A 60,948-nucleotide genomic window follows, 5' to 3' on the forward strand; every position below is an offset into this window, starting at 1 on the left:
ACTTTCCCCATGCATTACATGGAATGACATGCAAAAATTTTCAAAATTTTTTCCATGCATGGGAAGGTTGCATTCATGGAAAAATGTTGCCACATTTTCAAAATGCATACCTTAATGGGAATGAAGTTGCCACTTTCTAATGCCATGCGAGGGTTACAATTTCCATCTCAATGTTGCAGTCCAGTTTAATGATTCCATAGCATGCATTCATGCAATGCATAAGAATACTGCTAGCACACCATGCATGAAAATGCATCCAATGCATGCAATAGTGCCCATTGTCAACCCACAATGAAGATGTCCAGTTGAGTGCTCGAAACCAAATATCCTGAGACTACTGCTATGATTTCGAGCAATCTACCTTCCCTGTCGAGTGCTCGCTGCTGCCTCCAATCTTGCATGCACTCACTGCCCAATTTTAGAGCACTCTAAATTTCATTTGGAGTGCTCTAAATTTTCAGCCCATCATTCGCAGCTACTGCCTCTATTTCGAGCCCTCGAATCCCAATTTTGAGTGCTCGAACCTCCTCCACATCTTGCCAATCTCTCTGCCCCAAGCTCGAGCACTCTAGCTCCCATTTGGAGTGCTCGAGCCTAGCCAACATGCCCACCATGCAACAAACCCGGCTACCACCAAACCCAATCTCACTTCTATCTCTTCAAACCATGCACCCCATTCCCAGCTCCGGCCAACTTCCCTTCATCAACCAACCAACACCATTCCCTCAACCTCATGCCTGCCCAAAACCATCTCTCTCTCTCTCGGCACTTTCATGTAACTTGCATGCCCCTCGAAAAACAACTCCAACCACCATGCAACCCAACCTCCATCAACCATGTTCCCACGTCCTCCATGCATAACCATGCACCGACCAACCTCACAACCCACCCTCTCGGCATCTCCATCCACAACCCCAACTCTCTAACAACCCACTCCATGCCAATCCCAAGCCACCCCACAACCTACAATTTCATGCACAAAGCTCCCCTCACCTCTCTGCCATATTTTCGAGCACTCGAAGCTAAGCTTCGAGTGCTCGCAATTGCTTGAGTTCTCACACAACAAACACCCGAGCCCACTGCCCCATTTTAGAGCACTCGAAGACACACTTCGAGTGCTCGAACCAAGCCACCTCTCTTTTAAACACAACCTCAACCAACCAACTCCCTCTCACTCGGCTCAACATCTCCACAACTCATCAACCTCACCTCACAACCCTCTCCCAAATCCACTACACCTCTCTGGGTAACCATGCACACCATCCTCCAAACTCAACCTCTCGGCACCCTTAAGCTCCAACCCAACTATCCAAACCCACCACCTCATGCATGCCTCCATAACCAAACCACCACACAGGAAATGCATTCATGCATGCACCACCACTTCCACCCCACATTTCCCACCATGCATGCATGCATGCACCTCTCCATACATGCTTATCCATTTCCTTCCACTCCCCATGCATGCTTACCCACCCATCTATCAATCTCTCATCCACATCTTCCATTAACCACAAATAATGGGCCTTGTGTTCTGCAGTGTTGGGTAAGTGTCTACCCTCTTTTTCTTTTAATTTTTGATCCATGGAGGATGGGATTGCTTGTGTGAAGGATTTGTGATTGTTTGGGAGTTGTGTATTGCATTTGCAGGGCCAAATTTTTGGATTTTCTCCTCTCTAATCAACCTTTGGCCCTCTTCCTTTTTGTCTTGCACACCACGTGTTTGACGAATTGCCTAAGCCAACTTTATCTCTCTAAATGCACGGCTTTTGGCATTATTTTGTTTTCCATTTTACACTTATGACTCATGTGTGCCAATTTGTATTTTGTATGGATTTTTACCTTGCAATCACATTCAGGTTAGTATTTTTCTTTCTGTTTTGATTTTTCTTAAGAGACCTATGCTTTCACCTGTGTACATTAGTTCTATTTTGATAGGTCTTCATGTCCAAGTTTGGGGGACGCCGTTGCGCACTCACATGGCTGAACATCTACGTCGTCGTCACTCCACTTGGTATTATTGTTCTTTTACCCTCTTTGCGCTTATTTTGATTTACTTGTCTTCACACATTGAGGACAATGTGACTTTCAAGTTTGGGGGTGCAATAGGACATTTTTGGTTTTGCATTTAGACATTTTTGGTTTTGTATTTTTGCTAAGCAATGATAGTATAACTTGGAACTTGTCGGAGACGAAGCATATGTTTAATACCTTGTGTATAGAAGCAATTGACATTTTTGAAAATAAAGAAAAATTTGAGTTGAAATGATCATGTAGATTCAAATTAGTCTGTATAAATGTCTCAATTAAATTCTCGCTGGATTTGACACTCTTTTAAGCTTCACAATGCACAGATGCACATTGGAAACTTAACTGTGAGGCATGCAACTTGATCGACCTTGACCTTGGCCTAGTTAATTTGATTTGATGAACCTGATAGATGAATATCTTTGGCATGATTTAAGTTGTCTATAAAAAATAAAAAAAAAAAAAAAAAAAAAAAAAACTGAAAAGGAAAGAAAATAATGACCAGTTGACGTTCGTAGCCTTTCCAACTCGAGCTATTAAGCCCTAGGAGTGTCTCTACACTTAACACCCTAAAGCCATCTGGTTTGGGAGTTGTTGGCCTAACGCTTGCTACAAGGGTTGGTTAGAAAGCTTAAAGGACTTAAACATTGCACGGTCATTCAAAAAAAATAAACTGGTAATAAACATGGTTCGTTGGAGTTCGTAGCCTTTCCAACTTGAGCTATTAAGCCCTATGGAGTGTCTCTACACTTAACACCCTAAAGCCATCTGGTTTGGGAGTTGTTGGCCTAACGCTTGCTACATAGGTTGGTTAGAAAGCTTAAGGGACTTCAGCATTGCACAACCATTCTATGTTTCGCTTATGAGTTGCAATAAATTGTCAACAAGCAATAAAAGTTGTCTTGTAAATAAATTCATGCCTTAGGGACTTCATTTAAAAGGGAATTCAGTGATTTGAAAACTCGTGTCTTGGAATTGGAAAAGAAAGTAAAAGCCGCATGTTGAGAATCCAATCCACTTTCACTGAAGTTTGAGTTGATTTCCATTTAAGAAATGATAATTGAGTTATTTATATGGACTATGATGTTGATATATGTATGTTGAAATGTGTTTAGTATCAATGCTTCATATATGCAAGGTAGTCTTCCCAATGACCCTATCTCCAGGTCTTTTTCTGTTTCAAGTTATTTTTGAGCTATGTATATACCTTATTTTACCATGGATGATATTTTTGTAGTAGCAAGCCCATGGTTGTCTTTTCATTAAATTTTTCATTGTAGTTTTGCTAAGGGACTAGCAAAATGTAAGTTTGGGGGTGTGATAAGCGCCGAATATTATATATTCAAGCGCCCTAAATTGCATTAGTAAAGTCCGTTGTATGTTAATTTATGTAGATTATCTTCATTTCAATGTTTTTATGCATTTTGAGGTTCATTGGCCAAAATGGAACAAGAATAAGGCCTTGTGGAATCTTGAGCAACAAAAGGTGCCAATGCTGAATTCTGGCAGCAGTAGAACCTAGACTTTGCTTGCCATTTTGACCTTCCAAACTCGAGAACTGGACTTCCCTCATAACATGAAAGATTTAGAGCTCTGAATTAGCTTTCAAAATCTTCAAACGGTTTGTCATTCGGAGCTCAGAGCAGAGAGTTATGGCCTTGTTACCAGAGGTGCGCAGAACTGCCTGGCAGCAATGAAATTCTGCCTTGATCTTCATTTTTGACCAACCATCCTTAAGAATTGGATCTCCACTAAAACATGAAATATTTAGAGCTCTGAATTAGCTTTCTAAATCTTCAAACGGTTCATCATTCGGAGTTCGGAGTGCAAAGTTATGGCTGTTTAACCAAAGTAGGTCTGGGCGGAGCAAGTGAAGCATGGAGCTTTTTACACTAAATTCGAGTGCTCGAGGCCTTGCTTAGAGTGCTCGAATTTTGGGCAGAATGCCCTTCGAAAATGGCTCATTTCAGCCCACTTGCACATTGGTTTCTTCATTTTGTTTTCCTCTTTAATGAAGTGGTTGGAGATGTTGGTTGGTGGCCTTTTGGTGGTAGATAAGAGGGATATGAGCCACACAATAGAGGGGAGCTTCATTCTACAAGATTAGAGGAGAGAGAAGAGAGCAAAGGAAGGAGAGTTCTTGGAGCAAGAAAGGGGAGCTCGAAAATGGAAGGAGGATCCATGGTTCTTCTTCATTCTAAGGCTCCCATGTGTAACTAACTCCTCCTCTAGGGAGGTAATGGAACCCCTCATTGTAAGCATGCTTTACTTTTGATTCTAGTTTGGGAAAAATAATGTATTTTTGTGTTGATTCCATAATCTAGAACTCTTACTTGATGTAATGAATTGATTTTGATTTAATGATCATGTTGGACCTACTTTCTTGTCTTAGAATGTATGTTTTCATGGTTGTATGGTTTACATTTTCATGGTGACAATGAAGATGAGATTTTTGGAATGGTTTTAATGGCATGTTGTTGAGAGATTTGATAGGCCATAACTTAGGTTCTTCCCTTGATGGCTTATTCTTAATTCTTAGCTTCATGTGCTCTTATCATGTGATTGATGGTTTGACAATTTCTAGCTTAGTGAACATGTCTTAAATTACACTTTAGTTTAGGTAATTGAGCATGTAAAATCTTTGATAAATTGTTCTTGCCTATTGATTCCATGAATCCTTTGAAGGTAATGTAGTAACCATGAGTAACTACTTATCATAGCCACATATTTATGTTGTTTTTCCCCGAATGAATCATATTCTAGCATGTTTATATTGTAGATGGTGAAGTTACTTCCCTAGTCTCTTTTACCGACATTTTATCTCTTTTAAATTCTTGCAAGTTCTATTTTATGCATTCTAAGTTCTAAGTTTAAGTGACAAACAACCAAAACCGTCTATAAACCCCTTATCATTCTAAGAACAATTCTAGACACTTAGATTGCCATAGACTAGCGCAGTCCCAGTGGTTCGACTTACCCGACCAATAGCCCTATTTTACAATGATTCGTGCTATTGCGAAGGTTGATGTTTAGTTGATCAACCGATCACACATTATCTCTTTCATTTAAGAGTTTAGCGTTAATGACATCGATGCGCATTATGAACTGTATTCCATCTTAATCTGTCTCAAGGATACCATTGAGCTGTGTTTTTAACTAAATCTTAGTTTGAATCACATGCGCATATGGGGTAGTCTTGCACAGGTGCGCTTGATATGGACAAGTAAGTTGGAAACAGATCATACGTATGATAGATTTGATAGCTACTCTAAAAGTCACTAGGACGGATTATTTTATGATCTCAATGATAAAAGTTGATTGTTTACACTCACTGTTTATCTATAGGAGAATCATATTATGAATCACATACCTATTAACATAGTGTTAGAGAATATGGTATGAGTACCAGATGTACTACATATGAACCCACTTAGTATAGAGATTTAGAATTATAGATGAATTCTTTATTGATGCATCAGCATCGTCTAGTACACAGATTCCTTCATCGGTACATTGATGTAGTGGGAGGATAATTATCCAATCCGACAGAATCATGTTTTTAGGTGAGACCGTTATGGACATCCCTGTTAAACATGAGTTGGACCCAGTAAGCTACACGGAAGCGCGAACCGATATGGATACAGATCGTTTTGGCAAGTTACTATGAAATCAGAGTTGGAATCTATGTATTCTAATAAATTCTGGGATCTTGTAGAACTTTCTAGTAGGGTGATTCCTATAGAAGGCAAGTTAATCTACAAAAAGATACCAGAAGATTTCTTAGTGAATAAATCATGAGTGTACAAGGGAATGTCATTATTTTTCTGATTCTATATATATTGATGACATCCTACTCATATAGAATGATGTGGAAGTTTTGTCATCAATAAGGAGGTAGTTGTTCAATTACTTTTTAATGAAGGATTTTCAAGATTTAAGCTATATTCCTATGATCAAGCTTTTGCAAGATCAGCTTAAAAGGAAAATAGGCTTATCTTAATAATCCTACATTAATAAAGTTTTGACCAGGTTTGGTATGCATAACTCAAAGAATGAGTTCTTGCTTTATTGATATGGATTGCTTTCTCTAGTAAGTAGTTTTCCAAGACTAGCAGAAGAGATTGAGCAAATGAGACTGGAACTATATGCTTTGGCATATGGGAGTCTCATAAATGCCATGGTCTATACCAAACAAGACATCCGTTACATAGTAGGGATAGTCAGTAGATATCAATCCAATCCTGGACTTAATAACTGGTCTGTTGTGAAAAATATCATTAAGTACCTAAGGAGAACCGATGATCTCATACTCATTTATGGATGTGATGATATGGTCCTAGTCAGGTATGTTAGTTCTGATTTTCAATCAGAAGTAGATACTATGAGGTTCATGACTTAGTGTATGTTCACTCAATGGAAGGGAAATCAGTTAGTAGATTGTTAAGCAGATTTCAACTGCGGACTTAAACCTGCAGGTGGAGTACATTGTAGCCTTAAAGGGGGCAAAAGAAGCCTTTGGGTTTGATCTCACTGATTTAGAGGTTGTGGAGTATACTAGCCTACCTATCGAGTTAAATTGCGATAATAGTGCAGAAGTAGTCCAAACAAATGACCCAAGGTTCCATAGAGGAACAAGGTACACTGAGAGGAAAGTATCATGTTCTACATGATATTGTCCGACAAGAAAATATGCTCATGGTTAGATCATTGCATTGGAACACAACTTTGTTGATCCATTAACAAAGGTGTTATCGATCAATGGTTTTGATCATCACCTGGATAACATTGGAGTTAGATGCAATTTGAATTAGCTATGAGGGCAAGTGGGAGCTGTTGGGATTTATATGTCCTGGCATAGCAAATTCCTATCTGGATTATAGTGACATATGTTTCTGACGTTTCTGAAATATTTATGTTTTATACAATTGGTGAATTCAATGTATTATGTTTCGATTCATTATAGAATTGATAGTGTCCATTTGATTACAAGAGATATTTATATATATGTATGTGATGGCAATCAATGCATGATATATAAATAGTAATCATAAATTGTTCATAGTCAGTAATTATGGATGGACTCATAATTAATTAAGACTTGAACTGGATCCGCGTTAGGTTGAGATATATTGCGAGAGCCGTCGTATGTAATTGCTCCCTATCACCGTCATGATATTTGACTCTTAAGCATGAGAAAAGTATAAACTCTTTTATTCATTAATAATTACTTTGATTTGTTCGGCGGATTCTTCGGGATCCTTAGACCGACACTTTGGGTAGTTATGTAATTAATAGTTAGAGGGTTATATTTTCAATATTTGTATCATTGTTACTTGTATTTATTTTGTATTGATTATGGTTAATCACAAAGTAATTTCGAAGGCCTTCGTGTGTTTTTAGACAAAATGATTTATTATATATTTATTTATTTAAATTATTATTTTTGTCAAACAAATGTTTTATTGTGATCGAGCCAGAAATAATCAAAGGTACCAAAATAAATATATTAATTAAGTAGTCGGATTGATGGCTTTATTTATCCGATAACTAATTATGCATAGAGGGGTCAAAGTGTAATATTGACTTAGAGGTTATTTATTATTTAATTGGAGTTCAATTAATTTCTTTTAGTGGAGTAGAAATTAATTTATGAATTAATTGAATTGGGTCCATGGACCGGGCCAATTATTAATTCATTGTAGCCAATAAAATAATAGGCCCAATGGATTCTCACTCATAGCCCAACTTGATATTGGAATCATATTAGATTTGAGACATGTAAATTAGAGATTGAGAATGATTTGTTATTTCCTTTTCTTTACCTTTATGTTGCCTATAAATATACACGGTTTATGAATATTTTAGGGGTGATTTTTGGAAGAAGGAAAAAGGAATAAATTTTCTCTCTTTAGAAAATTAGGGTTAGTATTCTCATCTAATGGAGGCTCCCACAAGTCTAATTTTTCAAGGTCATTCATGAAGGCTTATGAGTGATTCCTAAAGGTAAGACCATTACCAAGAAGATGAGGATCTATGGAAAAAGTGTCTAGCAAAAGGGATCTACAATAAGTGAGAACATTCACTTTAGAGGAGAAATCTAAGATTTACTCAAACCTTGATGTAAGTATTCAATCTTTTAATTGAATGATACATCATGTTTTATTTTTGCATAAAACTTATCTCTATGTGATGAATCAAGATCTATGAATTAAAATCCCTCAAAAAGTTTTTAACACTAACACGTTTCCCAACAAATATATTATCAGAATTTCTACTAATTATAATTTATTAAACACGGACATCATAGTGGATTTAAACTATTGGAGTATTCAAGTCTGAGAATAATTATTTTAATAAAAAGCATTGTAATGGATATTTTTTTTGCAAGTATATATATTCTTCTCAAAGAAACAACAAAGCTAATCAGACAAAAGAAAGCCAGCTATGTTGACAATTTGGAACCTATGGGGGCAGTTTCATCCAAAATGTTCCTTGTCAGCAAAATGTTTTCGTTCTTCTTTTACATATATACATTAGACAATAATGCTCAAATAACATATTCTTCTCAACAACCAAGTTCTGAAGCAAACTCTTGAATCATAATGAGAAACCAAACTCTTTCATCTCCTTATCTCATCATTCTTTTCTTGATTCTCATCTCTTCTGCAACTTCAAAGGTTCAGAATTATTTGGAGAGAGGCTCTTTTCTATCAGTTGAGGATGCCTCAGACCTTATCACCTCCCCAGACAATTCATTCACTTGTGGCTTCTATAGTGCGGAAAGCAACGCTTACTGGTTTGCAATTTGGTTCACAAATGCCAGAGACAGAACAGTTGTTTGGATGGCGAATCGAGACAAGCCTGTCAACAGCCAGGGTTCCCAGATATCTCTAAGGCGGAATGGAGCCATGGTCTTGACCGATATTGATGGCTCAATTGTGTGGGAGACTAATACCACCTCCACTGATGTTGCTAGAGCAGAGCTTCATAATACAGGTAACCTTGTTTTAAAGGATCCACATGGTAAAATTCTCTGGCAAAGCTTTGATTTTCCAACTGATACTCTTTTGCCTACTCAGAGCTTTACAAAAAGCAAGAAGTTGATAACTGCAATGAAAAATGGAAGTTTTGCTTCTGGTTACTTTAGTTTACTTTATGATAATGATAATGTATTGAGGTTGATCTATGATGGGCCTGAGATATCAAGCCAATATTGGCCTAATCCTGATTATGAGATGTACCAAAATGGAAGAACAAACTATAACAGTCGCAGAATTGGTCTGTTGGATGATATGGGTGGGTTTCAATCCAGTGATAGGCTTCATTTCAATGCTTCTGACTTGGGTTTTGGTATCAAAAGACGGCTAACAATTGATTTTGATGGGAATCTAAGGCTTTATAGCTTGAATGATTCGACAGGATGGTGGGATATAACATGGCAAGCTCTTACACAGCCATGTAATGTGCATGGGATATGTGGGAGATATGGGATTTGTGTTTATACACCAGAACCAATGTGTTCATGCCCTCCTGGTTATGAGGTAAGAAACTCAACTGACTGGAATGAAGGTTGCAAACCATTGTTCAATCGAACCTGTTCAAACTCTGAGCAGGTGAAATTTGTAGAGCTTCCCCACACCGATTACTGGGGGTTCGACCTTAATTTTACCACATCTATCTCACTAGAAGAATGTAGGGAAATCTGCTTGGGGGATTGCAGTTGCGAGGCATTTAGCTATAGGCTTACAGGATATGGACAATGTTACACAAAAAGTGCACTTTTCAATGGATACCAGTCTATAAGTTTTCCAGGCACTATATACTTGAGGCTTCCGACAAGTGTGCAAGCATCAGAACCCACAGTCCTATATGGTTCTGATCCCAAATGTGGATCCAGTGTAGTTGAAATTGGGGTGGATTCTCCCGCCATGTTTGACTTAAGCAAAGAGGTGAAATGGGTTTATCTTTACTCGTTCGCTTCAGTAATTGGAGCAATTGAGCTTTTGTTTTTTGTAAGCCTTTGGTTTCTTTTCAGAACTGGTGTGCCCAATATTGTTGAAGATGGATATTTGGAGCTATCAAGTCAGTTCAGGAAGTTTAGCTACAGGGAGCTTAAGAAGTCAACCAATAATTTCAAGGAAGTGCTTGGAAGAGGAGGCTTTGGGGCAGTTTATAAGGGTGTATTGTCAGATGAAAGGGTGGTGGCAGTGAAGAGATTGGGAGATGTGCTACAAGGGGAAGAAGAATTTTGGGCAGAAGTGAGTACAATAGGAAAAATCAATCACATGAACCTAGTGAGAATGTGGGGATTCTGTGCAGAAGTGAGGCATAGACTCCTAGTCTACGAGTATATCCAAAATGGTTCATTGGACAAGCACTTGTTTTCCACAAGTTTTCTTGGATGGAAAGAGAGATTTAAAGTTGCAATTGGGATGGCCAAGGGTTTGGCCTACCTTCACCATGAGTGTCTAGAATGGGTTATCCATTGCGATGTGAAGCCTGAAAATATACTTCTAGACGGTGATTTTGAGCCCAAGATTGCGGATTTTGGTCTAGCAAAACTGTCTCAGAGAGGTAGCCAGGGATCAGAGGTCTCTCGCATTCGAGGGACCAAAGGGTACATGGCTCCAGAGTGGGCTTTGAACCTTCCTATCACTGCAAAAGTGGATGTCTATAGCTATGGAGTTGTGATTCTTGAGATTGTGAAGGGAATTCGACTTTCGAATTTGGTGATATTAGAGGATGATGAAGTACAGGAGGCGGAGCTTACAAGGTTTGTCAGGATGGTGAAGAGGAAAATTCAATGTGAAGAAGACTCTTGGATAGAGGATATAGATGTGGATCCAAGATTGAGAGGGCAATTTAACAGGTCCGAAGCAGTGAAACTGGTTGAAATTGGTATTTCCTGCGTGGAGGAAGATAGAAGCAAGCGACCAACAATGGATTCAGTGCTCCAAGTTCTACTAGAATGTGAAGATGAATACAAAATGCATGCTCCAGACGATGAGTAATGAAATTCAGCTATAAGTGTCTTCTTTCTTCTTTTTTGTTTTTGTTTTTGTTTTTGTTTTTGTTTTGTTTTTTTTAAGGCCGTTATTGTGAATAATATAAACGTTCAGTTAGAGTAGCTGAGTTTACTGTATTTTCAATATAGATGAGAGTATAATAAATTCCATGTAAACCAAGATTTTGTTATTGGATAGTTAATGACAATATAGATCAGGAAATTAAAACAACTTTTTCTAAAGCAATTTAACTGCTTCATGCATCAGGTTAAAATGTTTGTTGAGCTGCTTACATAGGCTACATAGCTCTGGAAGCAGCCAAAATAGCTTTAAAAATATCCCTTCCTGGATGAAACTTGTGAGCTAGGGTGTGCTGCAACAGGTACCATCTATTGGATGGCATATCTTCTAAAAAAATTCTAACGTGCACCATATTTTCAGTAGAAATGTAACACGGCATGAGAGACAACGATGATATATAAAGATATACGTTACCTGATAGAATCCCTGTATATATATGTGGAAATGAGAATCCCTCAGTAAAGTTTTCCTGAATGGCTGTAGTTTTATCATTTATGCAGATAAATCACAAAGATTGCATAAAAACAAACATTAGCAAAGTGGTAAACATGTTCATGTGAACATGATGATCATATCAATTTAGGTTCTGCATATATATAAATATACATATAGTTTGTGATCTTACACATTTGGTTTTTATAAACTTTCTTGCCCATTTTATCTCATGCTCTGAGTCTGACCTGGTGTCCACATTCCACAACCTTTCTTAAACTCCATTTATTAACGGATTAAGTAATGAGAGTGTTTAATTCTCAAAAGGGCTCATTTGGATACATTAATTACACAAACATTAATGCTCGTTTGTTTGGATGTGAAATATTTTTCTGAAAATATATAAATATTTTATTTTTTGGTGTTTGATTATCGTAAAATATTTACGAAGAAAAAAATATTAAAATGTAATAAAAATAACTTACCCATCAATTTTTGACAAGATATTTTATATGTCCGATAGACTCGATCTCAATCTCAATCTAAACCTTTGCCAAATACAAAAAAGTAAAAATAAAAAAAAAATATTATACCTGAAAAAAAACATCTTTTCCGACATATATATATTTTACTTCAAAACAAACGGAACCTTAATGGTTCCAACCTTGTGATGTCATGCTTTACATTAAGGGTTAGTTTGTTTGGATGTAAAATATTTTTTTAGTTTTTAGTGTTTGGTTGTCGTAAAATATTTATGAAGAAAAAAATTATTAAAACCTAACAAAAATAACTTACCAATCAATTTTTGACAAGTTATTTTATACGCTCCACCCGATGGACTCGATCTCAATCTTGACGTCCCAGACCTTAGCCAAACAACAAAAAGTAAAAATAAATATTTTACCCGAAAAAAGAAAATATTTTTTCCGTCCAAACAAATGGAGCCTTAATGTACAAAACACTGTTACTGAGACCAAAGACAGACCAAAAAAAAGGAGAGCTGTGAATAAAACTGATCGAATATCACCAGTTTAAAATTTCATGAAAATGTTACTGATTTAAACAGGAGAAAATATAGGGATCAGTCGGGGCTCCCCCAAAACTTCTATTCATGATTTAGGATCTGATTGGCTTGAGTAAAAATCCATTCTGAAATTAACAAGGATTCCATTTCCTGGTAAAGGAAATTTCTTTCATGCCGGAGGAAATTCATCACCTAGAAACTCAACCATCACTCTAAGAACTCAACTGCCATTAATAATAATAATAAGGTACATCGTACAGGTTGATTTCTATTCATTTATGATGTTTCCTATCAGAGAGAGAGAGAGAGAGAGAGAAAGAGAGAGGACAAGAGACAGGAAGAGGGGGTTAAACTGAGCTTACAAGTGGGATCTATGCCAAAATACATCTGTTGTATGTGCATGATAATGGCGAGCAGGAAGTGATGAGATGATAGGAACACAAGTACCTTAATTCTATAGCTCGAATCACCAAATCGAGTAAATGTCTGGCCAAATGATCCTTTTTAAACCCGTACTGATTATTTTCCACTTCCTATCTAGCTTATTTCTTACCAGATTCCTAGTGTTCTACCAGAATAGGTATATTTTAATTTTGATGAGGCCAAGGGGAAGGAAGACCTAAGAAAATTCTATCGAAAATATTAAAATTCTTCATACGTTTTTTTTCGGTAACTGTTTTCTTCGTACAGTTTCTTCTTTTAACTAAATTGTCATATATTCTAAAAACAAAAGGAGTGTGACATTTGTAAGAGGACAATAATCAGTACATTGTTTCAAATTGTGCGTGTGTATGTATTATACATGAAAAAGTGTTTCCTAAAAAATTAGAGGTTAAATGGGGAGGTCTTATTGCAGAAACTATGAAGTTCTGTTTGTTTTTTTTTGTTTTTTTTTTTTTTTTCTTGTTGCTGTAATGATGGATGATTTATATGTTAGTTTTTTCCCAGAAAATGACTTTTTGTTTCCTGGTTTTATGTTCTGTTAATACAAAAATCTACACGCTCCGGAGCCCATGGAGATTCCTGCAAGTCAAGTCCGGATCGATTCCTGCAAGACGAAGAGAAGTGATGACCGGTGTGGTGCCGGTTGGGTGCACTTCGACGATCAAGTTAATACTTGACGATTCTCTCCCCGATAAAAGATTCAATATGGGATTTATGGCGTACCTTTTTAGGTTGACTGATAACTTCTTTTATAGAAGGATTTATTTTCCTTGTTCATTCCGGATTGTTAGAGTCATTAGATGGGGTAGTAGTTGTTATTTCTATCTCCTTAAGTTCATCCATTTATTTTGAGTCTCTAGTCGAATATTCCGTATCATGTTCTTTGATTGGATTGTGGAGCAAGATTGAATGTGGCTGAAATTTTATTGTAGACAACTTGACTTTGACCAATTTGCTAAAAAGTCTTCTAATTTTTAACCACATGACATTCTTAATCAATTAATCAATAGCCACATATTAAAATTAGTTGGTCTTTTTGATGTGGGTACGTGTATAGGACTATCTAGTCGAATATTCCGTAACATGTTCTTTGATTGGATTGTGGAGTAAGACTGAATGTGGCTGAAATTTTATTGTAGACAACCTGACTTTGACCAATTTGCTAACAAAGTCTTCTAATTTTTAACCACATGACATTCTTAATCAATTAATCAATAGCCACATATTGAAATTAGTTGGTCTTTTTGATGTGGGTACGTATATAGGACTCCAAAACTGTAATGTTCATGTAAGTTGTCATAATGAGACAGAGAGTCCTACCAGAAGTCTTTGGACTCCCCTCTCCAATATTTCTTGCAAGTCTTCCATGGTATCTGGTAGTCCAAAGACTCATTCTTGGTTTTACAAAATTTATTTTGAAGGACCTCAATAAGAAGATGAAGTTCACGAATATGACTACTGTATTATCATAATTCTATAAATTAACTTCTACAACACGGACATCATTATGGATTTAACCTATTGGAAAATTCAGGTGTGTGAGCAATTATTTTTTTTTATAAAAATAGCATAGCAACGCATATTTTCTGCAAGCTTCATCATTTGTCTATGAGACCTATTTTTCTCAAAGAAACAATAAATTTGGTCAGACAAAAGAAAGCTGCCGTGTTAGACTATGTGGAAACTTTGGGCAGTTTCATCAACAATGCTCCTTGGTAACACAATGTTTTCCTTCTTTATGTATATTCATTATACTATATATAATGCTAAAAAAAACATATTATTTTCAACCACCAAATACCAAGTTCTGAACCAAACTCTTGAACCATAATGAGAAACCAAACTCTTTCATCTACTTACCGTTTCATTCCTTTCTTCATTCTCATCTCTTACTTCTCTATTTCTTCAACTTCAGAGGTTCAGAGTTATTTGGAGAGAGGTTCTTCTCTATCAGTTGAGGATGACTCAGGCCTTATTACCTCCCCAGACAATTCATTCACTTGTGGCTTCTATAGTGTTGGAAGCAATGCTTACTGGTTTGCAATTTGGTTCACAAATGCCAGAGACAGAACAGTTGTTTGGATGGCTAATCGAGACAAGCCTGTCAACAGCCGGGGTTCCAAGATATCTCTACGGCGAAATGGAGCCATGGTGTTGGCCGATATTGATGGCTCAATTGTATGGGAGACTAATACCACCTCCACTGATGTTGCTCGAGCAGAGCTTCATAACACAGGCAACCTTGTTTTGACAGACCCGAATGGTAAAATTCTCTGGCAAAGCTTTGATTTTCCAACTGATACTCTATTGCCTTCTCAGAGCTTTACAAAGAGCAAGAAGTTGATATCTGCAATGAAAAATGGAAGTTTTGCTTCTGGTTACTTTAGTTTACTTTATGATAATGATAATGTATTGAGGTTGATCTATGATGGGCCTGAGGTATCAAGCCAATATTGGCCTAATCCTGATTATGATGTGTACCGAAATGGAAGAACAAACTATAACAGTAGCAGAATTGGTCTGTTAGATGATATGGGTGGCTTTCAATCCAGTGATAGGCTTCATTTCAATGCTTCTGACATGGGTTTTGGTATCAAAAGACGGCTAACAATTGATTTTGATGGGAATCTAAGGCTTTATAGCTTGAATGATTCGACAGGATGGTGGGATAGAACATGGCAAGCTCTTACACAGCCATGTAATGTGCATGGGATATGTGGGAGATATGGGATTTGTGTTTATACACCAGAACCATTGTGTTCATGCCCTCCTGGTTTTGAGGTAAGAAACTCAACTGACTGGAATGAAGGTTGCAAACCAACGTTCAATCGAACCTGTTCAAACTCTGAGCAGGTGAAATTTGTAGAGCTTCCCCACACCGATTACTGGGGGTTTGATCTTAATTTTACCACATCTATCTCACTAGAAGAATGTAGGGAAATCTGCTTGGGGGATTGCAGTTGCGAGGCATTTAGCTATAGGCTTATAGGATATGGACAATGTTACACAAAAAGTGCACTTTTCAATGGATACCAGTCTATAAGTTTTCCAGCCACTATATACTTGAGGCTTCCGACAAGTGTGCAAGCATCAGAACCCACAATCCTAAATGGCTCTGATCCCAAATGTGGATCCAGTGTACCTGAAATTGGGGTGGGTTCTCCTTCCATGTATGAGTTAAGTAAAGGAGTGAAATGGATTTATCTTTATTCGTTCTCTTCAGTAATTGGAGCAATTGAGCTTATGTTTTTCATAGGCGTTTGCTCTCTTTTCGGAAGAACTGGCGTGCCCAATATCGTCGAAGAAGGATATTTGGTTCTATCAAGTCAGTTCAGGAAGTTTAGCTACAGAGAGCTTAAGAAGGCAACCATGAATTTCAAGGAAGTCCTAGGAAGAGGAGGCTTTGGGGCAGTTTATAAGGGTGTATTGGCAGATGAAAGGGTGGTGGCGGTGAAGAGATTGGGAGATGTGCTACAAGGGGAAGAAGAATTTTGGGCAGAAGTGAGTACAATAGGAAAAATCAATCACATGAACCTAGTGAGAATGTGGGGATTCTGTGCAGAATTGAGGCATAGACTCTTAGTCTATGAGTATATCCAAAATGGTTCATTGGACAAGCACTTATTTTCCACAGGTTTTCTTGGATGGAAAGAGAGATTTAAAGTTGCAATAGGGGTAGCCAAAGGTTTGGCCTACCTTCACCATGAGTGTCTAGAATGGGTTATCCACTGTGATGTGAAGCCTGAAAATATACTTCTCGACAGTGATTTTGAGCCCAAGATTGCGGATTTTGGGCTAGCAAAACTGTCTCAGAGAGGTACCCCGGGATCAGAGGTCTCTCGCATTCGAGGGACAAAAGGGTACATAGCTCCAGAGTGGGCTCTGAACCTTCCTATCACTGCAAAAGTGGACGTCTATAGCTATGGAGTTGTGATTCTAGAGATTCTGAAGGGAATTCGGCTTTCGAATTGGGCGATATTAGAGGATGATGAAGAACAGGAGCCGGAGCTTACAAGGTTTGTCAGGATGGTGAAGAGGAAAATTCAATGTGAAAAAGACTCTTGGATAGAGGATATAGACGTGGATCCAAGATTGAGAGGACAATTTAACAGGTCCCAAGCCGTGAAACTGGTTGAAATTGGCATTTCCTGTGTGGAGGAAGATAGAAGCAAGCGACCAACAATGGATTCAGTACTCCAAGTTTTACTAGAATGTGAAGATGCCTAGAAAATCCATGCTCCAGACAAGGAGTAATGAAATTTCAGCTACAAGTGTCTTCTTCTTCCTTTTTTGTTTCCGTTTATTTGTTTGTTTGCTTTTGTTATTTATTTATTATTTTTTTTTTAAGGCCTTTTATTGTGTGATTGTGAACAATATAAACGTTCAGCCAGTGTAGCTGAGTTTACTGTATTTTCAATATGGTTGGGAGCAGAAAAAAATGTACCTAACTTGATGATGCTTTTCTATGTGTTGTGCTATAGTAAATTCCATGTAAACCAAGATTTTGTAATTGGATAGTTAATGACAATAGATCAGGAAGTTAGAAGTGTTGGGATTTATATGCCCTGGCATAGCAAATTCCTATCTGGATTATAGTGACATATGTTCCTGACATATCTGAAATATTTATGATTTATATAATTGGTGAATTCAATGTATTATGTTTCGATTCACTATGAAATTGATAGTGTCCATGTAATTAAGAGAAATATTTATATATATGTATGTGATGACAATCAATGCATGATATATAAATAGTAATTATAAATTGTTCATAGTCGGTAATTATGGATGGACTCATAATTAATTAAGACTTGAACTGGATCCGCGTTAGGTTGAGATATATTGCGAGAGCCGTCGTATGCAATTACTCCCTATCACCGTCATGGCATTAGACTCTTAAGCATGAGAAAAGTATAGACTCTTTTATTAATTAATAATTACTTTGATTTGTTCGGCGGATTCTTCGGGATCCTTAGACCGACACTTTGGGTAGTTATGTAATTAATAGTTAGAGGGTTATATTTTCAATATTTGCATCATTGCTACTTGTATTTATTTTGTATTGATTATGGTTGATCACAAAGTAAATTCGAAGGCCTTCGTTCGTGCCTCCCTCTCTCTCCCCCCTTCTCTGTAAACAGCGATCAACAAACCCTTAACCATTTCCGTGCCTTTTGTGTGACGAAGTAGACGATGTACAGCGAACAGCGACCGGCGACCGGCGACCGGCGATCAATGAGCAGCGACCAGAGGGGAGCGACGGCCAGCGACCAGTAAGCAGCGACCAGAGGGGAGCGACGGCCAGCGACCAGTTGTTCAGTTCTACCAGGACGAAGGTACCTTTTCATTCTTGAATGCTTTCTGTTCATCTTGTTCCTTTTGTTGCTTAACAAAATCATGAAAAAGGTGTCATCCTTAGCAGGATTTTTGCTGATTTGGGTTCTAACTATTTTTTATTTTTTAATTTCTGTGAAAAGAGAAGAATTTTTTTACTAGAAGGTGTTTAAAGTTCACACCCAATTTTTCTTGCCTTCTTTTAGTTTCTACCCGATTCATCACCAACTGTTTGGCACTGAAAGCCATTTTCTCTCTGGTCGTTCAGTTATAGTCTTTGGTGTGTTCATGCCTATTAATTGTTATATATTCATACATTTTTTAACAAATTAAATCTTTATTCATTCTACTATGTTCCCTAATTTTCTTCTCTAGTATGGATGCTAAAAAAATTTAACAATTTTTTTTTTTAGGGAAAAAATTAGATTTCTATGACCAAACTTGAACAAAATTGCTCTAAAATATGTACACAAATATTTTTAGATTATAATGGAATCGGTGATATTTGAGAAAAAGTCTAACGAAAATGTCCAAATTACGTACACAAATAAATATAAATGACCAAAATATACACATTGCCTCACTCAAGCAGTGTTATTGTCGGTCCCTAATGTCGAGTCGTGTCACCTAACCTACCTTGCCTAATAATAAGTTTATCAATCGACCAGAACGCATGAGTGCAGGATCCAAAATATCAGCTCTATTTGTTACCTGCAGTTCATGAGATTACGAAATACTGAATTACTAACTCAGATAATAATTTAAGTTAACTGAAATTTTATTAGTGAAGTAGCTATTTGTTGGTGGCATCTGAAGCATGGTTCATAGACACGGGCACAAAAAAGTCTGCTATGACTCAGCCGGTGAGGAAAACTATAATCTGAAGACACTTAAAATGTAGAAACAATAGCCCAGAATTATATCTGACCCTTCAACAAAGTAAGAAGTTCTGAAGAAACAATCTCCATGCCAAAAATATAGGGACCAAATAAAACTCTGCTAATTATTGAATTCAAAACCTTCTAAATGCTCACAATTGCCTGAACGTGTGACCAAAAAACTAAAAGTGTGTTTAATTAAAGGCAAACATAAAGACCTTTATCCGTTCATCACTACTAAATCCATCAAGCTAATTGAGTAACTCTAACATTGTCCGTTGGACCTCTCTATCCCCACTGACTTCACTGCATTGAAAGAAACAATTTACAATCAATTAGTCACATTATGATATAACTTCTTAAGTATTCAATCCAAAATCCATTACACCAAGATTCAGAAAATTGCCAAGGCAGATTAGAAAATTACACATAAAATAGAGATGTGGCATACCTGTCAAACCGCTTTATGCTTATAACATCAATTTCATCTATAAAAATAATGCAAGGAGATTTATCCTTCGTAAGCTAAAAAGCACCACGAACAAGTTTTGCTCCATCCCCAATGAACATCTATGAACAGTACAAGTATGATTTACTACTTCAATTGTAAAAAATAAATCCTAATAAACATTTAAATAAATCAACCAAGATATATTCTTTGTTATGGATGTCAAAAAAGTATAGAAAATTTATTTTTATAATTCTGAATAATGTTCTTGTCAATTTTATCAACTGGAAAAGTGAGTTCCATATAACTACTTAAGACATTTACACAAATGTCATCTCCTTAGTTTAAGACCAGATACACTTTAGCAGAATTTATTTGTTTACGAGTTCAAACGTCTCTTAAGATCTAAACTAAAAGAGTAAATTTCCATTATACAAGTAACAAACAGAAACAAGAAATAATATATCCATTTCCTGATGTACCAAAAAAGATAAAAAGGGAAAGATTAAGTACAGGAATACTTGATACAAATTCATCAAAAGCAATTAAAATCCAAAACTAAAAAAAAACATATGTTTCGAAAACTGAATTGACAAGCTTTTCAGGAAGGGAAAACAAAAGTCTTTGGAATCTCCAAAGTTAAATATGATAGGGATTATTACATATAAATGGGGTTAGTGCACCATATTTACTAAGAGGCTAAGTCAAAGTCCCATAATTTGTCTAAAATGAGTTTGACCCAAAAGCTGAGGTAGCACATGGATTTCAGCAAACTCAACAAGAAGATTATGTTCCAACCACATAACTTACAACTTCAAAGACAACAAGAGGTGGACCAAAAAAAGGATGCCAAAAACTTCAAAGACAACATAAAGATCAAAAACTTTAATTTGTCTACTAATGGAAAAATAATATGTGTGTGTGTGTGTGTGTGTGTGTCAACAAGAGGTGGACAAAAAAAAAGATGCCAAAAACTTCAAAGACAACATAAATTTCAAAAACTTTAATTTGTGTGTGTGTGTGTGTGTGGATCAACAACTTTAATTTGTCCACTAATGGAAAAATAATGGTGCGTGTGTGCGTGCGTGCGTGCTTGCATGTGTGTGAGTACGTGTGTGTGTGTGTGTGTGTGAAATCAGAAACTTTCTAACAATGTAGCGACTGTCAGATAAGACAGATAGTTTTAGCAATTATCTAAAATGCAGCGACTGTCAGATAAGACAGATAGTTTTAGCAATTATCTAGAGATAAGTAAACCTTTGAGTCAATATGAAACATGGACCATCACTGTCATTATAGTTTATTATTAATTATATGTGGACCTTATGGTAATGTTCAATTAATTGTGTGGTCACTAGTCACTGTTTAATTCTTGTGCCGTTATTTTCTTTTGATTATATATGTCATTTGATGTTGATTTCTTCAACTAACTGATCACTCTCTCATGTCCTACATTATGATCAGCGCTTTATAGGTATAGATTAGGAAATATGGTGGAGGTGGCTGATTTTTACAAAGGAACTCCAAAACTGACCTTTATATGCAGAAGGAAGCTAATTTTAACTGTAAATATAGACAAAAACACAGAAAAGACCTGCAGTTTGTGGTGTAGAGGGGATCACAGATACTGAGCAAGGCAAGAGGCGAACTAGTCGATTTCATGAGCCATGCTGACAATGACAAGAAACCTGGTCAGTACATAATTTACTGGGAGATCAAAGGGGAAGTGGAAGAGAGGGTTCTGAGCGAATGCTGCAGGGAAATGGATGCATCTTTCGTCGATCATAGATACGTTGTGTTGAGGAGAACCAACTCAGTTGGGGCTCTAGCTTTGCATTTTGGAGAGAGGGACTTTTAAGAAGATTTTGGAGTACTACATAAGAAATGGGGCAGCAATGAGCCAGTTCAAGACCCCTAGGTGCACCAGTAACCAAGTCCTGTTGAGAATTCTCACTTTGGGAATATATTATTACTTGGGGAATGGCCCAAGTAAGATGTATGGATTTTGCCTTTGTGGTTTAATGGAAAAACCAGCTTAACTTTCCAAAAAAAAAAAAACATTCTCTCTCTCTCTCACACACACACACAGAGTAGAAATTTGTTAACAACAGTACTTTGTTAACAAAGTTTCTCATTATTAAATGTCGGAGATGCCATCATCTTCCTTTCTTATTTATGAATTCTGGACACATTCTTTCTCTCTCTCACACACACACAGAGTATATAAATTCTGCATGGCTGTTTATTGTCCATTGAAGGAAGGAACTTTTCATTATATTAGAAAGAAAAAAACACTAAATTTATACACATATAAAATTGACCAACAGACCCCCCCCCAGTAATATCTGGATTAGCAATGCTTATTGTTGATGAATCATATATAATTTCTTTTAAAGAAATGGACAAATTTTTATTTTATTTTTTCATAAGCAAGGAATGAACTGTTTCATTAATTACATCAAAATTATACAATTACATTTTATATATGGAATTATTACCAATTAACATTTCATTATCCATAACATTAATTATATAATTCAATACTAAACAAATAACAAACTTTATTTATATATAAGATTGGGTGATTTATAATAGAGATTTTTACATTCACTATTCAAGTATCTACTTTAGGAAAATTTTGCCTTTGTTGGTGGAATAAAACTGAGTTTTAAAAATTAATTTTGTTACGCACAGGAGAGCAACATTTTGTTACGCACATTTCAAACATAAACAACAAACAGAGCAACAACAATCTTGATTGCAGAATAGAAATTATATATATATGATTGCATAATAGAAATTATAAGAGGAGAATATATATAAATATAACCTAGATGAAAATCAGACATCCAATTAGGAAAAAAAAAAATTATAACACTAAATCAGGGCCATAATCATCTAAAAAATAAACGTGTGTGTCTATAAGAGAGAGAGAGTATTTACCATATTACTACAACAACAATAAATGAATGGCAGAAGTGGAGAAATGCTTCGCTGGGTTACAGAGAGGGGCAGAGAGAGAGGGCGCACTAATGACGGTTAGACGTGGAGAAGTGATTCGCTGTTACAGAGGGGGAAAGAGAGAGGGCTTGAATGAGGGTTAGGGCTCAACGACTATGCTTCAATACTGTTACAGAGAGGGGGGGGGGGGGAGGGGGGAGAGAGAGGGCTCTTCACGAATTATTGTCTAATAGGCTGAATAAGGAGCACTATGATCCTCTAATTGAGGAAATTGCTGCTAAGGTCTAGTTTTGGACTACTAACTACTCATCTTGTGCTGGAAGGTTACAACTTATAAAGTCTATCCCATTCTTAGTGTAAGTTTATTTGGCTTCCACCTTTGAATCTAGGACATTCAAACTTCAAACACACAATCAATTAATAACCTAAATTGAACTGGCCCACAAATATTAATAACATCAGTTTCTCGAGTCAAATAAATAAGTTAAGAATTATCCTTTTCCAAATAAAGTTTTATGACAACACCATGATAATGATGATTTTTATTTTTGGGAAACACCGGTTTTATTGCTTCTACAACTAAATAACTACACAAATTTTCTAACCTTCAACGACAAAAACACACACACAAAAGAAAAAAGAGATATTAAAAAAAATGAAAATTTTGTTGTTTGTATATTAATAAATATTCACCAGCCCACTTATTTTATAGTCAACTTCTCTTTACCACTTTTTACCCTTAATCGATGTGGGACAAAGTGGTTTCATTACGGTCTTGCCATATGTGGTAAACCATTGCTGTAAAAGATTAGTGTAACATGATTTTGGTTTTGAGTTTGCTGTCTTTGTAGGGTTGAGCAACTCTGTGTGGGGTTGTTCCCCTTCCCGGCTTTGGTGCCGCCAACAGGGAAAATGCATATATAGAAGTGGGTATATGATTTAGGCTTCTTCTTTTTTCGCATCCACTATAACAGCTGCTCCTACGAACGTTCTTTCTGTAAGTTCCAACCCTTCACTGTAATTTATCCACAGCGCTTCTTATCTTTCTTAGTTGTCTAAGCTTTTGTCGTATTCTTATTTGAATGATTTTCACTAGGCCTTGGGGGCCAAAGTGAGCCAGCTTCAGTAGAAAAGGAGGGAGGAGTATCGTATCACTTAGAGTGGGTAGCATCGATCATCGGTAGGCGGCCAACCAATCTCTTATCAAGAAACCACTTTGTCCCATGTCGATTAAGGGGAAAAAGTGGGAATGAGAAGTTGACTATAAAATGAGTGGGCAGGTGAATTTGATATATCAGTCCCTTTTTGTTCTCCAATTTGGGCCACAGAGCAATTTGTATAAGAGGGAAAAGAAATAAAGAGTTTTTGAAAGTTAGTGCAACGACCCTAGCTGATGCCAAAATTTAAAAAAAAATCGGCATAACCTCCCCTAAAAATGGACTTTCAACAACCTGTCCCAATACATAAAACACATAATATCATCCAGCATCCCATTCATCCATTCATTATACCTCAACATATTTCCTCTCATGGTGGAACATCCACACACCAATTAATCTAAATTCTCATAATTACAGTCCCAAAATACATGGTTAAGATTTAAAGTCCCTGTCTTACAACGTTACATGATACAATTGCATAGAAACATATACCATAATTCCATTAGTTTTATTTACATCAAACAAAAGATAAGTTCGTTCTTAAGTTACAAGGCCATGAATACTAACTTAGTTACATCTCCACAACTATGAATATATATAAAACAATCAAAATACAAAATAGCAAACAACTTTCTAACAACTTTCAAGCTTGAGGTGGATTGTCGTCCACCGGTTCATTTCCAAGACTTGAAAAAAATAATATAAATAGTAGGGTGAGCATAAAGCTCAGTAGGTGACACTTAAGACACAATTCTTGTGTCCTTGTGAATCCAAACAAAGCATAGGCCAATGGGAAATATGGATCATGCAATATAGGGAATTAAAACAATATGCACGTCAATTCCAATTATAAACCATGCAGTACAATGAAATGCAATGCATGCTAATGCCACTCCCCATTTTCATTCACCAAACCATTACTTTCAAATGTTAATACAGCCCGCCCTTTGGTAACCCCGCCGCGACACGAGAGGAGGATTGGCTATCGTCCCTAGACCTTTGGTAACCCCGCAGCGTCATCGAAGGGCCCGAATAGCTCAACCACACTAGGGCGACTTCCTAGTCCCCTCTAGGCTATATTAACCTCTGGCCTGTTGGTAACCCCGCAGGGACCGGGTTTATCAAAATTATTTGACAAAACTCTTCTCCCAAAATTTCCCCCATTTTCATTTCAAGACAAATTCTCCCATTTCATGCATCCCAATGACATGTGCATGGATGTACATATAATCTCAATATTATGATAATGGGAAATTTGGCATAATTTAAATAAACATGTTCTCATTAGTCATTTTCAGCATGATAACACATAGTGGGCATGATAAAACAACATCTAAACATATTTTACACATGAAATAAGTCATAATCAAGCTCTTGAAAATTCTCTAGACATCATTCATACAATCATAGATATAATTAACTCCCAATTAAACATGTTTGACACAACAAGGAGATGTAATTCACAATAGAACAAGAAAGGAGTGGATTAAGATGCCCCTACCTCAAAATGAGCAAAATCCCTAGCAATGGGTTCTTAAATTCGAGCTCCCAAAGAGGACCAAAAGCTGGAATTTATGGTACTAGCACGTAGAGCTCGTCGTACTCGTCGTTTTGCCTTAAACGACTCTCAAATCAAGGATTGAAAGAGCAATCAAGATTTGAAGTTGTAAAAGAAAAAAGAAAATAAAGAGGAACAGAGAGGCTGCGGGAGAGAAGAAAGCAGAGAACAAGAAAAAATGAAAAAACGTGGTCTTATGACCACTTAAAACAATTGTGGGCCCCACCAATTTTTATTTTATTTTCTCTTTTTCTTTTGCCTTTTTAATTTACAGACATTACATTCTCCCCAACTTTAAAAGATTTCGTCCCCGAAATCAAGATATACCTAGAGAAGAAAACAACTTTGGATATTTGAAGCGAACCTCCTGTTCGAGCTCCCAAGTAGCCTCCTCGACTCCGTGGTGTCTCCAAAGGACTTTTACCATTGGTATCGTTTTATTCCTCAACACCTTCTGTTGTGTGTCAAGAATCTGAACTGGTCATTTCTCGTAGGAAACATCATCATCAATGTCTACATCAACCCAACTCAAAATGTGAGATGGATCTGGCTCGTACTTCCGTAACATCGATACATGGAAAATATTGTGGACCCTATCCAACTACGGTGGTAAAGCAAGTCTATAGGCAACCTGTGATACCCCCGGATTCCCGAATGTGGGTTGGCCAGGCCCACGCCCGAATACCCGAGGATATCAAAACAAATTGATAATAAACGAACACATAGTACAAAAGAATAAAGAAGAATAAATAAAATGCTGACAAGAAACTAAAATGATAATCTAATAATAAACCTCAGAATATATTTCCATTAATTAATAAAATCTTCTGATACAACTGATCCTCCAAAATATAACTTGGGAATCCATACTGTGTGGACCCCTAGAAAATCCAAACTAAACAAATGACAGCAATAACTGTCTAAATCAGGAAACTGAATCATAAAGGAACTCCTATATAGCATCGGAAGAATGAAGTAGACTAATCCCCACTCAGCACGAACAACCTCTACTCCTGATGAACACCTGAAAAATAATGGTGGGTTAGGTCCACAAACAAGTTCTACTCTACTACAGTCCAAACAGAGATCCGATACACGTATACATCCTAGTCAATCCAACAGTAACTAGTAGTCCGTATATATATATATACACACTAAAGGAACCTCACTAGACTATAGGGTTGTCTCAACCTGAATAGTAGGCAACATGCAAAACGCACATATAGTGGGCATGAGTACTTAGACCTACCAGGGTACACAACTACACTATATTTAGCTACACATCCCTGGCGATATACGCACCCTAACCACTGATCCTGAGACTCAAACTCATATCATGGCACTATACTTATATATATATAATCTAGTAACCATCCTATTCAGTATAAATTAATCCTCCATAAGTCATTCAACTTGTTCAGCTGACCTGACTTGAATATAAGTAGGACTTAACATTTTAGTTAATCCATTCCCTTATATAAAATAGGTAGGACTTAACTGATAAGTTAATATGTCCCCAGAATGCCACCGTCCCATACCGGTGCATTAAACCACACAATCCAACAATTGATGTAACGATTAAGGAAATACATCAAACAATCCAGAAATAACTATGATAATATGATATCAAGTTATCACAAAATAGAAATGACTTATTATTTATTTAAGCTTCCTATATCATATGTCCTACATAAACTGAATCTTATATACATGATGATATTTTATTATACCGTAAAATAAGCATTCTCCATATCCAATTCATCCTACACATTTAATCTCAATTGCTAAAACATATTAAAAGATTAAATTCATTCGTTTGTTTAAAACATTCAAATAGTAAGCATCATTATGATTGAGTCTATTTAAATTTATTTAAACCCAAACCTAGTTTCTATTTAATGTTCAGGAATCCTAGGCATGTTTCTACGTTCCATCATTCCACAGATATGAAAAATACATAATTTAAACATGTAAAAATTCACACCAGAAATCAAATCAAAATCATGCATTTATCAATTCATAACACAAGAACAGATTTGAACAAAATTCATAAAACCTATGTTCTAATGGGAAGAATGTAATACCCGTAATTTTAAAAGTATAGTCTTGGTATTTATTTATTTGTTTTAATTGTATTTTTTAATTATTTAATTAATTATCTGACTAATTGCTTATGTGTTTAATTGAATTAGGTATTACTTAATTATTTGATTATGTGTCTATGTATTATTTGTATTTGTCTATGTATTATTTGTTTAATTAGATTATGTTCTTAAATGGTGTTTTGATTAATTGTAAATTAAATGTTTTCTTTTCTTTTATTATTTTATTTTATTTTTCTTTTATGGTTATGGTTAGTAGTAATGGGCCAACCAATTGGGTCCCATGGACTACTTGGATAGGAGGTTGGATGTGTATGGATTATTACCCATGGATAGTGTATGTATATATATAGATATATATTATATACATATATAAAATGGAAAGTAATTTATTAATTACTTTTATGATAACTTGGATAGTAATATTTAATATGATGTATATGTTTTATATTTAAATAATAAAAATATACATAAATTTGATACGTGTTATGTTTTAAGTTACTTTATAATATTATGGTAACTTAAGTATTATTGGATAATCCATTAATAAATAATGGAAATGTGTATAATTTATTTATTTAATAAACATATACATAAATTAGATACGTAACATATTTTACTTACCTTTTTAATATATATAAAAGGGAAAATAATTTATTAATTACTTTTATGGTAACTTAGGCAGTAATATTTAATCTGATGTATATGTTTTATATTTAAATAATAAAAATATACATAGATTTGATACGTGTTATGTTTTTGGTTACCTTATAATATTATGGTAACCTAAGTATTATTAGATAATAACTAATAAATAATGGGATGTATATAATTTATTTATTTAATAAGGATATACATAAATTATATTCGTATTATGTTTTAGGTTACCTTATAATATTATGGTAACTTAAATATTATTAGATAATCTGTTAATAAATAATGTGATATATATAATTTATTTATTTAATAAGGATATATATAAATTATATACGTAACATATTTTACGTTACCTTTTTTATATTTTAATTTTAATTTTTCTTTATTAAGTTGATTTGGAATGAAATTAGGATTAGGGTTAATTTTCTTTAGCCTATATATACATAAGTATAAGTCTGTAGGAGGATTCAAAGATATAGTACGTGATTTTATATTAGAGAGAGAGAGTTAGAGACAGAAGGAGGAAGAGGAAAAAATGAGGAGAAAACTTTTTAGAGAAGAGGATCTAGGAAGAAGAAGTTGAACTTTCGATCCGAAAGTTTAAAGCAAGTTCTTCTTCTATCTCTTTCATTTTGATTCGTGTTTCTGTACATGCCTAGGAAATTCCAGGATTTGTTAAACATGCATAATTATTTAATTTTATGTGTTTAATAAATCCTGAAATTTCCTAGGCATGTACAGAAACATGAATCAAAAGGAAAGAGATAGAAGAAGAACTTGCCTTAAACTTTCGGATCGAAAGTTCAACTTCTTCTTCCTAGATCCTCTTCTCTAAAAAGTTTTCTCCTCCTTTTTTCCTCTTCCTCCTTCTCTCTCTAACTCTTCTTCTAATATAAAATCACGTACTATATTTTTGAATCCTCCTACAGACTTATACTTATGTATATAAAGGCTAAAGAAAATTAACCCTAATCCTAATTTCATTCCAAATCAACTTAATAAAGAAAAATTAAAATTAAAATATAAAAAAGGTAACGTAAAATATGTTACGTATATAATTTATATATATCCTTATTAAATAAATAAAATATATATATCCCATTATTTATTAACAGATTATCTAATAATATTTAAGTTACCATAATATTATAAAGTAACCTAAAACATGATACGAATATAATTTATGTATATCCTTATTAAATAAATAAATTATATACATCCCATTATTTATTAGTTATTATCTAATAATACTTAAGTTACCATAATATTATAAGGTAACCAAAAACATAACACGTATATATTTTTATTATTTAAATATAAAACATATACATCAGATTAAATATTACTGCCTAAGTTACCATAAAAGTAATTAATAAATTACTTTCCTTTTTATATATATTAAAAAGGTAAGTAAAATATGTTACGTATCTAATTTATGTATATGTTTATTAAATAAATAAATTATACACATTTTCATTATTTATTAATGGATTATCCAATAATACTTAAGTTACCATAATATTATAAAATAATTTAAAACATAATACGTATCAAATCTATGTATATTTTTATTATTTAAATATAAAACATATACATCAGATTAAATATTACTATCCAAGTTATCATAAAAGTAATTAATAAATTACTTTCCATTTTATATATGTATATAATATATATCTATATATATACATACACTATCCATGGGTAATAATCCATACACATCCAACCTCCTATCCAAGTAGTCCATGGGACCCAATTGGTTGACCCATTACTACTAACCATAACCATAAAAGAAAAATAAAATAAAATAATAAAAGAAAAGAAAACATTTAATTTACAATTAATCAAAACATCATTTAAGCACATAATCTAATTAAACAAATAATACATAGACAAATACAAATAATATATAGACACATAATCAAATAAACAAATAATACCTAATTCAATTAAACACATAAGCAATTAGTCAAATAATTAATTAAATAATTAAAAAATACAATTAAAACAAATAAATAAATACCAAGACTATCCTTTTAAAATTAGGGGTATTACATTCTTCCCCCCTAATAAAAGGAATTTCGTCCTCGGAATTCGCCCTTACTTTCTTCCATTATGCTTGGAAACTATGAGCGAAAAACATCCTCATATTCCCAAATAGACGCAACCTCACTATAAGGGCTCCACTTAAATCCAATATACCAAGTGGTATACAGAGTTCCTATATTTTAAGAAACACAATAATCATACAATGCGTAGGTTATATCAAATAACAACGTAATCCTCCTATGTCGGCAAGGGAATGATCTACATACCTCTAAGTGCCATAGAATATACGCACAAACTCCTATGCACCCAGCGTTAATAATTTGGTAACACTAATTCAAAGGTGACTGCCTCAATTGCGAAACACAATCTTCTAAAAGTCAATGTAATAAGTAAAATTGACCTTTCTCCAAAAATCGCATTTCTTCCTACATAGAAAACAGAACGAGTAAACTACTTCTTGATAGAAAAACTCTAGTGTACGAGTTCAACTATTTACAACATCCTACTGTTGCCTCCCAACCGCGCGCAGTTCAATACAAAGGGAAGTATCTATTTCCGACATATTTTTAAATGAAGTCGAGGTCTGATTGTACAACCCTTACTTTCATTTCCAACCAACAAATGAGAGGTATGCATTATGAAAGATACAAAACCTCCAAAGTTGTCACACTAACCTCCTTGTGCCAACAATATCACAGACAAAATTCCGACAAGTGAAGTAAACACTTCCAACAGTCCATGAAAATCTAGGATATACGCCTCAAACATATCCTTTATGGTCTAATTTAATCTCTCGATTAATTCCTCCTTCTATATATATGAAGTAGAGTTGCTGCTCCAAAATCTTCATAAAGCTCCTTCGAAATAGCACTTTGCATCCACTAATATGGACATCCACATGCTATAACACCACTATCACTGAAGTATATAACTACTATGAAGTTCTAAAATAAGCATCACTCAAATTTATGTCCTCAAGCGATCTTTCTCAATCCACCACTCAGATTCCATATGGAGAATTGAAATTCCAAATCAATGTCGATCCTTCCCATCGACCGTCACTCTTATTTAATTCAACTTCCATATTTGTTATAGGAAGTGGCTAAAGATTCCTACGATATCCGATGATCAACTTTCCACCTTTGTAGTAGGTTTTACACTTACGGCAATTGTATATGCATCCTTATCTGTATCTGTTCACCAAAATCGACATTTGATGTCGTGATGTACTTTCTAACCATTTGGGTGTACCAAGAAAATTATAAATTTCCATCTCAGTCGCCTGACCGTCATATCATTATTTACAGAAACTACGAAATCCTCCTCGAGTACCTTAAACTCCATCTGAGTAAGGTAACACCGTCTCCAAGGTCAGTTCTAATATTCAAAGTTGACCTTCTCAACTACCGTAGTAATAACAAGTGTTATTATTACACCTACTATAAATGCATCTAATAACTCAACAACTAACCGAAAGATTTAAATATTCTATCATTTGTTAAGAGCATCCACTTTCATAATTGCTTCCACCAGACGGAACTTGATATAAAGTGTGAATTACCACTTCTATCTATCTAAACCGTCTCGTGATCCATTTTATTCGTATGAACTAAAGTCCTACCAGTTCGAAATAGACAAGAACTAAGCTGACCTAACTTATCAGTCAACCAATATCCCATCCAGAATCATGACCCTTGTGCGAAGTCAGCAATCCCTCAACTAAATCCGTGGAAAATGCTATCTCATTTCCACTTCAATATAGGGAATAGCTGTAAATGATCTAGTGATCTCTAATGGTTCATCTCGACTATCTAATAAAAATTACAATGGGAGACAAAATCACTATGTCCCCCCTCCTGCCTGTCCTCCAAACGTCTGCTTCATACCGTGAAGTATCATATTTCCACTAGGATAAATAAAGAACTAAGAGTTATGAAACTCAGTCTTTGCATCCTCCATCCAACTTGTCTGTAGAAAGTACTGTTAATCCGGTACCACCAGTTTTCGTCTGTACCCATTGTTTAAATTGAAGCATCTTTAAAAGCGAATTCTGCAACTAAATCTATCCACTACTGATCTGTGATAAACTTACTGATATTGAAAGTCAATCGGTAATTCCATTTATCAATAGTCAACTACGATTTTAACTCAACAAAAGTCAACAAACTACGACATTTCCATACATACCATGCACCTCATCTTTATAAAGGTGTTTGGTCTCACCATCTTGTCTTTGACACACCCTGCTTCTTTAAAACAAGTTAATGACAATCCAACTTCTATGTCTAACTTTAAAAGAATATGAAATCCTTCCATCCTCTACATAAGTTATCAATTTCCTAGCAACAGCTAATTGTTGCAAATTGTGACTTTAAAAAAAAAAAATTCCATATTATTTATGCAAGTGAATAAGACTTAGTTTCCTCCTCTATATGCAACACCGGCAACTCCTCCTAATGACACGCCCTCACGAATAAAATTCTTGATTAAGAATAGACTGATGAATATTTATTCAGTCTATTATCCTCAATCGGTGTCATTCTAATACGTACCTAAACCCGTACTAAATCCTCCTTTCGACTTAGTAACAACTTCCGAAATTTTTCAAGAAGATGTTCAGCAAATTCGGCACCTCAGATAAATCATCGTGGCGTTACAGTGATCTTTATTTACCATCATCTCACGCATCCCAAAATATTAACAACCACCATTATCATGGCGTTGTAATATGACACAAATCCATACCTAGAGTAAAGTAAATCAAACTAATCATACTAGATTATTTGACTCACAGTGATGGTTTAACTATCCCATCCTAAACAATATACTAGAATGACGCATGTCCAGATCTAATAGATTGGCTAGAATTATGTGTATCTACCATATCCTACGACCGCATGCTCACAAATCTAGCGTAAATAGCGCTATTATTCCATATTATTAAAAACAATAGTTAGCTGATCACATACTTGTGTCCCCAACTAAACCATATACCATTAACCGAAATAATCAACGAAAATAAAACACGTATGACAAACACACTAGCATAAAATATACTCCTACTTAGGACATCGTTCTTTCTATAAAAGAAAATCTCATTTGAAATCAACACTACCAAATTGTTTCATAATATCCTTTTATAGTTTCATAGGTAATCATCCAACCTCGAAACATATCCTTTAAACAGAGCTTAAAAGCAACATATATTTGCCTAAGCAAATACTAAGGGCTTAACCCTCATCCTCCCTACACGTTGAATGTAAACTATCTAACTTGGCTTTATAAAGCGAATTAGAAGGTCACAACATAATACCAATACCTTCCTGAATATGATACAAAATCATACGTTTCGTTCTAATAAGAACACATCCGATCCCCAAACTCCTGAACAATACTTCTTATATACCTTTTTTAGAGATGATAAGAAAGATTTAATTATTTGTAGATTGATCAACCCCAATTCTACTAATAACATTCGCTATACTACTAGCAATTCAGATCACCTCGCGCAATCATCCCTCTTCAAGATTTAATACCCTCTCTATTGGATACACATAAATCTCCTCCATTAGGATCCTCTTCGGCTCTTAGTCCTTGCTTGTCTCCTTTTTGAGATCAACTGAAGTCGTGTTGGTCCCAATATGCGGTGACCTATCACGTACACCTAAATCCTTCCTTGGCTTATACTTTTAAAGTAACGCCAAACGAACCTAAACCGTCAATCCTTAACTCTGCCTTCTGGCAACGAAATCGATAACATACTCCTTTACTCCTTTGGGTTTTTATTGCTTTCGCCTTGAACCCATCCTTTTTCTAGTGCCAACCATTCTATGACTATAGAATATAATTGACATCAGCTCCTCCTAACAAACCGTAAATAGAGTACAACGAATCCTAATACGGGCTCTAAGTTTTAAGAGACGCAACGCGGAAGTCACATAACGGAAGACACTCCTAAGGACACTTGAACTTGGAGTGCTCTGATACCAACTGTGATACCCCCGGATTCCCGAATGCGGGTTGGCCAGGCCCACGCCCGAATACCCGAGGATATCAAAACAAATTGATAATAAACGAACACATAGTACAAAAGAATAAAGAAGAATAAATAAAATGCTGACAAGAAACTAAAATGATAATCTAATAATAAACCTCAGAATATATTTCCATTAATTAATAAACTCTTCTGATACAACTGATCCTCCAAAATACAACTTGGGAATCCATACTGTGTGGACCCCTAGAAAATCCAAACTAAACAAATGACAGCAATAACTGTCTAAATCAGGAAACTGAATCATAAAGGAACTCCTATATAGCATCGGAAGAATGAAGTAGACTGATCCCCGCTCAGCACGAACAACCTCTACTCCTGACGAACACCTGAAAAATAATGGTGGGTCAGGCCCACAAACAAGTTCTACTCTACTACAGTCCAAACAGAGATCCGATACACGTATACATCCTAGTCAATCCAACAGTAACTAGTAGTCCGTATATATATATATACACACTAAAGGAACCTCACTAGACTATAGGGTTGTCTCAACCTGAATAGTAGGCAACATGCAAAACGCACATATAGTGGGCATGAGTACTTAGACCTACCAGGGTACACAACTACACTATATTTAGCTACACATCCCTGGCGATATACGCACCCTAACCACTGATCCTGAGACTCAAACTCATATCATGGCACTATACTTATATATATATATAATCTAGTAACCATCCTATTCAGTATAAATTAATCCTCCATAAGTCATTCAACTTGTTCAGCTGACCTGACTTGAATATAAGTAGGACTTAACATTTTAGTTAATCCATTCCCTTATATAAAATAGGTAGGACTTAACTGATAAGTTAATCTGTCCCTAAAATGCCACCGTCCCATACCGGTGCATTAAACCACACAATCCAACAATTGATGTAACGATTAAAGAAATACATCAAACAATCCAGAAATAACTATGATAATATGATATCAAGTTATCACAAAATAGAAATGACTTATTATTTATTTAAGCTTCTTATATCATATGTCCTACATAAACTGAATCTTATATACATGATGATATTTTATTATACCGTCAAATAAGCATTCTCCGTATCCAATTCATCCTACACATTTAATCTCAATTGCTAAAACATATTAAAAGATTAAATTCATTCGTTTGTTTAAAACATTCAAATAGTAAGCATCATTATGATTGAGTCTATTTAAATTTATTTAAACCCAAACCTAGTTTCTATTTAATGTTCAGGAATCCTAGGCATGTTTCTACGTTCCATCATTCCACAGATATGAAAAATACATAATTTAAACATGTAAAAATTCACACCGGAAATCAAATCAAAATCATGCATTTATCAATTCATAACACAAGAACAGATTTGAACAAAATTCATAAAACCTATGTTCTAATCCAATTAAACATGCATAATTATTTAATTTTATATGTTTAATAAATTCTGGAATTTCCTAGGCATGTACAGAAACACGAATCAAAAGGAAAGAGATAGAAGAAGAACTTGCCTTAAACTTTCGGATCGAAAGTTCAACTTCTTCTTCCTAGATCCTCTTCTCTAAAAAGTTTTCTCCTCCTTTTTTCCTCTTCCTCCTTCTCTCTCTAACTTTCTCTCTAATATAAAATCATGTACTATATTTTTGAATCCTCCTACAGACTTATACTTATGTATATATAGGCTAAAGAAAATTAACCCTAATCCTAATTTCATTCCAAATCAACTTAATAAAGAAAAATTAAAATTAAAATATTAAAAAGGTAACGTAAAATATGTTACGTATATAATTTATATATATCCTTATTAAATAAATAAATTATATATATCCCATTATTTATTAACAGATTATCTAATAATATTTAAGTTACCATAATATTATAAGGTAACCTAAAACATGATACGAATATAATTTATGTATATCCTTATTAAATAAATAAATTATATACATCCCATTATTTATTAGTTATTATCTATTAATACTTAAGTTACCATAATATTATAAGGTAACCAAAAACATAACACGTATCAAATCTATGTATATTTTTATTATTTAAATATAAAACATATACATTAGATTAAATATTACTGCCTAAGTTACCATAAAAGTAATTAATAAATTACTTTCCCTTTTATATATATTAAAAAGGTAAGTAAAATATGTTACGTATCTAATTTATGTATATGTTTATTAAATAAATAAATTATACATATTTTCATTATTTATTAATGGATTATCCAATAATACTTAAGTTACCATAATATTATAAAGTAACTTAAAACATAACACGTATCAAATCTATGTATATTTTTATTATTTAAATATAAAACATATACATCAGATTAAATATTACTATCCAAGTTATCATAACAGTAATTAATAAATTACTTTCCATTTTATATATGTATATAATATATATCTATATATATACATACACTATCCATGGGTAATAATCCATACACATCCAACCTCCTATCCAAGTAGTCCATATGACCCAATTGGTTGGCCCATTACTACTAACCATAACCATAAAAGAAAAATAAAATAAAATAATAAAAGAAAAGAAAACATTTAATTTACAATTAATCAAAACACCATTTAAGCACATAATCTAATTAAACAATTAATACATAGACAAATACAAATAATATATAGACACATAATCAAATAATCAAGTAATACCTAATTCAATTAAACACATAAGCAATTAGTCAAATAATTAATTAAATAATTAAAAAATACAATTAAAACAAATAAATAAATACCAAGACTATCCTTTTAAAATTAAGGGAATTACACAACCTCTCCTACACGGTCTAAAATCTCAAACGGTCTGATGAATCGTGGCGACAACTTGCCACTTTTCCCGAATCTCATCAATCCTTTCCGTGGAGAAACCCGTAAAAAAACATGGTCTCCCACCTCAAAGGATAACGACCGTCTCCGCTTATCCGTATAACTCTTCTTTCGGCTCTGAGCTGTAAGTAACCTCTGTCTTATCAACTTAATCTTCTCAGTAGTCTCGAGTACACTGTCAGGTCCTAAGGTGGCTGTCTCGCTTACCTCAATCCAATAAACAAGAGACCTACAAGGTCTACCATACAACGCCTCAACATGGAGCCATCTGAATGCTCGCCTGATAACTGTTGTTGTAGGCAAATTCAATAAGTGGAAGGTGATCCTCCCAACTACCACCCAAGTCAAGCACACATGCCCGAAGCATATCCTCCAAAATCTGGATAGTACGCTCCGACTGACTGTCAGTCTGTGGATGGAATGCCGTACTCAGATGCAACGCTAAGCCAAACGCTGCTTGAAGTCCTTCCCAGAACTTCGAAGTGAACTTGGCATCCCTATCTAAAACAATGGTGACTGGAACTCCATGTAACCTTACAATCTCTTTCACATAAAGAACACCAAGCTTCTCTGCATCATCTGTTGCTTTAATAGGCATAAAGTGAGCCGTCTTGATCAATCTGTCAATGATGACCCATACGGACTCATTGCCCCTTCGTGACCTTGGAAGACCTGTCACAAAATCCATAGCAATATGCTCCCATTTCCATTGCGCTACAGGTAATGGTTGCAATAAATCGGCTGGTTTTTGATGCTCGGCCTTCACCTGCTGACAGGTGAGGCATCTAGCCACAAACTGTGCAACATCTTTCTTCATCCCGTTCCACCAATACTGACGTCTCAAATTATGATACATCTTGGTACCACCTGGATGAACTGTAAAGTGGGAAGTGTGAAACTCCCGTAAGACGTCTTTATGACAAACCGTATGAACCACCAACAAACCCCTGAACCGTAGACCCCCATCTGCATGCAACTATCTCACCACTGGATATCAAAGCGTGAATAACATCTAAATCTGGGTCCTGTCTCTGTAACTCAATCACTCATACAACAAGAGTAGGCTGAGCCACAAGACTAAACAAGAATGCCGGCTCGCTGTCAACATCGTCATCAAAATAATACAATCCCATCTCTGCCAAATCCTTATGCATCTTCCACTTCCGAATAGCCAAACAGGCCAAAGTTCCACGAGATTTTTGGCTTAAGGCATCTGCTACCACATTTGCCTTGCCCGGATGATACTGCAAGTCAAAATTATAATCTTCCAAGAATTCAACCCATCTTCTCTGTCTATTGTTCAAGTCCTTTTGGGAGAAAAGGTACTTGAGACTTTTATGATCCGAGTACACCTCAAATCTTTCACCATACAAGTAGTGTCTCCAACACTTCAAAGCAAACACAACTGCCGCCAACTCCAAATCATGAGTAAGGTAGTTGTACTCGTGAGTCTTCAACTGTCGAGACCCATAAGCCACTACTCTACCATCTTGCATCAACACACACCCTAAACCATCACGTGAAGTATTACAATAGATCACATAACCCAAGCCACGCTCAGGTATCACTAACATTGGAGCCGTAGTCAATCTTGTCTTCAACTCCTGAAAAGATGACTCACAAGCTTTATTCCACGTAAACTTGATCCCTTTCCGGGTCAAACGGGTCATAGACACTGCTAAACGGGAGAAATTTTTCACAAATCTCCGGTAGTAACCCGCTAGACCAAGAAAACTGCGGATCTCAAACACATTCTTGGGTTGCTCCCAAGTCAAAACTGCTTCAATCTTCGATGGATCAACGGACACTCCGCCTTCTGAAACAACGTGCCCCAGGAACTTCACCTCTTGTAGCCAAAACTTACACTTCTCATATTTGGCATACAATCGGTGCTCCCGCAAAATTTGCAAAACAATACTCAAATAGACCTCGTGCTCTTCCCGAGTCCGTGAATACACAAGAATGTCATCCACGAAGACTACCACAAACTGGTCCAAGTAATCGTGAAAGACGCGGTTTATTAAGTCCATGAATGCCGCTGGCGCATTAGTCAAGCCAAATGGCATAACAAGGAACTCATAGTGTCCATATCATGTACGAAACGCTGTCTTTGGGATATCTTCATCCCTAACCCTCAACTGATAGTAGCCAGATCTTAAATCAATCTTCGAGAAACAACTGGCTCCTTTCAATTGATCAAACAAATCGTCTATCCTTGGCAAAGGATACTTGTTCTTGATGGTGGCATGATTCAATTTCCGATAATCGATGCACAACCTCAAAGAACCATCTTTCTTTTTAGCAAACAAGATCGGTACGCCCTATGGTGACACACTCGATCGGCTGAAACCCTTCATCCTCAAATCATCAAGTTGTCTTTTTAATTCCTCCAATTCAACTGGTGCCATACGATACAGTGCCATAGAAATCGGCGCGGTACCGGGCATCAAGTCAACAGTAAACTCCACTTCTCGGTGTGGAGGTAACACTGTCAAATCCTCCGGAAACACATCCAGAAAATCACGAACAACTGCAGGATAATATTCTTCCACAACATCATCCTCTTCGGCTATAAGTCTAGCCAAAAAGTAATCACCACGACTCCGTCCACGAATTCCATAAAACGATGAAATGTGGGAATCACTCCGATCTCCCACAAAAAAAAAAAACAATCTCCCTCAGGAGTACAAATTGTAACCCTTCTTCTGTAACAGTCGATCGTGGCATGAAAGGAAGCTAACCAATCCATCCCGAGAATGACATCAAAGCTAGTCATCTCCAGGAGGATAAGGTCAAACACAAAAGTCCGCCCGGCTATTACAATGGAACAGTCCCACACGACTCGGCTCAAAGACACTGAAACTCCAACTGGTGTATCAACACACAACGCCTGATCCATAAAACTGACCTCTAACCCCGATGCAAGTGCAAATGATGATGAAATGAAAGAATGAAATGCACCAGAATCAAACAAAACACGGGCCCAAGAACCAAACACTGGAAATATACCTCGGAGAACTGAAGATCCAGGAGATGCATCAGCTGGTGCAAGGGCAAAGACACGCCCCTGTGGTGCTTGTGCCTGTGAATTACTAATCTGAACACCAGACTGTTGTGCCGACAAAGTAGGAGTATCCCTCCTAACTGGTCGTGAACCCTGAGAAGACAAGGCAGGATGTGGTGGTGGCGACGGTGGTCTGAAACCTGATTGAACCGTAGCCGACTGTGACGGCCTCTGTCGTGACCCTCTGCCACTAGTGGTGCCTGCTCCCTGACTCGGAAAGTCCCGAATCAAATGGCCCTGCTGGCCACACCCATAACAAGCCTTCGGAGCTGAAGAAACTGAAGTCAATCTCATGGGACAACTGGATTGGTACTGCCCAGGCTGCTGACATTGATAACAAACAACTCCACCCTTGTCAGATCCAACTGGCATAGGAGTGGTAGGAACAGATCGTGTAGATTGTTGCCCCTGAAACTGAAATGAACCACCCTTGTTCTTCTTCCAAGAAGATCCTTCTGAGAATGGCGCTGCACCCCTCTTCTGCTTCCACTGTTCTCCTCTCGCATCCTTATCTCTGTTATCCGCTTCTAACATTAAAGCTCTTTCCACTGCTTCAGAATATACCTTGATGAACTGTGCCGTGATCAAAGGCCTCATCCGATCATTAAGACCAGAAACAAACTTTCGAATCTTGTTAACTTCATCTCTCACCATTTCTGGAGCAAAACGGGAGAGTGAAGTAAACTTGTTCTCATATTCTGCCACTAACATGCTCCCTTGAATAAGGTTATGAAACTGGTCTTGTAACTCCCATCTTTTGGAAAGCGGAAAATACTTCTCATAGAACAGTTCTTTAAACCTGTCCCAACTCATCTTCTCCACCTTATACTGGTTGGTGACTGACTTTCACCACAGTTTGGCATCCTTAACAAATTTATAAGTAGCTAGGATGATCTTCAAATGATCCTCCGTAACATCCATAGAAGTCAATTGAGTTTTAACTTGCTCCATGTAGTCATCTGCTATCATTGGATCCGCATCGCCCTCAAACATAACTGGCATCAGCTGAGAAAACCCCTTAATAATCTTGAGACGCTTCTGGGCTGGCGTTTCCTTAACTTGAACTGTAAGTTGTGGTGCCGATTGCGACTGAGCAACAATCGTTGCTCTCACGGCACTTTACAACAAACGATTTAACTCCAGTGCTACAGAACTTTCACCCACTTCTACGGGTGCTTCAACATTATCCCTCCTTATGGGGACAACTCTCGGGGGAATCAAGTCCCTAAGAAGTGTGTCCTCATCATTTAGCTCCTCCGAATTGGAGTTGGAGCTCTCGCCAACATCACCCTGTGCCCAAATTTAAAAAAAAATCGGCATAACCTCCCCTAAAAATGGGCCTTCAACAACCTGTCCCAATACACAAAACACATAAAATCATCCAGCATCTCATCCATTCATTATACCTTAACATAGTTCCTCTCATGGTGGAACATCCACACACCAATTAATCTAAATTATCATAATTACAATCCCAAAATACAAGATTAATATTTAAAGTCCCTGTCTTACAACGTTACATGATACAATTGCATGGAAACATATACCATAATTTCATTAGTTTCATTTACATCAAACAAAAGATAAGTTCGTTCTTAAGTTACAAGGCCATGAATACTAACTTAGTTACATCCCCACAACTTTAAATATACATAAAACGGTCAAAATACAAAATAGCAAACAACCTTCTAACAACTTTCAAGCTTGAGGTGGATTGTCGTCCACCGGTTCATTTCCAAAACCTGAAAAAAATAATATAAATAGTAGGGTGAGCAAATATGCTCAGTAAGTGACGCTTAAGACACTTTTCTTGTGTCCCCGTGAATCCATACAAAGAATAGGCCAATAGGAAATGAGGATCATACAATGTCGGGAAATAATATAACATTCCAACTAAACTCAAGTACAACCCACACGATGTCATGAAATGCAAATGCATGCCAATGTCACTCCCCATTTTCTGTTCTCAAACATCACTTTCAAACTGCTAATATAACCCGCCCTTTGGTGACCCCGTAGCACCACGAGAGGAGGATTGGCTAGTGTCCCTGACCCTTGGTACCCCTGCGGCGTCATTATGGGGCCCAGCTAGCTCAACCACGCTAGGGCGACTCCCTAGTCCCCTCTAGGCTATATTAACACTCCGGCCCTTTGGTACCCCCGCGGCGACCGGGTTTTTTTTTTCAAAACCGTTTCATCAAATCATTTTTCCCAAAATCTCATTTTTCATTTCAAACTCATTCTTCCCGTTTCATGCCCAATGTAAGTGCATGAGTGCATCAATACCATGAATTTAATCATCATTTCACATTCAACTCTATTTAAGTAAGCAAGACATAATTTCGCAAGAATTTCTCAAGGGATTATAACATGCTTTTGTACAACAATGCATCTAGCACAACGAACATATATAAATCATCACATAAGTAAGAATTTTCACATAAAACATTTAAAACAAGTTCTCACATAACCACATACACATGCTATAATTTTTTTAAACTACAACTAGTATAAGTAAACATGTCTAGCATCAAATTAGAAGATGTAATTCACATAGGAGCAAAAAACTTGTGGATTAAGAGCCCCTACCTCAAATTTGCACAAAACCCTTAAAAATAGGTCTTGAATTTCGAAATCCAAAGGGTGTACAAAAACTGAAATTGATGGTATGGATGCGTAGAGCTCGTCGTGGGCTTCGTTTTGCCTCAAACGGCACTTAAAAATACTAAGAGATGAGGGAGCAATCAAGCCTTGAAGCTTGAAACCAAAAAAAGAAAAAAAAAAAAAAAAAACAGAGAACTTCTGGAATGAGAGAGAAGCTTACGGGAAAAATTAAAAAAAATAGAACAAAAAGTGGTCTCATGATCATTTTAAGTGCATGTGTGTCCTACCCAATTTCCTTTTTCTTTTCCCTTTTTCTTTTTGTTTTAAATTACACCACACACACAAATATATACACATATGCACATATATATATATATATATATGTATATATATATATATATATATATATATATATATTGACACAGACATTACATTCTCCCCAACTTTCAAAAGATTTCGTCCCCGAAATCAAGCCATACCTGGGGAAAAAAATAACTCTGGATACTTGGAGCGAACCTCCTGTTCGAGCTCCCAAGCAGCTTCCTCGACTCCGTGGTGTCTCCAAAGGACTTTCACCATTGGTATCGTCTTGTTCCTCAACACCTTTTGTTGGGTGTCAAGAATCTGAACTGGTACTTCCTCGTAAGAAACATCCTCATCAATGTCTACATCAACCCAACTCAAAATGTGAGATGGATCTGGCTCGTACTTTCGTAACATCGATACATGGAAAACATTGTGGACTCTGTCCATCTGTGATGGCAAAACAAGTCTGTAGGCAACCTCTCCTACTTGGTCCAAGATCTCAAACGGTCCAATGAATCGTGGCGACAACTTGCCACTTTTCCCAAATCTCATCAAACCCTTCTGTAGAGAAACCCGAAGAAAGATGTGGTCTCCCACCTCAAAGGATAACGGCCGTCTCTGCTTATCCACATAACTCTTCTGTCGGCTCTGAGCTGTAAGTAACCTCTATCTTATCAACTTAATCTTTTCAGTAGTCTCGAGTACAATGTCGGGTCCTAAGGCGGCTGTCTCGCCTATCTTAGTCCAACAAACAAGAGACCTACAAGGTCTACCATACAACGCCTCAAATGGAGCCATCTGAATGCTCGCCTGATAACTGTTGTTGTAGGAAAATTCAATAAGTGGAAGGTGATCCTCCCAACTACCACCAAAGTCAAGCACATATGCCCGAAGCATATCCTCTAAAATCTGGATAGTACACTCCGACTGACCATCAGTCTGTGGATGGAATGCCGTACTCAGGTGTAACGCTGAGCCAAACGCTGCTTGAAGTCCTTCCCAGAACTTCGAAGTGAACTTAGCATCCCTATCTGAAACAATGGTTACTGGAACTCCATGCAACCTTACAATCTCCTTCACATAAAGAACACCAAGTTTCTCTGCATCATCTGTTGCCTTAATAGGCAAAAAGTGAGCCGTCTTGGTCAATCTGTCAATGATGACCCATAAGGACTCATTGCCCCTTCGTGACCTTGGAAGACCTGTCACAAAATTCATAGCAATATGCTCCCATTTCCATTGCGCTACAGGTAATGGTTGCAACAAACCGGCTGGTCTCTGATGCTCGGCCTTTATCTGCTGACAGGTAAGGCATCTAGCCACAAACTATGCAACATCTTTCTTCATCCCGTTCCACCAATACTGACGTCTCAAATTGTGATACATCTTGGTACCACCTGGATGAACTGCAAAGCGGGAAGTGTGAAACTCCCGTAAGACGTCCTCACGACAAACCGTATGAACCACCAACAAACCCCTGAACCGTAGACCCCTATCTGCATACAAGACCTAATCTTTCACTGTCTCACCACTGGAGATCAAAGCGTGAATGGCATCTAAATCCGGGTCCTGTCTCTGTGACTCAATCACTCGTACAACAAGAGTAGGCTGAGCCACAAGACTAAATAAGAATGCTGGCTCACTGTCAACATCGTCATCAAACCAATACAATCCCATCTCTACCAAATCCTTAAGCATCTTCCACTTCCGAATAGCCAGACAGGCCACGAGATTTTCGGCTTAAGGCATCTGCTACCACATTTGCCTTGCCCGGATGATACTGCAAGTCAAAATTATAATCTTCCAAGAATTCAACTCATCTTCTCTGTCTATTGTTCAAGTCCTTTTGGGAGAAAAGGTACTTGAGACTTTTATGATCTGAGTACACCTCGAATCTCTCACCATACAAGTAATGTCTCCAACATTTCAAAACAAACACAACTGCCGCCAACTCCAAATCATGAGTAGGGTAGTTGTACTCGTGAGTCTTCAACTGTTGAGACCCATAAGCCACTACTCTACCATCCTGCATCAACACACACCCTAAACCATCACGTGAAGCATCACAATAGATCACATAACCCAAGCCACGCTCAGGTATCACCAACACTGGAGCCGTAGTCAATCTTGTCTTCAATTCCTGGAAAGATGACTCACAGGCTTCATTCCATGCAAACTTAATCCCTTTCCGAGTTAAACGGGTCATAGACGCTGCCAAACGGGAGAAATCTTTCACAAATCTCCGGTAGTAACCCGCTAGACCAAGAAAACTACGGATCTCAAACACATTCTTGGGTTACTCCCAATTCAAAGCAGCTTCAATCTTTGATGGATCAACTGACACTCCGCCTTCTGAAACAACATGTCCCAAAAATTTCACCTCTTATAGCCAAAACTCACATTTCTCATATTTGGCATACAACCGGTGCTCCCGCAAAATCTGTAAAACAATACTTAAATGGATCTCGTGCTCCTCCTGAAATCGTGAATACACAAGAATGTCATCCACGAAAACTACCACAAACTGGTCCAAGTAATCGTAAAAGACGCGGTTCATTAAGTCCATGAATGCCGCTGGAGCATTAGTCAAGCCAAAAGGCATAACAAGGAACTTATAGTGTCCATATCGTGTACGGAATGCTGTCTTCGGGATATCCTCATCCCTAACCCGCAACTGATAATAGCCAGACCTCAAGTCAATCTTGGAGAAACAACTGGCTCCCCTTAACTGATCAAATAAATCATCTATCCTTGGCAAATGATACTTGTTTTTGATGGTGGCGCGATTCAACTTCCGATAATCAATGCACAATCTCAAAGAACCATATTTCTTCTTAGCAAACAAGACCGGTGCGCCCCATGGTGACACACTCGGTCGGATGAAACCTTTCATCCTCAAATCATCAAGCTGTCTTTTTAATTCCTCCAATTCAACTGGTGCCATACGATACGGTACCATAGAAATCGGCGCGGTACCGGGCATCAAGTAAATAGTAAACTCCACTTCTCGGTGTGGAGGCAACTCTGTCAAATCCTCCGGAAACACATCCAGAAAATCACGAACAACTGTAGGATAATATTCTTCCACAACAACATCCTCTTCGGCTATAAGGCTAGCCAAAAAGTAATCACCACGACTCCGCCCACGAATTCCATAAAACGATGAAATGTGGGAATCACTCCGATCTCCCACAAAAAAGAAACAGTCTCCCTCGGGAGTACAAACTGTAACCCTTCCTCTGTAACAGTCAATCATGGCATGAAAGGAAGCTAACCAATCCATCCCGAGAATGAAATCAAAGCTAGTCATCTCCAGGAGGATAAGGTCAAACACAAAAGTCCACCCGGCTATCACAATGGAACAGTCCCTCACGACTCGGCTCAAAGACACTGAAACTCCAACTGGTGTATCAACACACAACACCCGATCCATAAAACTGACCTCTAACCCCGATGCAAGTGCAAATGATAATGAAATGAAAGAATGAGATGCACCAGAATCAAACAAAACACGGGCCCAAGAACCAAACACTGGAAATATACCTCAGAGAACTGAAGATCCAGGAGATGCAACAGTCGGTGCAAGGGCAAAGACACGCCCCTGCGGTGCCTGTGCCTGTGAATTACTAATCTGAACACCAGACTGTTGTACCGACACAGTAGGAGTATCCCTCCTAGCTGGTCGTGAACCTTGAGAAGACAAGACAGGCTGTGGTGGTGGCGGCGGCGGCGGCGGTCTGAAACCTGATTGAACCGTAGCCGACTGTGACGGCCTCTACCGTGACCCTCTGCCACTAGTGGTGCCTGCTCCTTGACTCGGACAGTCCCGAATTAAATGGCCCTGCTGGCCATACCCATAACAAGCCTTCAGAGCTGAAGAAACTGAAGTCAATCTCATGGGACAACTGGACTTGTAATGCCCAGGCTGCTGACATTGAAAGCAAACAACTGCACTCCTATCAGACCCAGCTGGCAACGTAGTGGTAGGAGCAGATCGTGCAGATTGCTGTCCCTGAAACTGAGATGGACTGCCCCTGTTCCTTTTCCAAGAAGATCCTTCTGAAGATGGCCCTGCACCTCTCTTTTGCTTCAACTGCTCTCTTCTTGTATCCTTCTCTTTATTATCAGTTTCCAGCATCAAAGCCCTTTCCACTGCTTCAGAGTAAACCTTAATGAACTGTGCCGTGATCAACGGCCTCATCCGATCATTAAGACCAGAAACAAACTTCTGAGTCTTGTTACCTTCATCTTTCACCATTTCTGTAGCAAAGCGAGAAAGTGAAGTAAACTTGTTTTCATATTCTGCCACTGACATGCTCCCTTGGATAAGGTTATGAAACTGGTCTTGTAACTCCCATCTTTTGGAAAGCGGAAAGTACTTTTCATAAAACAATTCCTTAAACTTGTCCCAACTCATCTCTTTTATGACTTCCACCATAATTTGGCATCCTTAGCAAACTTATAAGTAGCTAGGATGATCTTCAAATGATCCTCCGTCACATCCATAGAAATCAATTGAGTTTCAACTTGCTCCATGTAGTCATTTGCTATCATTGGATCTGCACCGCCCTCAAACATAACCGGCATCAGCTGAGAAAACCCCTTAATAATCTTGAGACGCTTCTGAGCTGGCGTCTCCTCAACTTGAACTGTAGGTTGTGGTGCCGACTGCGACTGAGCAGCAATCGTTGCTCTCACTATATTTTGCAACAAACGATTCAACTCCAGTGCCACAGAAACTTCACCCACTTCGATGGGTGCTTCAATATTATCCCTCCTTGTGGGGACAACTCTCGGGGGAATCAAGTCCCTAAGAAGTGTGTCCTCATCATTTAGCTCATCCGGATTGGAGCTGGAGCTCTCGCCAACATCACCCCTAGTCGGTCTAGGGCCAACTTCCCTGATTTTCTCACGCCGTGACATCGTTCTATAAAACAAAGGAAACAATTCAATAACGATAACACTAAAGTCCAACCGTGAACAACCCAACGCAAAAAGATACTGTACAAACATTTAGCATGTAATACTATGCAATGAACACATTAATATAGGCATATAAGCACATAAGCACGTAAGCAAGTAAGCAGTTAAGCATGCTTTTTCAAATAGCAAAACACTTTTCCAAATAAGGAAATAACAATGCAAATGACTTCCCAGATAACCCTAGGTAAGCCTCTACCCGTCGTCCTAATGGTATTCGAACCATCGCTCTGATACCAAATTTGTAACGACCCTAGCTAATGCCAAAATTTAAAAAAATTTCGGCATAACCTCCCTTAAAAATGGGCCTTCAATAACCTGTCCCAATACACAAAACACATAAAATCATCCAGCATCCCATTCATCCGTTCATTATACCTTAACATAGTTCTTCTCATGGTGGAACACCCATACACCAATTAATCTAAATTATCATAATTACAGTTCCAAAATACACGATTAATATTTAAAGTCCCTGTCTTACAACGTTACATGATACAATTGTATGGAAACATATACCATAATTCCATTAGTTTCATTTACATCAAACAAAAGATAAGTTCATTCTTAAGTTACAAGGCCATGAATACTAACTTAGTTACATCCCCACAACTATGAATATACATAAAACAGTCAAAATACAAAATAGCAAACAACCTTCTAACAACTTTCAAGCTTGAAGTGGATTGTCGTCCACCGGTTCATTTCCAAAACCTGAAAAAAAATAATATAAATAGTAGGGTGAGCAAATATGCTCAGTAGGTGACGCTTAAGACACTTTTCTTGTGTCCCCGTGAATCCATTCAAAGAATAGGCCAATAGGAAATGAGGATCATACAATGTCGGGAAATAATACAACATTCCAACTAAACTCAAGTACAACCCACACGATGTCATGAAATGCAAATGCATGCCAATGTCACTCCCCATTTTTTGTTCTCAAACATCACTTTCAAACTGTTAATATAACCCGCCCTTTGGTGACCCCGCAGCGACACGAGAGGAGGATTGGCTAGTGTCCCTGACCCTTGGTACCCCCGCGACGTCATTATGGGGCCCAACTAGCTCAACCACGCTAGGGCGACTCCCTAATCCCCTCTAGGCTATATTAACACTTCGGCCCTTTGGTACCCCCGTGGCGACCGGGTTTTTTTTCAAAACCGTTTCATCAAATCATTTTTCCCAAAATTTTATTTTTCATTTCAAACTCATTCTTCCTGTTTCATGCCCAATGTAAGTGCATGAGTGCATCAGTACCATGAATTTAATCATCATTTCACATTCAACTCTATTTAAGTAAGCAAGACATAATTTCGCAAGAATTTCTCAAGGGATTATAACATGCTCTTGTACAATAATGCATCTAACACAACGAACATATATAAATCATCACATAAGTAAGAATTTTCACATAAAACATTTAAAACAAGTTCTCACATAACCACATACACATGCTATAATTTCTTTAAACTACAACTAGCATAAGTAAACATGTCTAGCATCAAATTAGAAGATGTAATTCACATAAGAGCAAGAAACTTGTGGATTAAGAACCCTTACCTCAAATTTGCACAAAACCCTTAAAAGTAGGTCTTGAATTTCGAAATCCAAAGGGTGTACAAAAACTGAAATTGATGGTATGGATACGTAGAGCTCGTCGTGGGCTTCGTTTTGCCTCAAACGGCACTTAAAAATACTAAGAGATGAGGGAGCAATCAAGCCTTGACGCTTGAAACCAAAAAAAGAAAAAAAAAACAGAGAGCCTCTGGAATGAGAGAGAAGCTTACGCGAAAAATAAAAAAAATTAGAACAAAAAGTGGTCTCATGACCATTTTAAGTGCATGTGGGTCCTACCCAATTTCCTTTTCATTTTCCCTTTTTCTTTTTGTTTTAAATTACACTGCATACACAAATATATACACATATGCACATATATATATATATATTGACACAGACATTACACACCCCTAGTCGGTCTAGGGCCAACTTCCCTGATTTCCTCACGCCGTGACATCGTTCTATAAAACAAAGGAAATAATTCAATAACGATAACACTAAGGTCCAACCGTGAATAACCCAACGCAAAAAGATACTATACAAACATTTAGCATGTAATACTATGCAATGAACACATTAATATAGGCATATAAACACATAAGCACGTAAGCAAGTAAGCAGTTAAGCATACTTTTTCAAGTAATAAACAAGTAGCAAATAGTCAAATACATAATGAAATTAACATCCCACGCAATCCTATGTAGGCTTCTACCCGTCGTCCTAATGGTTTTCGAACCGTCGCTCTGATACCAAATTTGTAACGACCCTAGCTGATGCCAAAATTTAAAAAAAATTCGGCATAACCTCCCCTAAAAATGGGCCTTCAACAACCTGTCCCAATATACAAAATACATAATATCATCCAGCATCCCATTCATCCGTTCATTATACCTCAACATAGTTCCTCTCATAGTGGAACATCCACACACCAATTAATCTAAATTCTCATAATTACAGTCCCAAAATACATGGTTAAGATTTAAAGTCCCTGTCTTACAACACTACATGATACAATTGCATAGAAACATATACCATAATTCCATTAGTTTCATTTACATTAAACAAAAGATAAGTTCGTTCTTAAGTTACAAGGCCATGAATACTAACTTAGTTACATCCCCACAACTATGAATATACATAAAACGGTCAAAATACAAAATAGCAAACAACCTTCTAACAACTTTCAAGCTTGAGGTGGATTGTCGTCCACCGGTTCATTTCCAAGACCTGAAAAAAATAATATAAATAGTAGGGTGAGCATAAAGCTCAGTAGGTGACACTTAAGATACAATTCTTGTGTCCTTGTGAATCCAAACAAAGCATAGGCCATTGGGAAATAGGGATCAAGCAATATAGGGAATTAAAACAATATGCACGTCAATTCCAATTATAAACCGTGCAGTGCAATGAAATGCAATGCATGCTAATGCCACTCCCCATTTTCATTCACCAAACCATTACTTTCAAATGTTAATACAGCCCGCCGTTTGGTAACCTCGCCGCAACACGAGAGGAGGATTGGCTATCGTCCCTCGACCTTTGGTAACCCCGCAGCGTCATCGAGGGGCCCGAATAGCTCAACCATGCTAGGGCGACTCCCTAGTCCCCTCTAGGCTATATTAACCTCCAGCTCGTTGGTAACCCCGCAGCAACCGGGTTTATCAAAACTATTTGACAAAACTCTTCTCCCAAAATTTCCCCCATTTTCATTTCAAGACAAATTCTCCCATTTCATGCATCCCAATGACATGTGCATGGATGTACATATAATCTCAATATTATAATAATGGAAAATTTGGCACAATCTAAATAAATATGTTCTCATTAGTCATTTTCAGCATGTTAACACGTAGTGGGCATGATAAAACATCATCTAAACATACTTTACACATGAAACAAGTCATAATCAAGCTCTTGAAAATTCTCTAGACATCATTCATACAATCATAGATACAATTAACTTCCAATTAAACATGTTTGACACAACAAGGAGGTGTAATTCACAATAGAACAAGAAAGGAGTGGATTAAGATGCCACTACCTCAAAATGAGCAAAATCCCTAGAAATGGGTTCTTAAATTCGAGCTCCCAAAGAGGACCAAAAGCTGAAATTTTTGGTACTAGCACGTAGAGCTCGTCGTGCTTGTCGTTTTGCCTCAAACGGCTCTCAAATCTACCAAGGATTGAGAGAGCAATCAAGATTTGAAGTTGTAAAAGAAAAAAAAAATAAAGAGGAACAGAGAGGCTACGGGAGAGAAGAAAGCAGAGAACAAGAAAAAATGAAAAAAAAAACGTGGTCTTATGACCACTTAAAACAATTGTGGGCCCCACCAATTTTTATTTTCTTTTCTCTTTTTCTTTTGCCTTTTTAATTTACAGACATTACAGTTAGTCGGAATGAGTGAGTTGGAAAGAGATTTTATTGAAATTTTTTTTCCGATTCCACTCTTTTCGACTAGTTGTCAATTATACTTCTCTCCTTTCTTCTCTTTTATTGCAAGTTTTTAAATTTTTTCGCTATTAATTTTAAATTCTTCTCTCTCCTTTCTTCTCGTCTACTGCAAGTATTTAAATTTTATCTTTATTAATTTTAAATGTTATTTACAATGGATTGTGGGGATGTACTCAAAGAAAAAAAAAAGGTCATATTTATCATATTTGTCAAGCTTTCAATTTATATATATTTTGTCAAGCTTTTAGTCTTTTCTCAAAAATTCAATTTTCATGAAATAAAAACTTCTGAAACTAGACCAAACTAAAACAAGTTCTAGAACGCAGTAATGAGCTCTCTTCAAAGTAACAAAATCAGACCTATTTCGAAATATATAGTGGTATTTGTATATATGAGTAAGCAAAATTCTTGGCATAATTAATGAATAAATTAATAATTTTGCTATAGAAATAAAAATAGCTACAAAAAAACATATCTTATTTCAATTTTGCTTATAATTCGTCGATTCACATGTTATTACTAATTTGTGACAACCATTATTCAAGAACAGCCTGAATAGGTCAGGATGAGATTTGCTCCTAACTCAAGCTCAGTTTGATGACAAATCTTTATTCAAGCCTCACGCAAAGCATTAGAAATTGGCCCAAAGTTTGTAACACCAACTTAATACAATAGCTCAGTTTGACATTGTTGGGCTAATTGGTTGGTATTGGGTCCAATTACCCAAGCTCGAAACTGATTCAACCAAAGCAAAACAAATTTACCGTGTCCCATGATACTCTAGTCTAACTATAAATTACCTACTCATCCTTGAGTAGTTACTCTCCACTAACGGCTGATGTGGTTTGATCTTATACTAATACATGATTTTTAATTATAAATTTAAAAAGTTGAAAATAAAATTGAACGGAAGCCTGGGAGTTCAATTTTCTTATTTATTACTTTTCTATTCTCATTATATTGTAGTACTTCTTTTTGAAGTAGTTTTTAAGTAATTGGAACCCTTGTAATGCTTTTTCTAAAATTCATACAATCATACTATTAGATAGATACACACAAAAATAAAATCTCCATAATTTCCTCTCCCCAAACAACTAATAACAGAATCTAATGTACATAATAATCAAATCTCCATGTGTGTGAACTTAAAGAATAATACCTTCCGAAAAGGGGGGGAAAAAAAACCTTAAAGAATAATAACAATAATGATAATGGGACTAAGTGGGATCCTGTCTTTGTTATGGAAAGGGCTATTTTCTATTTTAATTAATTTGTAGGGGTTGCACAAGCTGCCCAGGTTGATAATTGCAACTCTTCAAATGTCGTTGCTCTAAATTAAATTCAAAATCAAATTCACAATCTCAAAATAAAAATCAAAACCAAACTCCTGCTAAGGATGACAACTCCATGATTTTGTTAAGCAACAAAAGGAACAAGATGAACAGAAAGAATTCAAGAATGAAAAGGTACCTTCGTCCTGGTAGAACTGAACTGAACAACCAGAGAGAAAATGGCTATTCAGTGCCAAATAGTTGGTGATGAATCGGGTAGAAACTAAAAGAAGGCAAGAAAAATTGGGTGTGAACTTTAAACACCTTCTAGTAAAAAAAATTCTTCTCTTTTCACAGAAATTAAAAAATAAAAAATAAAAAATAGTTAGTTACCAAATCAGCAAAAATCCTGCTAAGGATGACACATTTTTCATGATTTTGTTAAGCAACAAAAGGAACAAGATGAACAGAAAGCATTCAAGAATGAAAAGGTACCTTCGTCCTGGTAGAACTGAACAACTGGTCGCTGGCCGTTGTTCCCCTCTGGTCGCTGCTCACTGATCGCCGATCGCCGGTCGCTGTTCGCTGTTCGCTGTACATCGTCTTCTTCGTCACACGAAAGGCACGAAAATGGTTAGGGGTTTGTTGATCACTGTTTACAGAGAAGGGGGGAGAGAGAGGGCGGCACGAATGGAATGTGAAAAAGGCATTAGGGCTTGAAATTAGATAAGTGTAGAAAAGGGCATTTTAGGCAACACATAAAATAGGAAGAAGGGTATTTTAGGCAACAGAAATATGAAACAGTATTTTTTCACGTGCCACCTCAGCTTTTGGGTCAAACGCATTTTAGAAAAATTATGGGACTTTGACTCAGCCTATTAGTAAATATGGTGCCCTAACCCCATTTATATGTAATAATCCCTTTAAAATTCTTTAATGTTTCTTCACGTGGGAATGTAGGACCTCCAAAACGTAATGTTGATGATGGAAGTCTTTAATGGTTTATCTTAGTTGGTTTCGCACAATTTAAACGTAATGTTGATGATGGAAGTCTTTAATGGTTTATCTTAGTTGGTTTCGCACAATTTATTTTAAATGACCTCCATAAAAAGATTAAAGTTCACAAATAAGACTAATTTATTATCAGAATTTCTACTCATTATATAATTTCTTGAACATGGACATCATAGTGGATTTAAACTATTGGAGTATTCAAGTCTGAGAATAATTATTTTAATAAAAAAGCATTGTAATGGATATTTTTTTTGCAAATATATACTCTGTTCAAAGAAACAACAAAGCTAATCGGACAAAAGAAAGCCTGCTATGTTGACCATATGGAACCTATGGGGCAGTTTCATCCAATTTTTATTTTTTATTTTTATTTTTATTTTTATTTTTTTATTTTTTTATTTTTCTTGTCAGCAAAATGTTTTCGTTCTTCTTTTACATAATCCATTAGACAATAATGCTCAAATAACATATTCTTCTCAACAACCAACTTCTGAAGCAAACTCTTGAATCATAATGAGAAGCCAAAATCTTTCATCTCCTTATCTTATCATTCTTTTCTTGATTCTCATCTCTTCTGCAACTTCAAAGGTTCAGAATTATTTGAGGAGAGGCTCTTCTCTCTCAGTTGAGGATGCCTCAGACCTTATCACCTCCCCAGACAATTCATTCAGTTGTGGTTTCTACAGAGTGGGAAGTAGCAATGCTTACTGGTTTGCAATTTGGTTCACAAATGCCAGAGACAGAACAGTTGTTTGGATGGCGAATCGAGACAAGCCTGTCAACAGCCAGGGTTCTCAGATATCTCTAGGGCAAAATGGAGCCATGGTCTTGACCGATATTGATGGCTCAATTGTATGGGAGACTAATACCACCTCCACTGATGTTGCTAGAGCAGAGCTTCATAATACAGGTAACCTTGTTTTAAAGGATCCACATGGTAAAATTCTCTGGCAAAACTTTGATTTTCCAACTGATACTCTTTTGCCTTCTCAGAGCTTTACAAAGAGCAAGAAGTTGATATCTGCAATGAAAAATGGAAGTTTTGCTTCTGGTTACTTTAGTTTACTTTATGATAATGATAATGTATTGAGGTTGATCCATGATGGGCCTGAGATATCATGCCAATATTGGCCTAATCCTGATTATGATGTGTACCGAAATGGAAGAACAAACTATAACAGTAGCAGAATTGGTCTGTTAGATGATATGGGTGGGTTTCAATCCAGTGATAGGCTTCATTTCAATGCTTCTGTCTTGGGTTTTGGTATCAAAAGATGGCTAACAATTGATATTGATGGGAATCTTGGGTTTATTTCTTTTTATACGGAGGAAACCTCAAGTGGGTTTTATTAAAGTCCAAAGTCCAGTTCTTTAGGGTAAAGAATCCTAAGAAAGTCAGAAATAAAAAGAGAGGCGAGATCAGTCGTAGCTTTCCCAAAAAAGAGAGGAAAAAGAGAGCAAAAACACAATTTTTTCTCATACTGCCGAGATTTCATACTATTCATTGCAATAATTTATTACCTTATTTAATAAAATAATCTATCAAATGTTGTCCAAGTGGTAAAAGGACATGCCATAAGTGTCCTGATCCTAAGTTTGAATTCTCTTCCTCCTACTAATTCTCTTTGTCAAGTCAAAAAATAATAATAATAATAATCAATCAATATTATTATTAAAAGTACAAGGGGGTCATGGTTTTTGAACTCATTTATAATCAGAATTGTTAAAAACAACTAAACACAAATTACCAATTAAAATAAAATAGGTAATTGTTTAATAATATAATTTACCAAATAATAAAACAAGTTGCCAATTAAAATAAAATAGGCATTTTTTTAATTAATCTTTTAGTGAAAGAGCAATTTATATATGTTCTTGAAGTTAATATTTCATTTTTAATAATATAAATTTAGCTTTTTATCTAAATATAAATTTAATGATAATATACAAATAAATTGCTTATATTTCTAGGAGTACTCCTCCATCTCCTTATATTTCTAAAATTCAGAAAGAAAAATAAAAAAAATAAAAAAAAACACCCTTTGTAAACGGTATTTCAAAACGTATAAAAATATCTCGGGCTTCTTTACTATTAATTTATTAATTTCCAAATTGACATGTTACGTATATATATAAATGTTTTGTTTTATGAAAATTAAACTTTTGTTAGATTTTACCATAGAAAAATGCAACATTCTTTTGCATGTTGCAATGCAAATTTAACAGTCGTTGGGCATGACTGGACCTGAGAGTGATTCTTCATGTCTTAAAAGTCCATTACACAGATTAATCGAATGAAGATAGAGAGCTAACTTATACATTCAGCCACCACGAGTGTTGATTTGAACCTCAATCTGCATGCATGGGGTGGTGTTAGGTGAGTAATGCGAGACGTGTTTTTTTTTAGGTGAGTCGATCATGTTGGAGGGGTTGCCAAGTTCTCATTTACCTCCCAGCCAAGGCATCATATATATATATATATATATACATGACTTTGAAAGGATCCTTTCCAAGTTTGAGTTCCACCCGATGGTGTACTACTTTAAATTGTTGGGAGACGATGAATATTGAAATTCTGTTTTATTGGTTGTTTGCACTCGAACCACCAATAAACAGAATTTTAATATTCATGGTGTTTGATCATCTGTCTATCTTCCGCCAGAATGTGAACGTTGTGTGTTTGATCCTGCAAAGGTATAATACTATTTTCCCTATTTTCTTCTTCACAATTAAATTGGGTTAATTAGTTTGTAACAATGAAGTTTGCTCTTCTTTCACATTGCAAGGCAAAACAGGACAAGGAGACCAACATGATGAACAGATCGAAGAAGAAGACCAAGAAGCAGGTGCGCAATAACAGTAGTTGTAGAAAGAAATATCAAAAAAATATATGACACACCTTTTGACTTCCCAAGTACACAGTCCACATCTTTCCCCACCAACATGTGGCTTTGAAGATAAAACCACCCCTATATGTGTGTGTGTGTGTATATATAAATGGCTTCCTGATTCAAGGACCTCAAATTTGCCATATGAATGAAAAACTTACAGGACTACTCAAAAATAGAGAAGAAGAGTATGGAAAAAAGAAGGGTTTTTGAAGGTTGTTGCTTTGTGGGAGTTGCAATTGGTTTAGTGCTCATATATATATATGGGTAATCTTTGCTTAGATTTGAAAAAGTCACGTGTACACAGCTTAATGTATAGAGATGTTCAAATCACCATGAAGTAATTGTATGCCCACTCTCTAATTAGTAATATTCATAAGGTGATGATATTATTGACCTTTCCTCAACAAACACGTGACTGTGACTTATCATCCCAATCATCACACATGATCGTAGAGGAATGCTGATGATAGTTCTTTATTGAAGGAGGATTATGTAACACATAAGCCAAGAGTGCTGATATCAGTATTCAAGTGGGGGCCCAAGCGACACGAAGGATTCTCTAGAATCAGAAAGTAAGAGAGGGAAGGTGGTGTATGATGATACTTCTGTAAGTTCGAGCTCTGTAGTGTGGGGTGATTAAGATTTCTTAACTTTGCCTTTAAGACTAATTAACTCTCCTTATTTATAATGCTTTTAGTTGGGCAATGCCCATTGGTCACAGGGGTGAGCCTCCTTTTGCCCGCAGGGTCAAAGGTCCTTCACCCTGACTGGGGAGACACTGTCAGGTGGGCCCAGACGCTTTGCCCACCGGTCCAGAGGGGAATGACGTCTCTTAATTAATGCAGGTCATATCAATGGTCTTTCACAATTAATGCATTCCTCAGTCCCACCCAGAGCTCGAACTTTGATATCACAACCCTCTCCCCCTCGTGCTGGTCCTTGGGGGAGGACGATTCTTTGGATCCTAGCCACCTGTCCACATTTCATCAGACTCCCAGGCTCAAAGATGGGGAACAGGGTCTCTTCAAGGTACCGCATTCTCGGCCCCGCGAGACCCGGTTCTAGTCTTGGTCCTCGAGGCCCCTCCAAGTTCAGAGTGGAGGTTCGAGGCACGAGAACTCTGACCTCTCGATACCTTTCCCCCTTGGATCCAGAGTAGGGGGAGGCCCGAGGATAGGAAGGGTAAGAGAGATCTGAGGTCCCTCCTGAGGGAGGGGACCTAAAGAAGCGGTAGAGGGGAAAGAGGGACCCATCCAACTGGAGAGGGGTACCTCCACAGGAGAGTGAAGGGTAGCGACCCCTTCCTCGAATAGTAAATCTAGCTGCAAGCCAAGTAGCTCAAGATCGCTTGGTCCTTATTTAGACGAGTGCTGGCCAGGTGTGTCTATTTTCAAAGAAAGGTGCCGCGTAAGCCGATGTCATGGCACATTTGTTGATATGCCAGACGAGTGCTGGCCAAGTATGTCTATTTTCAAAGAAAGGTGCCACGGATATAAGCAGATGTCATGGCACATTTGTCAACAAGGAACAGCATGATCATGGTTAACAAAACAAACTTGAAGAAGAAAACAAACAGAACTAACATTTGGCACAATGATTCTAAAAGTTTAAAATAGTAGTAGAAGAAAAAGAACGAAGAGCAACACAACTTAAATTACTAAGAACCTTCTCTCCATGGTTCATCCAGGCAGCTTGCAGTAGAGTTGGCTGCACAACAATCCATAATTACTACTACATGATTTGTTACTGTAATACCCCCTAATTTTGGAACACGGATTGATCAAGTCCGCGCACAAAATCAAGGGATATCAAAACAATTTAAGTATTTAACAAGCACAGAATACAAAGATGAATAATAAAGAATAAATAAACCGCTGAAGAAAACTAATAAATAAATATTACTTAATGATTCTCCAACAATTACAATTCGGAAATCCCATAACTCAAGGACCCCTTAAAACATTATCCAATAATCCAATACTATTTAAAAGTACACAAGATGAATAGACGAATGACAGTCTCCCAGTTGCGGATCCTCAACCTCGAGACTGGAACCTCTAATAACCTGAAAAATAAATCGTGGGTTAAACCCTACGAGCAAGTTCACTCTACCAGGCCTCTGAAAACCAATAAGTAGATCATCTCTGATTAAAACCAAACCTAATAAAGTTTTAACTTTAATAAAGTACGATATACATGTCTATATATAATTATATATACTATACTAATCACATCCATTAATAGGTTTATTAAATTTCCATACCTATTAAATAATTATTAAAATAATATTCATACCTAGACCAATCTACCATTTCATTTTATAAAAACTCCTTTGACCTTAATCCCATCCTAGTCAGTTGTCTAATCATTTAAACAACAAATTATAATAAAAGAAATACTCTATTTAATCCCAACCCGATAATGATTTAAATTGTTTAAATCACATATCCAAAATCCAAGTTTTGACAAATCATCCACGTCTTCCCCAATATTATTTTATTAATGTAAAATAATACACTAACCAGTAAGTACTAAACTATTCTCATTTAAGAATATCTAACCCTAATCCAATCCATACATACAACAACCATAGATGATATTTTAATCATCTAACACATAACAACGTAATTATGCTTTGGCAAATCAACCATGCCATTGTAAATATTTTTATTTATATATTGGCAATTCAACCATGCCTCCATAAGTATATTTATTTATACATTGGCAATTCAACCATGCCTCCGTGTATGTATATTTATACATTGGCAATTCAACCATGCCTCCACAGGTATATTTATTCATACATTTAATTAGCAATTCATCCATGCTTTCCATATATGTATTCTATTCATACAAATATTTAGGTAATATATTTAATCATTTGACAATTCATCCATGCCCACACTTTAACCATGAATTAACTTTAAAATTAACAATACGCTAAATCATACATAGCCATCACATGCATATTATACGCATATCATTAATTTAACAACCAGCCTATTAAGATATGCCAAATAAGAATGATAATATTAATCATCTTAAATGATTTATATATGTACATACCTACACATATGTTATTTAATGTATATATGTGTTTAACACCTTCTTTAATAATCCTTGATTATTTAAAATCAATATACATACATACATACATATATATATATATATATTCATCCTTCCATACAACTCATAGACAAATTAAACTATATATACCCATATATAAATAATTATATATATATATATATATATATATATATGCACACTTCCTTCCATAACAAATTATTAATTTATTATATTTACACAAATTAGTGCAACTAAATATGTCAGAAATAGTTTCCTTTAAATACTCCATATTGGTTTAAATAGTTTTCCGACACTTTCTCACTAAAACATAAATATCTCCTAGTAGGATGGGAATCTGATAATGAAATTGGTACCATTGGAAAGAAGACGAAAAATCCTTGAATTTGAGCTCAAGAATGACCCAATTTTGATTTAAAATGACTAAGTTATGACCGTTTTAATTTCTAGTGTCGAATTAGGCCAACATAGTTTCCCACGCGCGCCCACGTGCTTACTATGCACTTGCACGCGCTGGATTCAAGCCTCCTTGTGTGCTGGTATTGGCTAAGCTCTTTCAGCTACCGTGAGCTCACTACACTGAATCCATCACTTCCTTTATGCCGCATCCAATGGTCATAAATGAGTGCGCAAATGAACACGCTCACACTAGATTATTTTCTATTAACTATAATAGAT

General features: G+C 36.4%; 3 protein-coding genes across 3 annotated transcripts; all 3 read left to right on the forward strand.

The window, feature by feature from the left end:
• The first annotated feature begins 8,630 nt into the window (after window positions 1-8,630).
• LOC132314678 (putative receptor protein kinase ZmPK1) lies at window positions 8,631-11,193 on the forward strand. The gene has a single exon (XM_059813510.1). It carries the CDS (start codon window positions 8,631-8,633, stop codon window positions 11,037-11,039), a length of 2,409 nt encoding a protein of 802 aa, XP_059669493.1. The 3' UTR covers window positions 11,040-11,193.
• Window positions 11,194-14,325: 3,132 nt separating this feature from the next.
• Window positions 14,326-17,555, forward strand: LOC132313199 (putative receptor protein kinase ZmPK1). Its single transcript, XM_059811882.1, has one exon. It carries the CDS (start codon window positions 14,845-14,847, stop codon window positions 17,239-17,241), a length of 2,397 nt encoding a protein of 798 aa, XP_059667865.1. The 5' UTR covers window positions 14,326-14,844; the 3' UTR covers window positions 17,242-17,555.
• Window positions 17,556-54,808: 37,253 nt separating this feature from the next.
• On the forward strand, window positions 54,809-58,409 carry LOC132314679 (putative receptor protein kinase ZmPK1). The gene is made up of 5 exons (XM_059813511.1): window positions 54,809-55,634; window positions 57,082-57,141; window positions 57,884-57,971; window positions 58,071-58,215; window positions 58,341-58,409. Exons 1-5 carry the CDS (start codon window positions 54,809-54,811, stop codon window positions 58,407-58,409), a joined length of 1,188 nt encoding a protein of 395 aa, XP_059669494.1.
• The last annotated feature ends 2,539 nt before the right edge of the window (window positions 58,410-60,948 follow it).

This window comes from Cornus florida, unplaced genomic scaffold, assembly GCF_030987335.1.
Source record: "Cornus florida cultivar Cherokee Brave unplaced genomic scaffold, ASM3098733v1 CherokeeBrave_3.0.0_Hap2_Chr06, whole genome shotgun sequence".
Lineage (NCBI taxonomy): Eukaryota > Viridiplantae > Streptophyta > Magnoliopsida > Cornales > Cornaceae > Cornus > Cornus florida.

What these genes read in the sequence shown, in the direction of transcription:
- LOC132313199 (XM_059811882.1), top strand. Translation starts at nt 14,845, where the DNA reads ATGAGAAACCAAACTCTTTCATCTACTTACCGTTTCATTCCTTTCTTC.
- LOC132314679 (XM_059813511.1), top strand. Translation starts at nt 54,809, where the DNA reads ATGAGAAGCCAAAATCTTTCATCTCCTTATCTTATCATTCTTTTCTTG. An exon ending in AGAAGAAGACCAAGAAGCAG is followed by an intron (nt 57,142 to 57,883) that starts GTGCGCAATAAC and finishes TAATGCTTTTAG; the next exon opens with TTGGGCAATGCCCATTGGTC. An exon ending in GACTGGGGAGACACTGTCAG is followed by an intron (nt 57,972 to 58,070) that starts GTGGGCCCAGAC and finishes TGCATTCCTCAG; the next exon opens with TCCCACCCAGAGCTCGAACT.
- LOC132314678 (XM_059813510.1), top strand. Translation starts at nt 8,631, where the DNA reads ATGAGAAACCAAACTCTTTCATCTCCTTATCTCATCATTCTTTTCTTG.